This window comes from Chenopodium album, chromosome 19 (assembly GCF_948465745.1).
Source record: "Chenopodium album chromosome 19, dcCheAlbu1.1, whole genome shotgun sequence".
In the NCBI taxonomy this organism is placed as follows: domain Eukaryota; kingdom Viridiplantae; phylum Streptophyta; class Magnoliopsida; order Caryophyllales; family Amaranthaceae; genus Chenopodium; species Chenopodium album.
In genome coordinates, this window is record NC_137852.1 from 2,630,278 (window position 1) to 2,690,485 (window position 60,208).

The 60,208-nt window shown below is 35.2% G+C and overlaps 7 protein-coding genes and 1 pseudogene across 10 annotated transcripts; 2 read left to right on the forward strand and 6 right to left on the reverse strand.

Moving 5' to 3' along the window:
* Nucleotides 1–1,437: 1,437 nt before the first annotated feature.
* LOC145595571 (uncharacterized) lies at nt 1,438–4,364 on the reverse strand. Its single transcript, XM_081651984.1, has 2 exons — nt 2,150–4,364; nt 1,438–1,959 (listed from the first exon to the last, which is right to left on the reverse strand). The coding sequence occupies exons 1-2, from the start codon at nt 4,362–4,364 to the stop codon at nt 1,793–1,795; spliced, it is 2,382 nt and encodes a 793-aa protein (XP_081508110.1). The 3' UTR covers nt 1,438–1,792.
* Nucleotides 4,365–5,649: 1,285 nt separating this feature from the next.
* On the reverse strand, nt 5,650–11,086 carry LOC145594482 (arginyl-tRNA--protein transferase 2-like). Its single transcript, XM_081650789.1, has 6 exons — nt 10,653–11,086; nt 9,972–10,010; nt 9,112–9,262; nt 7,521–8,648; nt 6,735–7,050; nt 5,650–6,469 (listed from the first exon to the last, which is right to left on the reverse strand). The coding sequence occupies exons 1-6, from the start codon at nt 10,771–10,773 to the stop codon at nt 6,353–6,355; spliced, it is 1,872 nt and encodes a 623-aa protein (XP_081506915.1). The 5' UTR covers nt 10,774–11,086; the 3' UTR covers nt 5,650–6,352.
* A 2,688-nt stretch (nt 11,087–13,774) lies between these two features.
* Nucleotides 13,775–20,166, forward strand: LOC145595031 (uncharacterized). Its single transcript, XM_081651382.1, has 5 exons — nt 13,775–14,411; nt 14,611–14,722; nt 16,526–16,640; nt 17,386–18,582; nt 19,280–20,166. Exons 1-5 carry the CDS (start codon nt 14,210–14,212, stop codon nt 19,529–19,531), a joined length of 1,878 nt encoding a protein of 625 aa, XP_081507508.1. The 5' UTR covers nt 13,775–14,209; the 3' UTR covers nt 19,532–20,166.
* A 255-nt stretch (nt 20,167–20,421) lies between these two features.
* Nucleotides 20,422–23,192, reverse strand: LOC145595032 (clathrin light chain 2-like). The gene is made up of 3 exons (XM_081651383.1): nt 22,803–23,192; nt 21,515–21,668; nt 20,422–21,027 (listed from the first exon to the last, which is right to left on the reverse strand). Exons 1-3 carry the CDS (start codon nt 23,102–23,104, stop codon nt 20,683–20,685), a joined length of 801 nt encoding a protein of 266 aa, XP_081507509.1. The 5' UTR covers nt 23,105–23,192; the 3' UTR covers nt 20,422–20,682.
* Nucleotides 23,193–24,152: 960 nt separating this feature from the next.
* On the forward strand, nt 24,153–24,602 carry LOC145596112 (pleckstrin homology domain-containing protein 1 pseudogene; annotated as a pseudogene).
* A 5,574-nt stretch (nt 24,603–30,176) lies between these two features.
* LOC145595086 (small ribosomal subunit protein bTHXc-like) lies at nt 30,177–31,615 on the reverse strand. Its single transcript, XM_081651444.1, has 3 exons — nt 31,406–31,615; nt 31,178–31,242; nt 30,177–30,482 (listed from the first exon to the last, which is right to left on the reverse strand). Exons 1-3 carry the CDS (start codon nt 31,557–31,559, stop codon nt 30,396–30,398), a joined length of 306 nt encoding a protein of 101 aa, XP_081507570.1. The 5' UTR covers nt 31,560–31,615; the 3' UTR covers nt 30,177–30,395.
* A 695-nt stretch (nt 31,616–32,310) lies between these two features.
* Nucleotides 32,311–44,002, reverse strand: LOC145595033 (putative zinc metalloprotease EGY2, chloroplastic). Of its 4 annotated transcripts, none has more exons than XM_081651385.1 (14): nt 43,679–44,002; nt 43,483–43,561; nt 42,143–42,220; nt 41,936–42,040; nt 41,697–41,801; nt 40,896–40,958; nt 40,669–40,779; nt 39,976–40,050; nt 39,789–39,894; nt 39,536–39,629; nt 38,868–39,021; nt 33,153–33,360; nt 32,901–33,061; nt 32,311–32,812 (listed from the first exon to the last, which is right to left on the reverse strand). In XM_081651385.1, exons 1-14 carry the CDS (start codon nt 43,834–43,836, stop codon nt 32,564–32,566), a joined length of 1,746 nt encoding a protein of 581 aa, XP_081507511.1. In that variant the 5' UTR covers nt 43,837–44,002; the 3' UTR covers nt 32,311–32,563. The 4 variants fall into 4 exon arrangements, with proteins under 4 accessions (XP_081507511.1, XP_081507510.1, XP_081507513.1 ...); XM_081651384.1 differs by having other exon boundaries at nt 40,896–40,961; XM_081651387.1 differs by having other exon boundaries at nt 40,905–40,958; nt 43,679–44,001.
* A 5,613-nt stretch (nt 44,003–49,615) lies between these two features.
* LOC145595035 (auxin transporter-like protein 2) lies at nt 49,616–56,934 on the reverse strand. The gene is made up of 8 exons (XM_081651390.1): nt 56,210–56,934; nt 55,420–55,605; nt 54,157–54,269; nt 53,864–54,047; nt 52,882–52,979; nt 51,411–51,618; nt 50,818–51,075; nt 49,616–50,050 (listed from the first exon to the last, which is right to left on the reverse strand). Exons 1-8 carry the CDS (start codon nt 56,405–56,407, stop codon nt 49,841–49,843), a joined length of 1,455 nt encoding a protein of 484 aa, XP_081507516.1. The 5' UTR covers nt 56,408–56,934; the 3' UTR covers nt 49,616–49,840.
* Between the last annotated feature and the right edge of the window lie 3,274 nt (nt 56,935–60,208).

Consider the following 60,208-nt stretch of genomic DNA (forward strand, 5'->3'; position numbering starts at 1 on the left):
GATCCACTATACTTTGGTCCCAAAAGATTCACCAAGTATATCTTCTAAAAATTGAAGAATATTATAATTGCTGGATTTGCAACTTTCATTGTACTGTATTATTATCAGCATGCTAGGAAAAAAAAAAAAAAAAAACTTATATGTCACGCATTAGCTTACACTCGTTAATTGAATGTCAAAGTACAACAACACTTTGTTAAATTAGGGTGGTTCACTTAATCACTTTCGGAGTGATTTTAGCTATGTACTTTGTAAGAAAATCAGAGAATTTTCAGTATGTTCTATTGTGCAATTATTTATTGTTAGAGTCTCTAAATCACTCCAAAATGCTTGTTTAAAATTCCCTTATCCCTTGCTCATAAACTTCTTACGAGTTTGAAAAAAAGTACATAAAATATTCTCATAGTAACATTCATATCTTCATCGATATTAACCTATCATCTTTCATTGTATCATGACAACATATCTTTGCATTATTCAATTGATGGCCTACATACTATTATCTATTGCTATCATACAACTCTTTATGAGCATTTCTTAATAATGTGTCTAAGGACATTAAGAAATGCTCATAAAAGAGTGAACAAAAACATAAACACTTGGCAAGTTGCTTGCTTAATTAAGGACATTACTCTAAACCAAACAATTTACATGTTTGAGATTAGTTGACTTACAAGGCTATATAGTTGGGCGAATCATTTGCTTTCATATGCAATTTTTTTTAACCTAGTCTAATTAGCAATATTTAATTAATAAAATTGCTATCATTTCAAGTGGATTTGGGAGTTGAGCTATGTAACGTGGGTTATCTATTGAGTAGTTGTTGACAAGCCCTATAAATGTGATATGATAAGAAATTAAGAAGTATATTCATAGTATGTCCATTATTAGTCCATTTGCACATCACTTTGTTGATAAAGCACTTTTGACAAGGAATGGCACATAAAATTTCAAGATTGATTGAGAATTAATTATTTATTGTTCATGGTCATGTAGACGCTAAGTTAGTCTATGATTTATTTCTAGCAGCTTCATTATCATCAAATTTTTTTAAAAAAAATCATAAAAAAAAAAAAAAAAAAAAAGAGAGAGAGAGAGAGAGAGTAGAGCTATTATTAAGAATTTAAGTTATTTTAATTTAATTACGGAGTATATGTTTATCTTCTCTATGAAATGGATTGCGGTATAAATAAATAGAGAGAATTTATGAAACTTCAGTTTTGAAGACTTAAAAAACTCCAGTTTTGCATTTAAAATTTGAAGACTTAAAAAACTCCAGTTTTGCAAAATGCAAATGGATTTTAGAGCATAGTTTTACTACGCATGTGATTGATGTCTTGAGGTAATATTTGTTTAGGGCATATTGGAATTGAACAAAGAAGATGATAAAGATCGTTACAAGAAGATACATTCATATCCAAAACAGAAGTATTTGTGAACAACAAAATTCTCTTAATCACAAAAATTAAAGTATATGATCTTGAAACTAGAATCCGTATAAAATCAGGTAAGTATTACAACTTGAGAAAGGTCTGTTCAAACGTCTTTATTATATCCAAAATTTTCCTGCCCCTTCCACGAAAATTCACATGGAATTAGTATATAATCTCAAATGCATTACAGGAATTATAAAGCTGTAACTGCAGGCGGAAATCGTTCCTCTGAGTGTTATCAAGAAATCCCACTGCCTTGAGAGCAGGGCGCAATGCTTTTACAAAGGACCGCGGTGAGCCAGTGATAATCACCACATTACACAATGAATGAATAGCTGAAAGCAATCTTATGTGATGAGCTAAAAACTCGAGTGACCAGGTGAATGAGCTTGTTTGTGTTTACTCCTATTCGGCTTCTGTGTTAGAGGTTGTGATTGGTACTGCTTGTCTGCAGTAACCCTTGTACTATGACCACGCGAACATAAAGCCGAAGGTCCATTCACATTCACTTTACCCTTTGCTTTCCCTGCAGAACATGCATTTGGTTTAGTGTGTATGAGATAAAAATTCTACAGAGTATAGTGAAAAAGTATGTTCTTTCCCTTACAAGATATGGGTATAAAGATGAGTTAGCAGTGCAGTGTAAACCATATTGGCATGACAGTAAACATACAAAACAAAACAAAACAAAACAATTTTAGTTGCACAGTGCTGACCTGGATCTTTGATGGTTCTGACACTACTAGTTTTTCTCAGAAACGGAACCTTCTTATCTGAGGCTTTCTTTTCTGAGCTCTCAGTACATGCCAGTCTTCTTTCACCGTGATTTTCAAAGGAATTAGATGTATTGCAGCTCTTCAGAGGAGAAGGCCGTTTCTTTTCAGGAATATTTTTGCAGAGTGACCTTGCATGTTGTGCTACCAAAGATGAGCGACCTGTTGCTAAGCTGTTTGCCTTTCTTAGACGTGAAACTTTCAAATCCGGGGTTTCCACAGACACGGACCTTGTATCATGTGTTTGCAAGAATTGGTCGTCTGTGGTTATGCCATTGACCCTCCTCAGAACTGAGAGTCTCTTCTCAGGAATCTCTAAGCACAATGACTGCGTGTCGTGGGCTGGTGATAATGAGTCTTCTAATACATTGTCAATCTCATCCATATGAGATCCGATAACAACCTCACTATGTGAATCCCAGCTCTTGTCTCCACTGATCCCATTAAGCTTCTCTTTCTCTGCTATTCTGTAGGAAAACAACTGAAATGGAATCAGCGAAACAGGAGTTACTGCAGCAATAGCCTCAGATTGGAACTTCTTCATGAACCCGGCTTCTATATCGCAAAAATCCACTTGAACTATTGATGGAATCTCAGGTTCTGCTAGATGAGGGTTCATCACAATCAACCTCTTGACATAACGTAGTATCCTACAAATTGATGAGAAACCTGGTCTCAGATTTGGATCTGTTTGCCAGCACCTTCTGGTCAAATTTGCAAGATACTTGGGCAAAGCAAACGGGAATAAAGGCCGTTCTCCTGCCTTTATATTTCTACTCATCTTATCTCCTTGAAGGTGGCCATCTTCGAAAGGAACTTTCCCTGTCAAAAGCTCAAAACAAAGCATCCCAAAGCTATAAACATCGGCTTTTTCAGAGTACTTGTATTTTCCACTACTCCCTGGCCTTTCTTGTTCAGTCAGTACCTCAGGGGCATGCCAAATAAAAGTGAAAACTTCATTTTGGTTTGGTGGGGGGACTCTAGCAGGCACACTTTTAACATCCTTCAAACCAAAACCAGAGATTTTCACATGAAAGTAACCATCTGAAGATGAATTTCTAGGCTTGATAACAACATTTGAAGGGTTCAGATCTCCATGATAAATCTTCTTAGAGTGTAGGTATTCCATGCCTCTCGCAATCTGAAGCATGATATCAACTGCAGCTGGGAAAGAAAAGGGCATCCGCCTTTTTGAACTAGAAACCTCTTTTATATGGCTGTTAAGATCCTTGCTCATCACCTCCATCACAAGGAAATACTCTTTTTTTTCCTCGTCGTGGAATCCACAAAGATACTGGACTACATTGGGGTGGGAAAGAGAGAGCAGAAAAGAAATCTCTGAATTCAACAAGGAAGGCTCCGCAAAAAAGTGTCTCAGAATAAAACTCTCCCCTAACCAATGTATCTCTTTAATCTGCATTCCTACACATATGCGCCTTCTCACATGATAATCCTTTGCTCCAGTTAAAATAGAACTAGGAAAGAGCGATTCTTCCCCATTCATCTTCTTCATAAGCAAGCCACTGAGCCGTTGATCTTGTTTACTCATTGTGAAAAAAGGCGAAACCTTCCTCTCCTTGATCATTTCAAGCAAAAGCCACTGATCCTCTTTCCAAACATTAGACATCCTATGCAAAATATCTTGGGAAATTAGATATTGTTTCCCATATTTCCACAAGAAAAGTTTTGGATCATTCCATGTCATATCATACTTGTTAGACAACATGATCCTCTTCTTCTTCATCTCATCTAAGTCGAGCCCTGATATTTCCCCTGCTGTTTCAATCGCCTCAACAACGATTGCAAAGTAGCAAAGCAAGTTATGCACATGAAATTCAACAGCATCTCGATTGTTATGTAAGTGCAGGGCCTTAACCCACCAATCCTTAGAACAATCCATGCATTGTTTCACATACGATTCTGCTTCCTTATATACTCTATATAGCTCCTTTAAAGGTTGATGTAACGCTTTCCATTTCGTGTTCTTCTCTTCTAATCTGAGGTTCAGCTTAATTTCTTCTGCTAATGTTTCAAAGGCTAAATTAAACATGTCAAACAACAAACTGCACTGTCTTCTGTTTATCTGAACATCGTCTTCTAATATCATTAAGGCCTTCATGCTTCCTAAAACTTCCCCTATTTGCCTGAATAGCTCCATATTTTCCTCAATGAAATCAATAATTTACAAAAACAGAAACAGTGCCTCTCTTTTGTGATCAAATTTTCTGGGTAATTATTTCAGATTTTGTATTATGTTATGCAACATAAAAAGAAATCTAGGCTAAGTCTTTACAATCACACCAACCTAACTCATCCTTTCCGATTACAAGAACCAATACACCTTGGTATGATTATTGTGGCAGAGATTCGCCCTGAACTCCGCCGCCTAATTAGCAATTAATCTGGGTCATTTCAAACAAATGTACTCTGTAACAAAATGGATGGATGATCATAAGATAATGTGCATTGTAAATTTGTAAAACCTATTGATCAATGTATAATGTAAACAAAAATGCGAAAAGAGAGTACAAAACAATATGTAATGATCATATAATATGAAAAGGAACAAAATTGTAATAAATACCTGTTGATCAATTTGTATTTAACGCTGAAGGATTTTTGTAAAACGAAATTGAGCGTTATGGAAATTAATTAATTAATTAATTATTAGTTGATTGTTTTGTCAGACTTTCATCAACAAAAAAAATTACTAATAGAAGAAATTAAGATACAAAAAAATGTATCTTCTCAAAAAAAAAAAGTATAATCTGGAAATTTAAATAATTAGAATCAGAATCAAATGGAAATTAGTTGCCAAATCACAGGTGGGGAAGAGAGAGATTATTATGAATCTAGAAATTCTGAAATGAACGACAGCAAATTTTAAAATTTTTATATTCGAGGATTAGAGGGAAATATATTTGTATGTGTTAAAATAGATTTTTTATGACCACTTGTTTTCCAAATTCTGGGATTACATAGTTGGTAAAAAATCAATATTTCGTACTCCCTCCGTCCCTAAATTACATTCCTATTTCTTGCATTTATTACTCACATAATAGAGAGAAGTAGGAATGTAATTTAGGGACGGAGGGATTACCAATTTATTTTTAAACAGAATATACTTTGTATGAAGTATTTCGGTTATTACTCGTATTACTTTGCATTTTTCGTACTCCGTACAAGATAAAATTTAATATAAAAAGAAACGTATAATGCTTCATTAAAGAGGGGCATTTGTAACTTAACTTTGATTTTTTAGTGTTACAATTACTTTGACCATTACGTGATATTGCACCTCTCTAAATACTACGGAGTATGTTGTGGTATAAATATTATTGCAGTATTCCATATTTAAAGGTTGGTTATACATACCTCGGTTACCGGTTGTAACAATTAAAACTGTCAGATTTGATCCACTATAAATTTGCTTAACAAATTAATTAAAAATAAAACATCAATATATTGCCATGTATATCAAGTCCTGTGAGATACAACGATGAATTGAAATAATCATCAATGAGGATTGGTGATTGGATCTCGTAATGGTACATGAAACTTGAAAAGGTGACATCAACACCGCGACAAGGCTCAGGTTAAACCATTGGTCTATGTGTGACAAGAGCAAGTCTTTGGTCAACTGGTCTAGCCTGTCGCATAACCCATTAACTCAGCAGAGCATATACTGCTGCTACTCTGAAGTCAGTATCAATCCTGAACAGTGGCAGAACATAAGTAATACAGGTGCCACCAGCGCGGTAGTGAGCCAGTGACACAATCACACAGGTTTTGATCAACTACGTTAACACTTGATAATATACCCAAATTGAAAAATTAGTTTCTTAGGACTAGTTGGGTGATTACCAATAAAGTCAAACAACTCCCAAGCAACAATACAACAACCAAGTATTAATCCTGCTTAAGTAAAGAACTCCAAATAAGACATACCCCATGGAGAAAGAACAGGATAAGAAAGCAAATGGAAACTCGATCCATCCAAAAGAGCAACCCTTTTTATGTAGCCACTCCATAAAATTATTCCAACATATGTATAGCATTAAATAAAAGGAGCATTGCCATCATAGCGCGCACACAGCAATGGAAGCAGGAACTGCCTGCTTTAAGCCATAATAAAAGATTAATGAACTAACCAAGCGAATAAACCATTTTTTCTGAGAGATGTGGCCCAACGACCTTCATGTATCTCAACAACTGGTTTTTCAGTTGTAATTGACCAGCTGGGCGAAGAGCATGTTGAAATTCCTTCAATCAAGTCAAACAAAGAAAAATGAACAGACTCCCATCAAAAAAAAAAAAAAAAAAAAAAAAAAAAAGAAAGAAAGAAAGAAAGAAAGAAAAATGAACAGACACAATGTCAACTACACATTCAAACTGAAACAAATCTAAAAAGAAGCCACTGCTTCTAGAGTACATGATATTCAAATAAATAAAAATAAAAAAATAAAAAAATCTGCTAACCAAAGACTTTTAGATAGAAGCATGCAATTCTACAAAATAATTTATATACCTGGTATCTAAGGCGAGTTCCACCCAGATCAAAAGGAATGCGACTAAAATCAACATTCTCAATTGGAGTTGAGGCAAGATCATTGGTTTCAAATGATTGTTCATCTTCTGATGAGCCAGAATCAAGCATGTTTTCCTCTTCACCCACATAAGCGTCATTCAAATCTTCAGCACTGGGGTCATCGTGCTGCTGATCCAAATGCTTTCCTGGTTCTTGGGTCGACACTGGATCCCTGTCTTGAATGTTGGTATAATCTGACAATACAGCATACCGTGATCTGTCAAGCAATGGTTTTGCAACATCATAAGGAACCCACCTACAAAAATACAAAAATTATCAGGTATTGTTAGGAAAAATAAATTACTAAATACTTTGTAACACTGTAACCAAAATCTTCAAAGCAAGAAAACAGACAAATCTATGCAGGTTTAAATGTCCAATTTTTAACAGAAAAGAATATCTACTCCTAATGCTTAAGCTTATCACCCAACCTGAATCCTCTCTCCCCAGTACCCCCACCCCCCAAGAAGAGAGAGAGAGAGAGAGAGACAAGCCCAACCTGCTTTTCATTGTTATACCACTAAGACCTCAGATACATGGAAAAAGAAGACCTGAAAGTATGCATTTTCTCAGACACAGGCACCAAAGAAGCGCTATGCAACTGATTATTCTATTATGGAAAAAAAAAAAAAAAAAAAAAAAAAAGAGTAATACAGCAACTCTATGCCCTAGAGGATTTATGCATGAAACACCACGCCAGTTATCATTTTCAGAAAAATAACTTACTCGTAACGAAGAGGACATAACAGTTCTGACGGCCAGTAAGCTGCTTTATATCTCATTTTGCTGCAGGAGTGAATGTAATAACCAAGATAATAGTATTGAAGACTAGGACAATGCCGTTGGTTTTCTTTTACACAATTTATCTCTTGCAAGGCAGAGTATTTACCAAGTGATAAAAAAGCAAAATCGGGATCCCAAAATAGATATTTGCTCGACAAGCTCTTAGGAAGGATATCTATTACCCCAACAGCAATGAGCCGCCCATCAATCCGATACTGTTGATGGAATGCACCAAATCCACAAGAAGGAACAGTATTATCACCAGTTGGAGGAACATATATCAAAGGTGAATCAACTAGAAACCTTCGATAAGACTCCGGATTGACATCACCAGGTTCATCATCGTGAACTTTTATCTGATATTTTTTATACAAGGCAAACTCCTCAGGATCAAAACTCGACCTATTTAAAAGGATTTCCAGTTTCCGCTTCTTTCTCTGAGTGTTTTCAGGTATCATGCCATGTCCTTTACTTTCTTGCTTCGGGGTTTCTCTGGAGATTGCAACTTGATGAGACTCTTTATCAGAACGGACCTCTTTTACCGCAGAGTAGAAGTTTAAGTGTCCATTGCAGGCTTTTATTGATAAATTAGGTACTTCTACAAGATGCTGTAAAGCATTTGCCAACTCTTCTGAAATATCTTTGGGGGATAAATCATATGAAGACCCTATTACAGCCAAACTGTCTTTCTTTGTCCCGACATCATTGGCATCTGACTTTGTCCGTCTCAATGTAGCTGCTAGCTGAAATGAAATACTGCTTGTATATAAGAGATCTTCTGATCCGTCAACCAACCGTCTCTTTTTGGTCTGGGAAACTTTTTTTACAATGCCTTTTGGATATTGAATATCACATGGTAAATCCTTACTTTTAACAAATGACTGGATGGCAACATCTATTTGCTTGGATAGATAATCCAATAGCTCCTCATCCTTGGTATTCTGCTCATGTCTTCCTAGAGATTCCATTTGTGATGAGCTGGACAATGTATCACCGTGAGCATGTACTTGTGACTCCCCTGATTTATCTGCAAGTTCTTGTTTTTTACCATCCCATATTCCGTCAAGGTACCTACCCATTGATTCATATCGATGAGCAGAACACGGAGAAAAAAAAAAGAAGACGAAGTTGAAGACTATTATCATCAGGCCAGGGAAAGAAAAAAGTCGGGTGCTTCTGTAAGGCAAATTTACCAACTCGTACAAAAGGAAATCACATATGGGAAAGGTATATTAGTCAAGGGATAAAAGATGCCAGAAGGCCCAGAAGTAAGCAGTGGTTAATCACATATCAAGTATTTCGGATTAGATAGTCTCTAGCTACATGGGTGTTATGCCATTATTAATGCTGTTGCATAGTTTCTAAAAATTACTTGTGATAAACTTTTTCCAAAATTTGTTAAGAAATGAGAAGTTTTGAAGATAAACATAAGGATACTTAAAAGTTTATTTTTTTCAGCTATGAAAAAACAATAAAGTCTGCCTTCACATGAACTCCATGTTAAATTGAAGTATGAGAAAGTCTCCAATCATACCTTTGCATTCGCTTAGACACCCGAATTTGTTCTTTAGAAGGTGAAAATTTATCAGCTTTCAGTCTTATGGTATATGCAGGGCAGCATGTTGTTTCCATCTCAGGTTTGTACAGATAACAGCCGGATCTTCTCCAACCTCGGTCCAGAAGATCTGAGAAAGATGCATCAAAGAACCCAATGTAATTACAAAACAAATCCAAAGCACTAGCAACTAAGAATAGATGTTGAATGCTTTTGCAGGGCAATTTAGCAGGCCAATTAAAATCCACAAAAGAATTTCCCCAAGTTGTGCAACGAAGCATATTCACACTTGAGCCACACAAAGCCTTCATCAATCTATTTAGCCAATGAATACTAATGTCATGTCCACATCTTAACACCATTCAAATATAACAGATCTTAGCTACAGACGGACGGATCGATTATCACAGGTACAGGGGCAATCATAAAGGCATCTCTCTACATCATCATCAAGTTTTTTCATTTCTTTACAACTGCCCTTTACAAGTAACTCAAACGTGGAACTAGGTAAGAAGGGTCTTTCCCTGCTCAATTTCTGTTACAAGAAAGACGGAAAATATATGCACTTGAGATACTGCAGGACATTGGTGAGTTTCCATTATATTTGGCATCTCTTCGATCTTCAATTACTTTTCAAAAAGCTCATTTCTTAACAAATAAATCAAGCACTAACTTAACCATGTCAAAACATCATTACACCTCAATGATGCAAGAATGAAAATACCATAAACATAAAGAAGATAATCAATCCCTTATACTAGCACAAATCTCAGCCACATGATTGTATTAACTAAAACATAATACAATTATAATTATGACAAGATGCCAAAGATACCAACCTTGATAATCATAAACTGTAAGGCTGTTTGCCAATAAACCTGCGAAAAAAATGAATTATTGAGTATGTATAAAGAGTTAACGCAGATGTTACAAACATGATCATCTAAACTATATATAGGACAAAATCCATCCTTTCTACTCGTATTCATCATACTATCGTATCCATATCTAATTCAAGGTAACTAACAGTTTCCTACATGTTTGTAAGATATGTTAATTTCAACAGCATTTTTCTCCAGATGATAACCTTATGCAACAAAATAATGCATTTTACTCAATACTTCACTCATCACTCCCAATAATATATAAATGATTTGTGTTTCATTGAGTTTCAGACACCGAGGCCGAATATAGTATACTCCAACACTTTGATACATTGCCTTTTCTATCATTTAATTCCTCAATGTGAATGAACAAATATAAAATTTACACACAAAATAAACGCATAACATCTATTAAATTCATAAAATCACGCAAAATCGTAAATTTTTCCACAAAATCAGAAGAAATCATCACCAGTCATCCTATCGCCTTTAGTCCTAATTTACAATGTATAATCAAATTGCCATGATTTTTCACAAATCAATTACTGTAGATAACATAATCATCGGATTAAGAAAACATGATCAAGCAAAAAATTCAGCTTAATTTCAAAAATTAATCATAGATTAGAGATAAACCATGAGTGACACTGGAACGACGGCCGGATTTACAGTAACCGCAGGTTGAGCGACGCCTTCCGCAGTCAACAACGACGCTGTCGCCGCCGCCGCTGCTGCTACTCGCTCCACTTCTCCTCATTCTTCTACCTCAATTCAGAATTACAGCTTCCAAATTAGATTACAAAAATCGAATTTCCAGAATTTGAAGATCAGATATTCTACTTGATTTGATTTGATTATTTTGGTTGTCTGAAAAAATAAATTGATAAAACCCTTGAGTTTTCTGATTTCTTTTGGACTTGGAATCGAAATTGAGATATCTGACTTTATTGTATTGTTTTTATAATTATATGAGGGGAGAAATATGGGAAATGAAAGTCTTTTAAAATGGAGGTTGTAATTTAAAAAGAATAGTGCTCAACTGGTCAAGCCGGCCGGAAAGTAAACGAGTTTTGAAGAATTATTGATGAGATGAAATGCTCTTGTGACGTCTCAAATATTCCATTATAATGAGTAAATGACTTAGGGCGTGTTAATTTCAGTTTAACTCCAATCAGTTTAATTTAGTTTTTTTTTTTTTTTTTTTTTTTTTGATGGACAGTTTAATTTAGTTTAGTTCACTTCAATTTTAATTTTCAATGGACATTATATATCATCAATAGTTTTAATCGGACTTGAGTAAGAAATTATAAAAAGATAATATTTTAAAAAGTATTGTTGGAATATTTCCAATAATTATGTTAGGTGTGGGATGCTATCCCACATGGAAAGAATAAGAAGGTATTGTATTGTTTATATTGTAAATAATTGGGTATGACCGTATGAGTTATGAAATGGGCTAAGTGGTGTTATGGACAAGTGGGCTAAGTGGTGTTATATATTTATAATCAAAGACTTAGCACTTGGCCACTTGACACGGACACAGAAATAAATTAACTGCTCATTCTTATCCTTTCGTATAACTGCCAAAATTTGATCACGTGTTCTTCGTATACGTGCTCTTAATTTCCCTCTCTCATAAAATATTCAGTTCAGTTTAGTTCAGTAAATGTGAACAGACCCTTAATCATGTTGAATTTCACTCATTACTTATATAGGAAATCTTCCATAGGCATAAAGTAAAACGTCTTTGCCTTTTTTCCATCTGCTTCTTTGCCTCAACTCAAGCAACATAGATTCCATGTCTCCATGATTTCCATCTAGCTAGCCACATGTTTTCCCACGAGATCATTTTAATATTGGCTTGGCCATATAATTCATTTTCCCAACTTTTTTGTCACTTGTTTTTCAAGATGTAGTTTTTTTTTGGAGTGATTTGGTTTAAGCTAAATGTGACATAAATTTAAGATTTTCTACATAAATATTTGGTAAACAACTCATTTCAAAAGGTCTAATCTGGTGCATATACTCCTTCATGCTCATGTTTAGAAACGAACATGGAAAGATAAAAGAAGACATGTACTCAAACACAAAAATACAGTATCGTTGCGGGTGTATTACTCATCCAAGCAAGCACCTTAATAAGTATATACTCTTGTATTAAATTTAAAACGACTAATATTTATTTACTTGTATACATTTTTAGTATGTGTATTCTTGCATGAATTCGGCCTCTTGACAAAGTTTTAGTGGTTGTATTTAGGGCCTGTTCTCATTGACTGAACTCAGCTGAATTGAACTGAACTGAACTGAACTCAGCTGAACTGAACTGAACTGAAATAAATATTTTATAAGAGAAGGAAATTAGGAGCTGAACTGAACTGAACTGAACTCAGCTGAACTGAACTGAACTGAACTCAGCTGAACTGAACTGAACTGAACTGAACTCAGCTGAACTGAACTGAACTGAACTGAACTCAGCTGAACTGAACTGAACTGAACTGAATTTCAACATAAGATAACAGGCCCTATACTTTGTATGATATATCAAGTAATATACCAACTATCAAATAATCCCTCAAACGATCCCTAATGTGAAGAACAAAAAATCTTGAACTTTGACTTTTTCAAATAAAAAGTCAACTATAACCTTGCTAATAATTGCACATATATGTGTACAGACTAAAATTATAGTTTGTATACTTTATTTTGTTATAAAAAATAACAATATGAAATTATACTTGTAAGACATTAAGTTTTTCCCAAAATCTTGTATAGTAAATTCATAATATAAAATGCATAAGCTACTTGTAATTCTTGATGATTGTTAATTTTGAACGAAGGCATTAGTAAAAGCTACCATTTAAATCCTATTTAACTCAACTAATCAAATGACACCCATGATTGTCATACAATTGAGTGTTGCTACCCTTACATAGACATTAGACCTATATTCATTTGTGCTATGGTTTTTGAGATATATGTTATTTTAGGTTAAATGTTCTTAAATACTACGGGTACTAAATAAAATTTCATACGGAGTAATACTTTGTATCAACTTACAATAGGCTTTACTACTTAATTATATGTATTAAAGGTCATATTATTGGCTTTATAGATACAATTTGTTAAAACTCCATATTAGTATTTCTAAAACAAAGGGAGTGCAAGTGTTAATTCAAGTACTTAGGTCGGCTTCGATTAGATCAGGTTAGGTCGAGTTTATTTTAAAGTTGAGTAATTCTAAATCATTGTGTCCATACGAATCGATACTCTTATGTGAATTGGGTTTTTCATGTCATATCAGATCGGATTAGTTTTTGATACCGATTGCTGAGTACACCGAATCAATCTTTGAAGTTTTGAACACAAAAGCATTAATGACAATTGGCAAAGAGTAGGACCAACCCCACCACTCCACCCATGAAGTAACAAGTACTCAAAAACTCCTCAAGGACTAAAAAGAGAATCCAACAAAAGACACACACAACACAAACCTGGGAGTTGGCCCATATTCACCATTAATTAATCATTAGCATCTTGATCTGACTATTAATTATTTTTATAATTTGGTTTACATGTCGTTTTATCCTAATCTCTTCTTACCAAAAATTCATCCTTTTTTCTCTCTCATCTTTCCTTAAATTGAAATCCAAACAATACTACTTTCCTACCCCCCACTCTCCCCTCTTATTTTATTATTCCCCATTTTACCCATCACTTTCATCTCTATTTACATCCTTGCCACTCTTTCTCTCTCCTCTTTCATCTTCAAATATTTATTTCTCTCTCCTCTCTCTTAATGTTAGCTCATTCAAACTCCAAAACAGTTCTTCTGTTCAAAGCATTCAAATTCAAATTACTTGATCTTCAAACTATATTTAATTTTCCAGAAACTTCTTCTATTTATTCTACTGATTTAGGTTTAATTTATTGTTTTCATCTCAAGTTTCTGCAAAAAAAAAAAACGCTCATTTCATCAGTTATTCAGCTGATTGAACTGCGACATTTTCAGCGTTTTAGGTTTGATGCAGATCTCTGAGTTCGATTAGCAGTTTGTGGAAATCTGAGGTTGTGATTTTGCAGTTTGATTGGTGTAATTTCTGGTAAGATTGATGAGAAATTAGGGATTTTATTTTTGTTGTGGTTGAGCTTCGTAATTTGTGCTAGGGTTTTTGAGAAATTGAATATTTGCGATGAATCGGAGTTTTAGAGGTCCTGAAACGCTAATGCCGTCGATTAGACCTAGGGTTCCGCAGCTCAAGAGTCACCATTCTTCGACTACGATGAGAGAGAAAGAAGACGACCTCGCATTGTTCCTTGAAATGCGAAAACGTGAGAAGGAGAAAAACGATCTTATGCTACTTCAAGATTCTGGTGAATTAGATGAATCTTTAGGTATACTTTCTATTTTTGGATTTTTCTTTTTGAAATATAAATTGGTCTTGGTTGATAGTGTTTGTTGACTTCAGTAGTTGCTATTGTGATTGTTTCTGTTTTTAATTGGTTGATTTGATGATGTTGTGGAGCTATTGGTTTCGGCGATTTCGGTATCTTTTTTCTGATTGTTTGCTATGATTGTTGATGGATTTTGTAGTGTCACAACCAGGAAGTTCACCGTTGTTCAATATTCCGTCTGCCACAACTGTGAGGAAGACGGGCCCTGATGAGTTTTTGAATTCGGATGGTGATAAGAATGATTATGACTGGTAAATCTAGCATTCCTTTATCGAAAGATTTGATTTTAGGTTGTTGATGTATATTGTACATGTAGTATGATATGGTTTGCATCTAACTTTGAATATGTTAGTTGTTTAAGATTGCATTTTGCTTAATTTGGAGATATGTTAAGTTGATGTATTATCAATCATTACTTTGTATTCGAGTGCTCTTATATGTTGCTGCTTCCACTTGAAGCAAAATCCAACAATAATTATGGGTGCCTTTTCAGAACAAAATGGAAAGTGCATTTTCCATTTTTCAAGCTAACACCTTAATACACGTGATCTTGTCCATATTATCACAAGATTGGGTATTTGGGTTAGATTATATGGTAGATAGGTTACCCAAAAGTTTGGAAATTGAATTTAGGATGAGATGAAAATTTTAAGACAGGCCACATACTTCAGTGATTAGGATTTACGGAGTAGAAAGTTTGAGGGCTGTACAAATATAGTGACAGATGATATTTGAACGTGTAAGAACTATCCGTCCATTATGCCTCATGATGGATAATGATATATCAGCTATACTATGTTTCTCACCATCCTACCTCTTGTACCAAATGATGGCAACCTTGTCTACGAATTTTCATGGATGATACATCATACATAGCAAGAAGTAATAGCTTATGGCTTCATGTTTCTGAGGAACCGATTGTTCTGGACATCTTGGAGAGATGAGGCTGTTAGGAAAATTTTCTGAACAAACTAAAGGCCTAGAGATTCAGAATTTTATGTCAGATTGTAATGGAAAAACGTTTGTGGAGGGAATGTTTACCGAAGAATGACATGTACAAGAAAGTGTATAGGATGATTGCTGTAATCCATCTGTTACCCCCTGAAAATATAGATAATGATATCATTAGCATCCTCTGTTTGAATAGAAAATCAAATGGATATTAAGAAGATTTAAAGAAAAATTTACTCTTTGCTTCCAACATTGATAGAGTGTATAGATATATATGTTAAGAATATTATCAAAATGAGTTTGCAATTCAAAGCAGTTTATCGAAGCAGTTTATCGATACCATAAAGGAAATAAAGATAGCGTGCATTCTCTTCATTTAATTTCACCTATATGGGAATTTATCTGAACCTACATTTTGAACTTATTTTAGTTGTACATGGAACTTTGTTATATTCTTAAATTTAACTTTTTATTTTACTTGTTTTTCCTAAATTAACTTATTTGAACTAATCAGAATTTCATAAATTAATTTTTCTAAATTTGACTTATATTGAAACATGCTGAGGAGAATTTAGCCTTATCCAGGAAGTTTCCAATTTTGAACACAGGACTGCTATTTTTAGCTATTATTTTTGCTTTAATATTCCGTGGTTGCCTAAGGGGCTAAGGTAGCTGAAGCTTCAGCCTGTAACCAGCTGTCTACCTTGACTGCTGTACATCTGGAGGCATTCTGTTATGTTAGTTTGTTTTTCGCGTGCATTGAGTGGTGGGATGTCTGATTTTGGTACTAGTAAAGTAGTAATGATGTTTTAATGGACCATAATAGGCTTGTTTTAACTGTTGTTATCTTTTTATAGTGCCTTTGAAGTAAAATGGATTAAAATTCGAGAGGTTTTCAGACTTCATAGCTAGGTTTTTTTTTGTTTTTGATTTTTTTTATATATATAGCATAATTGGAGCAAGCTCAGTGCAGACTTGTAAATTTTTTGGTTATGAGATTTATAGGATTAGTTAAGGTGAAAAAATTGCATTTCATTTTTGGGATTTTGTCTCTTTTTTCGTACTACAAAGGCTTCTTACCAGCATTCACTTTCCCATTTCAGGCTTCTGACCCCTCCTGGTACACCTCTCTTCCCTTCACTGGAGATGGAGTCAAGAAAGGCCTACATGGATGACGCAGAAGCTCCGAAAGCTCAACCTACCGCACTGAGATCAAGAGTAAGAATAAAGATGTCCAACACTGGATTATATAAACACAATGACAACTGAATAATCCCAAGTAGCTTACTTCTTATATGAAAGAGAAAAATGCATGTATCACATGAAATTCTACGAGTCAAAGGGAGAGGCTGGGTTTGGGTTTTTTCGTTGAAGGCAAGATGAGTAAGCTGGAATCTCTTCTCTGTGAGGGAAATTAATATCTCATGAAGCCCTTTTCATTGCTTAAAGTAATAAAGTATAGTGTGTCCTTCCTTGATATTTAAAATTTATTAATGTAGTAAATGGCACAAATGGGTGGAGAGAAGCCTTTATTGCTTGAATGAGCTGCATGTATTGTTGTGTATATATCATCCCTGCAGGACACCTGTCCAAAAATATGAGCACAGATAGGCCATTATGGTCACTTAAGTACCTAATCTCTTTTTATGGAAGGCTTTCTAGTTTTCCGATTATAACCATAATTGATGCTTGTCCTTAATATTTGTACAATGTTTTGTTGAGATCTGATAGTCCATAGTCCGTAATTAAGTTTAGCATTACAACTGTATTAATTATCGCTAACCTTTTACTTTCATGGTGATCATCTTATTTTTTGATGTTCTTTGATAAGTTTCCAAAAAGGAGAGAGAATGACTATAATGGGGAATTGGAGGGAAGTGGGCAGTGATGTTTCTTAATCTTATAAACATACATTATGTGATCCTATTTTTTCTAAGCTCATCTATTTCAACTGTGAATATAGTTTGGAAACTCCCAGACAGAGACTACAGGAAGAAGCAGCTTGATGCCAAGGCAGCCAAATGCATCCTCAGGGTTGACATCTTCAGCTTCAGGAATACGGAGGCCTTCTTCATCAGGGGGCCCAGGGTCAAGGCCACCTTCATCAGGGGGTCCAGGGTCGAGGCCCCCCTCATCAGGTGGTCTAGGTTCTAGACCAGTGACACCAGGGGGTGGATCTAGACCTGCGACGCCAACTGGCCGGTCTACAGTGACGTCTTCTAAACCTTCAAGACCATCTACACCAACTTCTCGGGGCACACTTTCTTCTTCTAAGCCCACACTACACTCCTCTTCCCCCAAGCCCTCTGGTTCATTGACATCAGCTCGATCCACAGCTTCTGTGACATCCACCAAGTCTGCAGGTCCATCAAGATCCTCGACCCCAACAAGATCCACAAGGACTTCAGCTCCATCAGCTGGGCCATCAAGATCTTCCACTCCTACTAGGCCCACCGCTAGATCTTCAACTCCAACGAGGCCTACTGCCAGATCTTCAACCCCAACGGCTCGACCTGCAGTTCCTACATCCCGACCTACATCCAGGGCATCAACTCCAACTCGTCGTACGTCGTCGTCAAGTGTTCCCAGTGTTACCGCATCTCTTAACAAGTCATCTTCTTCGATTAGTAGTAAGTCAGTGGGTTCAGCACCATCTAGGAATACCGTGCCTTCGCGTGGTACATCTCCAACTGTTAGATCTCGGCCATGGAATCCATCTGAGATGCCTGGTTTTTCATTAGATGCTCCGCCAAATTTGAGGACCACCCTCCCTGATAGACCCCTTTCAGCTGCTCGGGGTAGACCTGCAGCCCCCGCTGCACGTTCTGCTTCTATGGAGCCTGCCAGTAATGGAAGGGCAGGCAGACGTCAGTCTTGTTCACCTTCTAGAGGGCGGGCCCCTAATGGTGGCATACACTCTAGTGGAAGTTCTGTCCCTGCGGTAAATCGAGGACATTCCAAAGTAAATGAAGATGTGAGTCCTGTAGTTATTGGGACAAAGATGGTTGAGAGGGTGATTAACATGAGAAAGTTGGCCCCACCAAGACAGGATGACAAACATTCTCCTGGCTTATCTGGAAAGTCGGCTTCATCACCTGATAGCTCTGGCTTTGGACGGTCACTTTCTAAGAAGTCCTTGGATATGGCTATACGGCATATGGTAAGTTCATCAATTTTTCTGTCATCATTTGTAATAAGTAATATATGTTTCTTTTGCGTAATCATTCAACACATCCTCTAAAATTCTCTCATGACATCATCATCTCAGCTTCTTTGATTGTGAATGTGTAGGGTTTATCATGTAAAGCACTGTTTTACCTCATGTTGATCTTCAAAGGCTAATTCTGATGAAAAACTTAGTTGCCGCTATTAAATTATAAAGATATCAACCACTTTGCAGTAGACATGCTAAGCCTAATGCTAAGCTGTCAAACTTGTGGAGAGACTGATTAAAGACTTTTTTTTCTTTTTAATTATGCAGCCAAGAAAAGAAATGTGTATTTTTCAGAAAACTATTTGTCAACATGATGTATAGCTTCATCCTCACCTAGTCACACACTCACACTACTTATTTAGAAAATGTTTTGTCGAGGGTCTTATGAAAGTATCTACTATCTAGGCAATTATTGTAGGTGTATTAGAAACAAGGCTATTTATATTTAGACCTCTTCATGATTTGTATAGTTTATCAATTTTGTTAGATTAGAAGCAGGCTGCTTACATTTGAACTCTTCAGACCCTGCTTACATTTGACCTTTTTAGGCCCTGCATAGATGGGTTATAAATTCGAATTATATTTTGTAATGTGCATTTTGCTGGTACTTGCAATTGCTTCATGATTTATGTATCTTGTGTAGGATATAAGGCGAATTATCCCTGGTAACTTGCGGCCATTGATGACAAAAATTCCAGCTTCTTCTATGTACAGTGTGAGATCAGGGCCTACAGGAAGCAGGACTGCTAGTGTTTCTGATTCACCTCTTGCCACAAGCAGCAATGCCAGTTCCGAGCTCAGTGTTAATAACCATGCTGGACATGGTAGCGAATTGGAAGATGACCTTATCAGCGATCGGGGTGGTCATGCTTCACCTACCATACATGATAGGTGACATTCTGACAATGTGTTCCCAAAAATCTTCAAACGCATTTCTTTGTCTGGCGGTTTTGGATGTCATCAGCAAATCCAGGGGAATTCAGAAACAAAGTGGTTTCTTAACGGATTTGCAGGCTGTTGTGATGTATGTGTGTAAAGTTATCAAGCATCTGCAAAATTTAATTTTATAATTTAACGGCCCTTGTACTATTAGAACTTATTAGCTGAATTATCCTTGTAGCTGACTTTTCGGACATCTTGTCATCTACTGATATATTGGTATGCTAACTATGAAGATCATTGATTCACCACAACAGTTGCTGTAGATTGTGTAAGCTTGAAGACTGAGACTTGTATGACCAAATGCACCTACCACGACACTGCAAGAAAGGCAAAAGGGGAAATTTAAAAAGCGGTTGAGTTTTCTTAGAGGTTAACCTTCACCTTATTTTTTTTTTTTTTGGTTGATTGGAGAGTACATAGTAGAACAAAACATTATTCTTGCAGTGGTTTGCTTCATTGTCCTGTTAAACTAAAATGAAAAATGCACATGTGGCTTAAAAAGTTAGCCTCATGGATTTGGATGAATTCATAAACTTGTGCTTAAAAGTTTCCTTGTGGGTTTTGCTTCTCTATTAAATTTTCTGAGAGGATTCAAGTAGAGATTTTGCAAAGCTGATAATTGACACCAAGTGCTACTCCGTCCAATTCATATTATTCTTCCTACTTAGAATCCTTTTGTGAAACAAAATTAGTCAAAATAAGATCAATATAAAACGAGTATTTCAAGTAAACTTCAACATTTCAATATGCTACATGTATATCGTATATCTTTTATTTTTATTTATTTATTTATTTATTTTTTGTTTAGATTATATTAGTACCATGAGTTTCCCAAGATGATGTAATAATGGAGGTTGAGATTAAAAGCTAATAGAATTTGAATAAGGTAGCTTTGGTCTAAAGATTTCGAACATATCAAAACACCTAACAATAAATCACGTCTTATATTCTACCTCATAATTTACTTGTCAAGAGTTTCTAATGGGTCAAGCCTAGAATTATGCAGCATCAATATACACAGTCTATGACGCTATATCAACATTGTAAGGGCTCAACCATCATATCCTCAGATATAATACAAAGACATTGAACACAAATCAGTCATTATGCGGCGACTACTGCTTCTGGGGCAGTTTCAACAGCTGCAGTCTTGGGGGGCTCAGCACTAGAAGTGGTGCCATTGGTCTTAGCATCTGCAGGTGGTGAAGCAAGTTTTAAATGAGCAGGAGTAGTGTGCTTCAGCTTCACAAGTATCTGCCTCATTCTTGCAAGGTCAGTCGGCTTCCCAGGCTTTGGTCCTTGGATCACAGCAATAGAAGGCTTCTTTTCCTGCTCTTTCTTTCCTCTTTTCTGTATAGCAGGAACTTCATTAGGAATAAGCTCTGCTATTGCCTTCCAGTAATTCTTGTCAGCCTCCTTGTGAAACTTCTCATGATTGGCCAGAAATAACTGCAAAATGAACACAGCATTTCAGGACACAAGTCACTATACAATGGTATCAAAATGGAAAATCATAATAAGGACTATTGCTTACAATTCAATATACAACAAAAGATTCCCACTCATTGCTTGACATCTAAATGACGAAAAAACAGAAAAATTATGCAGCCTGCAGCTCAACATGGATTGAAAAATGGCTAAAGGAAGAAGTTCTAAATTGTTTAGTCTAATTACTGTCAAGTGTCAAGACCAACCCAAGTATTTTTGACATGAACATGAAACTTTTTTTCCACCACTAATAAGAACCTTAAACAGTCAACTACAAGCCATGCCCCAATTTAGAAGTGCACATTCGCCACAACAACCAAAAAGGTACTGTACGATTGTAAATGTTGTGGTTCCATGCACAAACAGTGAATATGAAGTCCATTTCTGAAACTTAATTTAATTGCCATCTTAGACAGGCTATATACGATCACAAAAAGCAGAACCTTACCTCCTCTTTCTCTCTGTTGTTGTTTTTATTGTTCTCACATGTAACCTTTCTCTTTTCATGGAAGGCCACTTTGTACTCATTTGCTTCCTCAATGATCTGGCTCAGAATTTCTTTCTCTTTCTTCTCCTTCTCTTCCAGTCGAATAGCGTTTTGCCTAAATAAACCAATGAAATTGATCATCAATCAACAATGCTCTTAAACCATTTCAGTTTCTCAAGTAGCTAGAAAAGACATAAATATGTGTATATGGAACTTGTATTTTGAGAATAACATTGTCAACATACAATCATATTCTAAAAAGGTTAAAAAGTGACAAATTATAAAATAAGCAAGTTCAATAGATCAATGCCTTTTAACCTAAAGCTAGTAGCACAACACTCCATATCAGCCTGTAACAATAACATAGAGTCCAAAGCCAGTATGCATCCTGCCATTGCTGAGCTCTGAAGAGGTCCAGGGGGGTCGTTGAACCTACCAGCCTATCTGACCAGCTTAGGACAGTTCTATTAATCATCAGTTCCGCTCACTTCTGTGATGGATTTCATGCTGACATAATACTAAATATGTCTCACAATGCCCGTCTAATTTCCTCTGAAATGTTTAAAATAGTTTGTCCTGGTTAACAATTACTTTTAAAATCACACATTCTGAATAGCGTCTATCCTTAGAAGTCCTTCCATAGTATTCATATATCTCAAAATGCTAATTTTCCGAAGAGAGAATCACAGCTAAATACATACGAAGTAAAGTCTGTCTATTAGATCAGCAAACTCACATAACCTAGTATGTCCACTTGAAAAAACATGCTCGAATCAATACAATAAATAGCTTCCAGTCCTTAAATTAATACTGGATTGTTGCTTCATTCCCCAAATCCAAAGGCAATTCATCACTCATCCCACATTCAAATTGAATTACATTTTCCTTATTCAAACAAATTGCACAATTCTATGAACTAACACACGAATTTTAGGAATTTCACAGCAAAAGGTGAAGTTTTTAGTATAACTAATCAAATTACACTAATTAACTTCAGAAAGATTCAATTTTATTTCACATTTCAAGTTCAATTCAACTAAAAAGAGAAAAATAACCTAAATTACACTAACTAACTTCAGAAAAATTCAAACTTAATTCACATTTTAAGTTCAATTCAACTAAAAACTGAAAATTAACCTAAATTACAATCAATCAATCAGTTCAACACTTAGATCTCACAACAACGCTCAAAATTCAACAAAAAAAACTGAAAATAAATCATAATTGAAAGCAATTGAATTACGCCTACCTCCGCCATTCACGAAGAGCAAACCCTTCCTCCTGCATTTCCGAAGGCGGCGGCAACACCGGACCATTAACATCAATAAAAACTCCATCATCAACCGAATTACCATTAGATCCCAAAATGTCATCGTTGCTATCATTGAAAACCACCGAGTCATCAACCGATTCCTTGATTGACTCGGAATCGACGAAACTGGAGTAGCCATCAACAGCAACGTAGCCATCTTCGCCTTCGAAGGGGTGGGTCGGGCCGGATGGGTTGGACTCGGGCCCGATTTCGTCGAACGAGTCAGGGAAGGAAGACATTTCAGAGTACTGAGTTGAGTTGCTGAACTGGGTTCCTAACTCGGAGGGGTGTTGTCAGAGAATGTGGAATTGTTGCTGATAATTTTGGTTAGTGTTGATGAGAGAGAAAATGGGCCTTAAAGTTGATATTGTGAGGGTTATAAATTGTGAGGTGTTTTTTGGGTTGGGCTCTTAGGCTTGTTCTCTTACGTTGAAATTCAGTTCATTTCAGCTCAGTCAATGAAAATAGACCTTTAATACTGATTTTTTAACTTTATGTTTTTGCAAATTATGGTCAATTTGTAGGATAATTTTTTTTTTACAATTTTAAATGTTCAAATTCTTCAAGATTGCATTGTTTATGTGTTTAATGAGTTTCTCTAATTTACAAGTTTTAAATGCATGTTTAATTAGAGATATCAATTAAAGGGGTTGGGATGGGAGGCGGATGTTGATTTTTCCATCTTCGCCTAACATTGTTATGCTCATCTTTAGGCTATCACTTATAATGGAATTCGAATTTGTACATCCATGCCCTTGACATGTACATAGTTAAAACTCTTATCATCATACAATCCACCTAATACCCAATTAAGACTAAAACTCCAACAACAAAAAGTAGGTATTATGTGGGATAGATACAATTGCAGATTTAGCTCCACCGTAACATCACATTCTTCCCCAATCTCGACCCATACTAGATTACTAGAGTCATCTCCTGTCTTATTATCGCCTTGTGGGGAGGAAACAAGATGAGTCTCTTCATTAGCTCGCTTTACTAACATCCCTATTTATAACCAAAATCCATTCGTTGTAATAATACCTTCACGGAATCAAAATTTACTAATTTGGACTACTTTTAAGCAAATTTGAAATTCATCAAAATAATTTACTTGTAAGAATTACCAAAGGGAATATTACAATTTTACAATTATAAACAAAATTTACTAAAAACTTGACTACAAATATGAATATCAAAATCATAAACATAAACAAGTCATATTCTTCTTGAAATCCACCCTATCAAAACCAAACCCAAAAATCCCAAATTCCCCATTCTCTCTCCTCAATGTCAAGCCTCTGGCAATCAGCTCTAAACCGGGTCCTCGGAAACGACACCGGCGAACCAACCGGTTCAGACTACGACGGAATCGAATTCTGGACCGAACCAGAGCGAGCCGGGTGGTTAACCAAGCAAGGCGAGTACATCAAAACATGGCGTCGTCGTTGGTTCGTCTTAAAGCAAGGAAAACTCTTCTGGTTCAAAGAATCAATTGTCAACCGGTCTTCTAAACCGCGCGGTGTTATTCTGGTTTCCACCTGTTTAACCGTTAAAGGTGCTGAAGATGTGTTGAACCGCCAATTTGCGTTTGAGCTTTCGACTCGGTCTGATACTATGTACTTTATTGCTGATTCTGAGAAGGAGAAGGAAGATTGGATTAATTCGATTGGAAGGTCTATTGTTCAGCATTCTCGGTCTGTAACTGACCGGGAGATTGTTGATTATGATAATAGGTGATTTTTGGTTTTGATTTTTGATTTGATGGATGTTTGTGTTGTTGAATTGGGTTTTTTGTTTGATTTTCTGGGTTGTAAATGAATTTTTGTGTTGTTTAATGTGAAAGTGGTTTTGGTTTTTGATGGGAATTTTGATGTTTGTTGTGTGATTATGTTGGATTTTGAGGAATTAATTGTTACGGATGATTTTGTAGGTTTAATGTTGGATGTATTATGCAAATTAATTCTTGAGTTTAATTGTTTGTATGGAATGTAATTTGAGTTGAAGAATTGCTGGAAAGCTCAATTATCAGATTATAATAATCTGGGGATCTGAAAGCTCCGTTTTTTGCTGTTTATTGATTGGAATGTGATTCTTATTCTTTCCTATCCTCTGAGCTGATGCAGAGAGTAACAGGATTCCTGAACTGATGCAAAGATCATATGAAGCAGTTTATTAAGCATTCACATTAGATGGTATGAAAATAACATCACTCGTATGAGTCGTATCATAGTCTCGGGTGTACCCTGATTTCTATGATAGTCTCGGGTGTACCCTGATTTCTATGCTATGTCATCCCGACGTATATGATGCATACGTTTAAGTAAACATGAAACATGGCATAATTTGCTTCAAATGATTCTTTCAAAAACATGCAATGCTGGATATACTATTTGGTATGACTAATGTGATCTTAACTCTTGAGCACCAAGTTTAATTTAACAATGGCCAAACACCTAAGAGCATATGGAATCCTGGAACAGAATAGGAAGCATGCATAAGGTCACAATCTTACAATTCATGTGGTAGATGAATCACTAAGTTAGTGGAGTAGTCCCTACCATAATGTTGAAAACTCTGTACGAATAATGTTAGGTTATGGTCACAATATATAAACCTATAATTTTAAACTGTTTGATAATGACATGTGGTTTATAATTGCATGTTGAAGAACTCTCCAGAAGCACTGTCTGCTACACCCATGCAAGTCTTGTGAACCCACTGTATAGCCATGGCGGACCTTCAGCAAATATATCTATGGTAGTTTGATCCATGAATCGAGATAATTAATGATTTGGGGATTACGAAACCGGCTTATCATAATTAAAAGCTACAAATAGCTAGTCATAACAATAACTTTCGTAAATCAAGTTATCTAATTATTTCATGTACATCTAGTCCTTAGAAGGAACAAGGAGGGGGAAAATAAAATTAATGAAATTTTTACATGTTGTTGTGGGGTGGGGGGGGATCCTCTTAGAAGGACGGCGAGTTTCCACTTTTAACCTAAAAGTCAAAGAGCTGGTTAACTATTCTAGTCTCCAATCTCTACTTCGTATATAAATATACACAAATTTTTGTATGTAGCTGGCCACACCATATGGCCAGCCACAATTTTATTAAAAAATGCATAAGTTTTCTCTTTCCTTTATCTCTCTCCTCTTTTCTTAGCTTCTTCTCCAAGCCAAACCACACATCACTAACAACCATTTTCTATTCCACCCATTTTCTCTCTCCTCTTTTCTTAGTTTCTTCTTCAAATTAGACCACACATCACCAACAAGCATATCTCTACTCAACCCATTTTCTCTCTCCTCTTTGCCAAATTGATGCAATTAAAGCCCGAAATTGTAAAATTTGGGTGTTAAATTGCTATGAAAATTGCGATTAATTAAGGTTAAGATCATCAACAACATTTGAAGTAGTAAAATCAATTAGAACCGGAGAAATTTGAGCTCATTTTCTTCGTGGAATCTTCGATCGAACATTCTTCGTAAAAAAATCAGCAACATAAACAACAATAGTAGTATGAGCAGATTATAGAGTGTTACTTGTCAAAAAAAAAAAAAAAAAAAAGAGTGTTACTGGTTTAGTTAGGTGTTACTTGTACGGTGTTACTGGTTTGGTCAGGGGTTACTTGTAGGTGTTATTGGTTTGGTCAGGGGTTACTTGTACGTTGTTACTGGTTTTGGTCGGGGGTTACTTGTAGGGTGTTACTGGTTTTGGTCGGGGGTTACTTGTAAGGTGTTACTGGTTTGGTATGGGGCCTACAAGCAACTCTTAAATAAGTAACGCATACAAGTAACCCCTAAAGTAACCCATACAAGTAACCCTTGAATAAGTAATCATACAAGTAACCCTTTAATTAACCCATTCAAGTAACCTCTGAATAAATAATCCATATAAGTAACCCCTGAAGAAGAAAAAAAAAATAAAAATAAACAAGTAACCCCTAAAAAATACAATTAACCCCTAAATAAGTAATCCATAAAAGTAACCTTTGAAAAAAAAATAAAACAAGTAACCCCTGAAAAATACAAGTAACCCCTGAATAAGTAATCTATACAAGTAACTCTTTAAAAAAAAAATACAAGTAATCCCTAAAAAAGTAATCATACAAGTAACTCCTGAAAAAAAAAATTAAAAAAAAAATAAATAAAAAATAAAAAAAATAACACATGAAAAATACAAGTAACCCTGACAATACCAGTAACTCCTACATACGCGTGAATAGTACCCTCTAGGTCAGTTATTTTTGCTAGGGGTGTCCATAATTCGGATAAAAACCGAAATCCAATCCAATCCAAACCGAATTATGAATTCGGATCGGATCCGAACTTTAAATCGGATTGGATCGGATTGAGATTTTTTAAAAATTCGGATTTTCGGATTGGATCGGATTTACCCTAATTGGATCCAATCCAAACCGAAAACCGAATTGTAAAATTAAGCTTGTATAAATATGGACTTCTTTATTTTTTGAAGTTTAGCTCAAATACTTACTACTACAAAAAATAAATTAGGGAGACTTTGTATTAATTAATTAATGACTTGACGTTGAACTATTTATTTTACTCATTATTTTAAAGACTTTTATTTGTATTAAAGCTTTATTTTTATAATTGTATTAGGAGCTAAAAAATAATGTATTATAATTCGGATTTTCAGATCGGATTCAAATAACCGAATTTTAATTCGGATTGGATCAAGAGAGAAATTCGGATCGGATCGGATTGAAAAATTGAAAACCGAATTATATTTCGGATTGGATCAGATTTGGACTAAATCCAAACCGAAAACCGAACGGACACCCCTAATTTTTGCTGACTTGGCAGCAGGCCACATGGTGTGGCTTGCTGCACCAAAAAGGCACCGATAAATATATAATATCACTTATGTGCACCTAATAAACGAAATAAGCTAAGTTTGGTCTAGTGGTAAGATTTGCCACCTCGGTTGGTTGTGGGATCAATTTCCACTCGAGACAATTTGGGGTGGGGATTCCCCCCCCCCCCCCTCCCCTCCCCTCCCAAATTGTCTACCCCGCTAACCCAAGTTGGATTGGACTTGTAAAAGATTCCGACCTGATTGGGCCCTTCCCTTACCATTAAAAAAAAAAATATATACATAATGCTTTTGATCGAAAGCTTTCCTTATATGTTCTTTGACATCTAGGATAATTTGGGTGCAACCAATCACTCATATTATAACTGAATATCAGCTCAACCTGAGAGTGGGTTTAATCTCTTTGTAATCCAACATAGAAATTTGCTTCTCATGCATGCCTGTAAAACATACGAAGTAGCTACAAAGATATTGCAGAAGTGAAAATTCTACAATGTCATTCTTTAAAAATGACACCATAAAGTGTTGACATGGTAAAATCTAATTGGCTTATATTTAGTATTTTTATTTTTATTTTGAATTATTTTCTATGTTCATAGTGTATTAAAATTGTATTTATATCATGTATTTTTTTTAAATACATGTATTATTTTATATCACATTTATTTAAAAAAAAAAATCCCAATTTTTCGAAAAAAAAAAAAAAAACCAAAATTGAAATTGTTCATCATCAATGTTCGTTCTTCATTCATCTTCATTTATCCACCCATTCCCAAACATTCACTGTTAATGTATTCTCATCATTTTTCTTCATTCATCCACCCATTCCCAAACATTATTGTTAATGTATTCTCAATTCTTGCACCAAACACATACGAAATAGCTGGGCAGCGAACAACCAGATGATAATCACGGATTTTCTACCGGAGAAGAAGAACAATTGCCGGAAACCTTGAGCTGCTGCCGTGAATGCCGAAAAGCCGCCGGGTTGTTGATCGGAATATTGGAAAACCCAATAAAAATATGAATTAAGAATAAGATTTGAAAACCCAATAAAAATTCGATCTTTGGAGGATTTGTTCGTTGGTCGGAATTTCGGTTTGAGTTCCGTCAATTAAGATCACAAGTGAAGAATGATGATGAACAATTAAGAACGATGATGAATATTTGATTATCTAAATTTTGATTGTATAATTTAATTTTCTGGATGATTTTAAAAATTAAAAATAAATTTTCAAATACTTGATTATGTATTCTTTACAAAAATACATGTATTTTCAATTATACATATATGTATAGTACATTTTGACTTATAAAAATAAAGGAAAAATTGACCAACCATAACATGCCACATCAACATATTATGGTGTCCTTCTTTGAAGAATGACACAGTAGAATAATCCATTGCAGAAGGCTTAAAAGTTCCCTTTGTAGCTATCCTATGTGAGTCAGGACTTTACATTCGATGATACGAAGTATTACATAGTTACATACCCAAATGTTGGGGAGCTCTGTAACGATTGGCCTGTTGTTGAGGCTATAAAAAGTTCATGTCAAGATTCTCAACATAGTTAAACTATACGTTACAAACAATTACTATGTTAGTTATGGCGAGCGTTTTCTAGAGTTCTTGCGATAATACACGTACCAAAGACTATAAAGGATTCATTTGGTTAGAAAAAATAGTTGCCATCAAAATTACAGAGCACTACTATAGAGAGTATAAAACTTCAGTTTAAGGATTTATATCAATCCAGAGAAAAACAGTGTCCCAAGATTACACAGCCTTATAAGAATGGGGGCTTTATGGAGAAAAGAGTGCAACTTTGTTCTGTGACACAGATCACTATCTCTAATTATTTTGTCAAAAGTGATAGTAATCAGCCTATAACACTGTATGCGGGTAAAGGTCAGATATAAAGATTGGTGCTTGGAGGGAAAAACAATGCAGTCGGAACAAGTAAAATTCAGAGAGGCTTCCTACTGAATTGCTAATTATGGGCTGATAGTGCACATCATGACTTCACAACCAGTAATTTACAGTTTAAACGCTTTAACACAGAGCAACAGATGAAGCAACAGGATATTAATATACAATAGTATCCATTCCACAACTCTCTAAAGCAAGTATTCATTTGAATCCTATGGGCTATGGCTGATTCATATATGACAACCTTCATGGCGTAAGAATGTAAGATGACATACATGACAAAGCATTAGCCTTGGCATGAGTATCTCTTCTAGATTGGCAATGGCGCTAGCCTAGCCACAAAAGGAAAATGTACTCACGACCTCTATAGGGGTTTTTCATAACCAGATTCAGCATCAGCCTAATAATCCTAAATCAAAGTTGCAAAAAATGAAAAAAATCACAGTGTTGAGGCTAACAACCTTAATGGATGCTTTTCATAAAAATTGCGACAAGATAGAGTGCTGCCATCAGCTACAAAGCAGTCTCAACTCAAAAGGTTTCAATAACTCCTCATATATAACAGGCATGGAAAAAACCACATTTCAGGAAAGAAAAAAAAAAGGGTTTACATTGCCATAAAGAGCTAAAATGCTTTGAAAAGTGTACAAAAATTACATTGACAACTCAAGTACCATCCTGCTACCTAACAGGTACGAAGAAGGGCAAGGAATACCTCAAGACATATTCTATTCAGAATCAACATAAATTAATCATCATCATTCGTCTTTCTCAGATGGATCCCCTTTAGGAACGATTGGCGCTTTTGGAGGGCCTCTTCCCTTGTTCTTGTTCTTAGGTCTCGCCTAATATTACACATCGAACAATACGTGTGAGCACAAATGCTAGACTGCTAGTTCAATTCAACTAAACAAGATAACATTATTGTTCAACCTTATTCCATATCCAGTCCTAGTTCCTAAATTGATATATTCATCAAGATGACTCGTCAACACAAGAATATTAGAGAAAATTACACTTGCATATAACTAGATTTAACAACTCAAGCTTTAACTTGGATTCACAAAAGAAGCAAATGTTATTCACAACAACAATGCCCTCGGAAAACACAAATAAAAAACAAAAGAGTGAGCAGCAACAAATCATACTCATACATCACTTTCTTCAAGCAATTGACATGAGTCGCGACACAATCTCAATCAAGTTTAGGTGTTTATACTCCTCCAAAGTTCAGAATTATCAAAACAATCAATACTTTGCCTTTATAAAAATTTCTGCATTATCAATGTTGCACTTGTATATAAGTTGAAATATAAATATGAGACACTAATTTTGTAATCAATCATGTACGCACCTCATTTAAACTGATAATTTTTTATAAGAGATGAATGATAATCCCGAAAAAAATAGTGTAATTTGAACTAGTAACGTGACAACTAAACACGAGTTAATAGGTTTCGATATACTACTACAAACACACGAAAAGTCAACGAAAGAAAAAAAGGAAAGACAGAGAAAGAACGAGAGAGAAAACACTGACATTTCCAAAAGAGTGGTTGAAGCGTTTGCCTTTGGCAGTCTTCTTGTCACCTCTGCCACAGTAAACTACCGCAAAAATGAAGAAACAAATCAGTAATAGAACAGAAAATTGGATTAAATTAGCGAATTGAACTTCTTCTTAAAGAAGGATTGAAAATTAGGGTTTTGAATTGCGAATTTGGGAGGTTTATTGATTGAATAATTGATTAGTGGAGTGAAAAGTACTTACTGAGTGGGAGTGATGGAGAAGTGGAGACGGAAGTAGAGAGAGAAACAGTGATAGGAGAGGACAGAGAAACTCCGGTGACGGAGTGAGAGTGAGAGAAGGAGAAAGAGATGGAGTGGGTCGCCATGGAAGTGGTTCCGAGCAGCAGTGAAGCCATTGTAGACTTTCAAGATAAGAGAGTTTGGATAGGATCTTTGCTGTTGCTAGCGGGTCACTGGTTACAAACTCTTATATGAAAGAGGGTGCTTAATATTTTATTTTATTTTATTTATGTATTTATTTTAATATATTTAAACGGTGAAATTGCTGTGATTTTCTGTTTTTTTGGTTTTATGGTTTTCAAACTCATATGATATAAGTCAAACTTATTAAAATTATGATAATTTTAAAAACTGACAACAGAATAGTGGAAACACTTTTTTTTTTTTTTTTCCTATTTTTGGTTTATTGTTTAAAAAAAAAAATAGAAAACTGAAAATAGAAAACGATGCAAACAAGTCCTTAGTTTTATCAAAGTTGTGCACTTTATTTAGAACTCGTTAGAATTTAATTTTACTAATTGAAGTTGAATTTTTGCTTGTCACTTGTACTAAAACAAGATCAAATCTCATTTTATTTATGCGAGTTACATATTAGTTGTTGAAATCCTTTTGAATTTCTCTCTATTGATGAACTTTTTTTCATATGAATACAACATTTATAACAAATTTGTAAATTTTCTGATGAACCCGAAAAAATTAGATTGAGATGGAATGAGAATCAAATTACAACTTTTATTCAGATAACTTTGTGTACACGTTGTTATTGAAAGTGCAAGCATCTTAGGGGTTGATTCTTAGTGGTGATGTGAAAATCCCCCAATTCCTGCAGTTTTCAAGCCGACCAAGGTTTCAAGCAATAGATCAAGCTGATCACGATGAAAGAATTGCTTCGTTATTAACATTAAAGAAAGTTACAAATTTACAATGAGAGGGCATGTGAATGATTTGAAACTCATTCCAAGTATATTGAATTTTAAATCTTTATTGCTGTGACCTGTGAGATGACATTCCCAAGTACAAGGCCCGAGGGGATTGTTTGAAGGCACTATAACAAAAATTCTGTGATACTATACTTACAAACTAATCATCGATGAGCAACTTATAAAACTCTGCCTGTGTTTCATAAATTCGTCAAGGCTTCATTGGCAAATGGGAAGGGATAAGGCAAGCATACAAGAAGTCCAAGGACTAAAACTGCAATCCCAAGAGCAACATTCTTCTGGTCAGGTTCGCTGATTTCCTCAGAAAGGGGAGCAATCGGACCCCTCTGTAAGATATATATCAGAACTACCCAGTAGAATGCCACATCGTTGAACAATGAAGACAGTCCGAGAAGTACAATTGAGGCTCCAGTAAGCCGAACGGATGCCTGTCAAGTGTCAAGTAAAGTCATCAGCAGGTAATTTGAGATACCAAATTTGGTTTTCTGCATATACCTGTATACTTCATAACTGTACCTTTCTTCCCCATATGGCAAAAGAAATACGCCCACCATCAAGCTCTCCAGCCGGAATGCTGTTAATGGCATTAATTAGCAGCCCAGCCCATGCCCATAGGACAAGTGGATTGAGTGATATTGCTTGACCTTCCTTAAGGACATCCCCTAAAAGTAGTTTTGCTATTCACCAAAAAAAAGTGAATCATCAAGATCCTCATCCAACACTAGAAGTCTAGAATGCAACAAATGGATGCAAGAGAATTTTGCATACCAGTTCCCCCGACTAGCAATGATTCATGAAAAACAGAACCATCAACAACAATGCCAAGGCCATCACTTGGTGGTAGAATGAATCCCAAAAAGAACAGTATGAGACCCAAACTATATCCAGCCAGGGGTCCAGCCGCAGCAACCTTCAGAAGGTCCTCACGTTTAGGTACAATATTGACGATCCTTGTGATGGCACCAAAAGAGCCTATCTGTTGTCACTTGTCAGAGTAAATCCTCAGACATTTTGTGCAGCATTTCTAAAAAAAGCTTACTAACATCTCATTTTCATGCATAGGAATTTAAATTATGATCTTCAACAACAATAGATATCAACCGTGATATTTTATTCAATACATACCAATTTGGGCAATTTCTCATTTTCAAGCATAGGAGCTGTAGGCTATCATATTACTAAAGGTTCAGTGATGTGTGTGTTCACCTCTTACTGTAATGGGCATCTATCATGTATGATTATTGGAGGATCCTTCTACAATTTGCCTCTTAGATTCCCCCCTCCATATAATGTCTCCCTCATGCCTCTCCAACTTGGTACAGAAATACCATAGCCCTAGCATAAGGACATCTTCTTGTCTTTCTTTTTAACATCTTTTGTAATACTCCATATACTAACTATTGACATGTTACCCACGTTTTGATTTTAGTTTGTCCCATGTTGTTCTCTTCTTTGGTTCATTAATTTATCATCCAATCTCCTTTCGTTATTAATACTAAACAGTAATATTATTAGTTTGTTACAATTCATTATTATTTTAAAGTCGACATGGACATGGAGTAATATTTTAGGGGACAAAAGGGGTACATCAACATTCCAAAATAGTTTGCTCACTTGTTATGGAAAATACTTTTAGCCTATAATCCACATTTTTAAGGAAATTTTGAGGTTTCGGTGCCCGGTGGAAAAAAGTGTTGAAGCCCTAGGAGATATATCTCGGAGTCATATAATGCCGTTTGAAACCATATATGATCATTATATGTTGTCATAAACGTACGTGGTAGGCTAGAGTTTACAAAAATCAATGCAAGTTGTGAACGGGTAAAATGATCGTTTAAGGCCATATTGGACGGTTTCACCGATCCAATTGGACACCTAGAGGGTATTGGAGACCATGGTAAACATTATAACAATTTTTATTTTCGGGCGAAAAAAGGTCAAAAAATTACAAAATTGAAGGCTATAATCCACGATTTTTGAGGAAATTTTAAAGTTTCGGGGCTCGGTGGCGAAAAGCCTTGAAACCATAAGAGATACATCTCAGGGTCATATAATGTCGTTTGAAACCATATATCATCATTATATGTTGTCATAAACGTCCGTGGTAGGCTTGAGTTTACGAAATCGGTGCAAGTTGCGAGCGGGTAAAATGAATGTTTCATGACATATTGTATGGTTCCACCGACCCAATTGGACACCCGGAGGCTATTAGGGACCATGGTAAACATTTCGGTAATTTTTATTTTCGGGCAAAAAAGGTCAAAAAAAATTACAAAATCAAAGGTTATATTCCACGCTTTTTGAGGAAATTTTGAGGTTTCGGGGCCCGGTGGCGAAAAGTGTTGAGACCATAGGGGATATAAATCGATGTCATATAATGCCGTTTGAAATCATATATGATGATTATATGTTGTCAAACACATCCGTGGTATGCTTGAGTTTACGAAATCACTACAAGTTACGAACGGGTAAAAAGACTATTTAAGGGTATATTGGATGTTTTCACTAACCCAATTGGACTCCCGGAGGGTATTAGGGACCATGGTAAACATCTCGGCAATTTATATTTCCGGGCGAAAAAAAAGTCAAAAAATTACAAAATTGAAGGCTATAATACATGCTTTTTGAGGAAATTTTGAGTGTTCGGGGTCTAGTGGCAAAAAGTGTTGAGACCCTAAGGGATATATCTCAGGGTCATATAATGTCGTTTGAAACCATATATGATCATCATATGTTATCATAAACGTCCATGGTAGGCTTGAGTTTACGAAATCACTACAAGTTGTGAACGGGTAAAGATGACCATTTAATGGCATATTGGACGGTTCCACCAACCCAATTGAATTGCAGGAGGGTATTAGAAACCATGGTAAACATCTCGACAATTTTTATTTTCGGACGAAAAATGGTTAAAAAAAATACAAAATTGAAGGCTATAATAATCCAAACTTTTTGAGGAATTTTTGAGGTTTCGAGGCCCGTTGGTGAAAAGTGTTGAGACCCTAGGAGATATATCTAGTGGTCAAATAATGCCGTTTAAAACCATTGATGATCATTATATGTTGTCATAAACATACGCGGTAGACTTAGAGTATAAAATGATCGTTTAAGGGCATATAAGATGGTTCCACCTAGGGGTGCTTATGGAGTGAGTCGATCACGAGAAGAGGGTTGCTCGACTCGTGCTCGTTAATTTCGAGTCGAGCCGAGTCAATCACGAGTTGCTCATTTAAAGGTTTACGTCTCTTGAAATTCAAATATTTGTTAATGATATATTCTTCTCTTTATATGAATTTTTTATACTTAAGCTTATTATATTAAATTTATTAAGTTTCAAGGTTAATTTTTGTTTTTAAAGATGAAATAATAGAAAAATATTGAATTTCTTGTACAGTTATTGAGTTTCGAGCGAGTACGAGCAAACTCGAGTCGAGTTTTGACCGAGCGTTGACCGAGTCGAGTTCGAGCTGCTCGGGAGTTGCCCTACTCAATTAGCACCCCTAGTACTTCCACCAACCCAATTCGACTCCCGGGGGATATAAGGGACCATGGAAAACATCTTAGCAATTTTTATTTCCGGGCTAAAAGGGTAAAAAAAAATCACAAAATTAAAGGCTATAATCCACGCTTATTTAGGAAAATTTCGGGCAAACAACCTTGAGACCCTAACGGATACATCTCGGGGTCATATAATAACGTTTGAAACCACATATGATCATTATATGTTGTCATAAACGTTCAAGGTAGGCTTGAATTTACGAAAACACTACAAGTTGTGAACGGGTAAAATGACTATTAAAGGGCATATTGGATGATTTCGCCGACCCAATTGGACTCCCGGAGGCTATTAGGGACCATGGTAAACATCTTGATAATTTTTATTACCGGGCGAAAAAAGGTCAAAAAATTACAAATTTTAAAGGCTATAATCCACGCTTTTTAAAGAAATTTTGAGGTTTAGGGGTTTGCAGCAAAAAGCCTTGAGACCCTAAGAGATACATCTCGGGGTCATATAATGCCGTTTGAAACCATATGTGATCATTATATGTTGTCATAAACGTCCATGGTAGGCTTGAATTTACAAAATCGGTGCAAGTTGCGAACAGTTAAAATGACCTTAAAAGGCATATTGGATAATTCCACCGACCCAATTGGACTCTAGGAGGGTATAAGGGACCATAGTAAACATCTCAGCAATTTATATTTCCGAGCGAAAAAAAGTCAAAAAATTACGATGTTAAAGGCTATAATCCACGTTTTTTTAGGAAATTTTGAGGTTTTGGGGTCCGCTGGCGAAAAGTTTAGCGAGCCTGGGGAATATATCTCGGTGTCATATAATGCCGTTTGAAACCATATATGACCATTATATGTTGTCATAAACGTACGTGATAGGCTTGAGTTTACGAAATCACTTCAAGTTGTGAATGGGTATAGTTACCGTTTAAGGGCATATTGGACGGTTCCACCGATTCCCGGAAGATATTAGGGATCGTGGTAAACGTCTCGACAATTTTTATTTTTGGGAGAAAAAAGGTCAAAAAATTACAAAATTGAATGCTATAATCCATGCTTTTTAAGAAAATTTTGAGGTTTCGGAGCCCGGTGGCAAAAAGCCTTGAAACCCTAAGAGATAAATTTCGGGGTTATATAATGTTGTTTGAAACCACATATGATCATTATATGTTGTCATAAACGTCCGTGGTAGGCTTGAATTTACGAAATCACTGCAAGTTGTGAACAGGTAAAATGACCATTTAAGGGCATATTGAATGGTTCCACCGAACCAATTTGACTCCCTAAGGATATTAGAGACCATGGTAAACACTATAACAATTTTTATTTTCGGGCGAAAAAAGGTCAAAAAATTACAAAATTGAAGGCTATAATCCACGCTTTTTGAGGAAATTTTAAGGTTTCGGGGCACGGTGGCGAAAAGCCTTGAAACCCTAACGGATACATCTCGGGGTCATATAATGCCGTTTGAAACCGTATATCATCATTATATGTTGTCATAAACGTTCGTGGTAGGCTTGAGTTTATAAAATCACTACAAGTTGTGAACGGGTAAAATGGCCGTTTAAGGGCATATTGGATGGTTCCACCAACCCAATTGTACTCTCGGAGGGTATTAGGGATCATGGTAAACATCTGGGAAAATTTTAGTTTCGGGCGAAAAAAGGTCAAAATTGAAGGCTATAATCCACGTTTTTTAGAGAAATTTTGAGGTTTTGGGGCCCGGTGGCAAAAAGTGGCAAAATTGAAGGGTATAATCCACCCCATTGTTCGAGTACAGGCTAGGTTCAGATCATTGTCGGTTAAGGTCGGATCCTTGGGTCGAGTCAGTTTTTGACAGATTTAGGGTCTCAACACTTTTCGCCACCGGGCTCCGAAACCTCAAAAATTTCTCAAAAACTGTGGATTATATAGCCTTCAATTTTTTTTTTTTTTTTGACCTTTTTTCGCCCGGAAATAAAAATTGCCGAGATGTTTACCATGGTCCCTAATACCCTCCGAGAGTTTAATTGGGTGGGTGGAACCATCCAATTTGCCTTTAAATGTCACTTTACCCGTTTTCGTACATGCCTCTTGTATTGGCTATAAGCTTTCACGGGGCCTTTAGGTCTCCGGATAATGGTCATATATGGATCCACACAATATTATATGATCCCGGGATTCATCCAGTAGTGTTCCGTGAAATTCCAACACCAGCTCCCGACACCTCCTAAATCGCTCTGATTTCGTATTAATTGGTGTTTGGTTATCAAATATAAATGATTTGTTGTGATGATAGTGGAGTATATTTCATTAAATAAGAGGGCATGGGACCTAACTTTTAGTGCTGGGAATAGAGAGACAGTAAAGATTTGGGTCGATTCCATTTTTAGAAATAGGAAACAGATAAATATGGAGAAGTGAGGCATACTATACTGGAACGGGGAACGTAAATAACTACATTGCCAAAAATAGTGGAAAACAGAAGATTATACAATGCTGGTACACATTTTCACTGAAAGCTTTTCGTGCCTTGCCTTTCATTATGCTCATCAGATTTCTTTAATGTCCTGATATCTTATACTCCCTCCTTCCCCTTTTGATAGTCTCTTATGAGTAAATTTTAGTCCCAAAATGTCCACCCCATTTGCTTATTTTAACAACCATTAATATTAATTTTTTACCAAAATTCCCTCCAATTTACAACAATACTAGTGCAAATTTATATTTCCCATGTAAATTTTGTTTTCTCATGTACTTTTATTATTTTCTCTCTCTACTTTTTTGCATACCCAATGTCAGTTTACTTTTTCAATGTACTTTAATTATTCTTATTTGTATTTATTAATTCCCATGAAAAATGCCTGTAAGGGACTATTAAAAGGGGACGGAGGGAGTATAAAAATTGTATAAATGAATGAGCGGACTCTGCCAGCAAAGACAATACTCCATATATGTCTGATAAAAATTTCAACTGGGGCAATATCATACCTGCCAACTGGGGATGAAATATGGCACACCAAGTTTCACTCCACAATTATTAGCAACAATATAATGTCCAAGCTCATGTACCCCCAAAATAAGCGCGGTCACAAGTGCTCCAGGAAGACCATTCTTCAGCAATTCAAGCTTATCAAAACTAGATCTGAGATAGCAGATGGAAAACATAAGTCCTTAACATAGTAGTTTTGCAATTTGAGTAAGTTACAATATCTTAGGTATGCTGCCACCACAAGTTGACTGATCAATGGCCTTTAAGAACACGGGATGATCAAGTTGATGACAATAATCAACTTGATCATCCCTATGACAGATAAAATTTAAGAGGGAATATCTGAAGTCTTTCCTAACTACCTAAGATGATCAAGTTTATTCAGATAATATCTGAAGTCTTTCCTAACTACCTAAAAGAAGAAAATGCAACCACCTAAGATGATCAAGTTTATTCAGATAAGATCTGAAGGGTTTGACAGAACATAATTTTTATTCAAAGTCTCAGACATGAGACAAATATCATGTAACAAACCCTATGACAGATAAATTTAAGAGGGAATATCTGAAGTCTTCCCTAACAAATATGTCCAGAGTTTTGGGTGAAACATAGAATAAGTGTAAAGACTGTAAATCATAGATGAACGAGAGTTGAGAAAAAGGCATACAACAAGTTTGACTGCAGTTCAGGAACATTTCGAAGTAGTAAGGTAAAGAGAGTCACCAATCCAAAAGCCCCTGCTGCAAACCATTCTGGAACAGCTGCAGCAATTTGTGACAATAATCAAGGTTGGGAATGTTGCATTAGTCTGAAGATTAATAAGCAGCCATAACATCTAAAGAGAGAGAGAGAGAGAGAGAGAGAGAGAGAGAGAGAGAGAGAGAGAGAGAGAGAGGAGAGAGAGAGAGAGACTTATTTACCTGTTGTCTCTGGTTGCAATGTTATTCTTGGCACCACCACTGCCACAGGTTTATCATCTTCAGGATTGATAAGCATAAACAGCTTATATTGATCTCCCAATGTATCCTGCATGTGAAATAAAAGCCTTACAAGATGTTCATCTTAGAATTAACAAGTGCAAACTGCAAAGACTAAAGGCCAACGTACCTGCAACCTCTTTGATAGCTTTTCATAGCTTTCAGATGCGACCCCTCGTAAATTTCCTTTAAATAATACTCCACCCTAACACCCAAAAAAAAAAAAGAAAAAAGAAAAATTAGAAAAAAAAAGAACACAATTTCATAGCAGTTTGCTTTATTTGGGTTTATAAATTATCAGTAGAGACTATACATTAAAAAAGAAAGTATTCATATTTCTGACAAAAAAAAAAAAAAAAAAAAAAAAAAGAGAAAAGAAAAGAAAAGAGAAAGAAAAAAGGGAGTATTTATAATCAAGCTTTCATAAACTCAGAGATAGCAAGCAAGCCAACAGTTCAAAGCATCATCATTCTCAATATCAGAATTACGATCAAGAGACGGTTTCTAAATGTATACTAGTTAAGAGTCATAAGATCCCAAATGTTATCAGCAGAAAGTACAGAAGCATAAGACATGAACAGACTAGTTCTCTACACTAACTTAACTAATCACGTACCACATTGAATATAGTTCAAATTTTCAGTCCTTTATGTTTGATGAACACTTGAAATTATTTGAGACAACTTTCATTTTTTTTAATTCTTGTTTGAGACAGCTAGCTGGTTTCTGTAACCCTAGGAGGGTAGGAGGGACACAGAGAGAGGAGCATATGCAATAGAGTGACACTAACAAGGCAACAGATGCTGCAGTTGTAATGACTAACCTCATATGGTTCTTGCCCCGTCACGAAAAAAGTGTCAAATCCAAATACTTGATCTCTAAGTATATCAATTGTCTCCTTTGGAATCCTAATTCTTTCATCCAGTTGTTGCGGCTGTTCATAGCATTTATAAATTTTACTCAGCAGAATGGTTATAGGTCAGAGCCAAGGCAATATTAATAGAAATAAAAATATTAACAGAGCTGAAACACTAGCCTATCAGATACAACCATAATCACCTTCACACCTGGAAGAGGTGAGCCACTGGCAACTTGTAAATCATCAGGATCATCCTGCTAATATTTAACAAGAACAAATGATTGTCAGACAATTACGAGGAAGCCACCAACAGAACAGTTGTTCTAGTAAATTTCAGACAGACAGAACATCTAAACTCTAAAGTTGGTAAGGAAAATAACCAAGAAGCCTCCTTATAAATGAAGATCTTTCCCATAACCCTTAGTAGTAGTATATAAACATTATTAGGTACGGAACAAAATTTTATCATAATAACCAACCAGAAGTTGCTCACACCTAAAACAAATTATGTGGTTTCAATTCTACAAACAAAAAAAGAAACTTTGAGTACAAATATAAATTTATCTTTTATCAGATGGAAAATGGACAAGTGAATATGATACTTTGACCAGAGAATAAGTTGTAAGTTTGACATTTATACAGCTTTAAATTAAGGATGAGTCTCCTTTACAAAGATATTTTTTAAAAGTGTGCCTCTCTCCACAATAACAATCAAAGCCTTAATCCCAAAGATGGGGTAGAGTTCCCTTAAATGACGGAAGGAAGGTTATAAGCAGGACATAATAAAGCATATGCTAACTTCCCACACAAAACTCTGCACAATAAAACACAATTCAGCAAGAAAATATAACAAGTTTTTGTTTACTTATTGAAAGTTCACCAATAAAGTACATTGCAACTTTATGAGCACGGAGCAGTCTCAAAAGTAACAAACAAATACATTGAAAATATTAAAAGTTATATGCCAACATATCTATCAAATAAGAACATACTTGTGTACCACCTTCACCATTGACTTTGATCTCATTGTTTTGATTGTTTTGTATAAATTTGTCGAGTAAATTTAGAGCCTCAGTGGTGGATACTTGCTCCTTCTCCTAAAAAAAAGAAAAAAGAAAAAAGAAAAAGATCCACAGACATCTATATCAAAATGAGTGAGTCAAATGTAGAAAACTAATACATTGAAAACATTAAAGTTATATGCCAACATATCTATCAAATAACAACATACTTGCGAACCACCTTCACCATTGACTTTGATTTCATTGTTTTGACTATTTTGTAAAAAGTTGTTAAGTGAATTTAGAGCCTCAGTGGTGGATACCTGCTCCTTCTCCTAAAAAATATAAGATTCACATACATCTATATCAAAATGAGTGAGATAAGATAAAGTATAACAAAACTACATGATAACTAATAGAGCAAATTTAAAAATTACCTTCTCAAACTTTGAATCATTCTCTGTGCTAGAATCAGCCGACCCCACACTTTCATTTCCTTCATGGTTGTCCTTTCCCTAGAAATCGTTAAATTAAACAAGAGACTAAAGCATTAAGATCCAAAATTTTAACATTAACACTATGCTTATTAACAAAAAAAGGTGTAATATAGGATCTGCGTGTGAACTTCAGCGTCAAACTAACAATCCGTCCATATCATTTCACCAAAGACCAAGTCTTATACATTACATTGACATGCCAATACAAGTTGCTCTTTCTTATTTCAGTTGAATGCAGACTAAGCAGTATGATATATGCATGTTAATTTTTCCTCGCACTGATTCCCGCTGCTGAATCCATACGTCGATAAAGCACCAACATAATATTTAACAATGCTGATGAATTAACAGTTCTAGTATTGAACTAATGGCTGTAAACCAAACTCCTTAAGCTCTACCTTACGAGTAAGCATTGGTTTTCACTCACCTCCCACCCTGACCCCCACTACATGACCATGAAATTAAAGAATCATATAAAGAATTTGCCAAATTTCATTATCAAACCAACAAACTTAGGGCCTGTTCTCATTGGCTGAACTCAGCAGAATTGAACTGAGCTGAACTGAATTGAATATTTTATAAGAGAAGGAAATTAGGAGCTGAGCTGAACTAAATTTAATTTCAACGTATGAGAACAGGCCCTTAGTGTCATTCTCTCTATTTCGAATCATTTAACAATATACATTCATTTGGCTTCAGTGTAATTATCACTTATCCTAAACAAGCAACTAAATGGTTAGATAGGATAAAAATATTGACATGGTTACCTCATTTCTTAATTTAAAGAATGGTTCAATTAGTTCAGAGATAAAAAGACCAAGATACAAGCTAATCAAGATCAACATAATCTAAACTTAATACAAACTCGACTCAATTTTAGTCAGGCTAAAACTTAGTTGAGCTAAATATTACAAGTATACTGAATGACCAAAATTAAAGATTCTTTTATTTTTCTCTCCTCTTTTTAATCTACTTCCATGAATCAACTGCAAGCAATTCAAGATTCATAGTAAACTTTTCGCGTTAAGCTCAATTAAATCCTTACCTAGCCAAGTAGCCAACATGAGATGATATCAACCTAAACCCGAACTAGAATTAGTTCAGAATCACTCCACATATGACAAAAAGTACATGTAAACACATTCAAAGATACTATCACTGTATCACAGGCTCGTTGTCACTCGTAAAATTGGCACAAAACATTAAAATAACAACGAAATTAGAAAAACACAAACACACAACTAAACAAATTTTAAGCTTCTGAATCGAATATAACATACCTTATTATCATTGGTATCAGGTTCAATATTATCTTCACCAACTCTACAAACGAAATCAATTTTTCTTTGAAACCCTAACCTAATACCAGAAATTCAACAATCAATCCAAAAATCACCATATTCATAAGATCATAAGTTAATAACAATTAAGCTGCAATTCTAGTCAAAATAAAAACAAAAAAGAAGGAAGCAATACCTAGAAACAGCAACAAATCGCAATTGACAACTGCGAAATTTGCGAGGGAAATCCAAAGAAGAAGAAGCAACAATCAAAGGCTGCAAACGAAGAACAGAGCAATGAGTACATTGCGAGAGTGACGATGAATTGCAGCGCAAAGCTGTTGGAATTCCCATGCTTAGCTTCAATGACGACGAATTTGAACTTCAATTTGATGTGAAATTCAGCATCCTTTGGCAGCAAAAATCAGTAGTAGACGATGAAAGTGGTTGAGTGCTGGAGATTTTTTGGTTTTGGACGTGTGTAAGAACTTGGAATTGCGAACAGTGTAAGAAATCTTATCTCTGAAATATCGGATACTCGAAATTGGTTCGATGGATGCGGCCCGCTTATGCAGATGTGTTCGTCTTGTAGCCAATGGGCTGCCGTGTCGTGGTCCACGCCTGTCGGCTTTAGCAATTTCCAAGTACTGAAGGATCTTTTAAAATGAGTTAGGGCCTGTTCACATTAACTGAATTGTGCTGAACTGAACTGATTGGAGCTGAACTAAACTGAACTGATTGGAGCTGAAATGAATATTTTATGAGAGAAGGAAATTAGGAGCTGAACTGAACTGAAATGAAATGAATTGAACTGATTGGAGCTGAACTGCATTGAACTGATTGGAGTTGAACTGAACTAAACTGAACTGAAATTAAGTAAATATGAACTGGCCCTTGAAATTGAGTTAAAATGCATTTGATCTATATTAATTTTACTTAGTATTTGATTAGGTTTTTTTAAGTATGAAACCTTATATCAAGTCATACCCTTAGTAGAGACTAGAGAGTATTTAATTTTACCACATCCATGGGAATCTCATTCTTACCTCACCTTCAAAAATTCACATTCGATTTTATTAATGATATGTTAGTTTTCGAAAGGAAAAAAATCACTTACAACCGTTGTATAAGTCATGTGGCTCACCTTCTCTTTCATTTTTTTAAAAACAAATTCCAAAAAAAAAACCTACTTTTCCCCTTATTAGAGAATCATTGTATTAGAAATTCCCTAGTTTTTCTAAAATAAGTGAATAGGGTGAACTAAACAAACCTTATTATCTCTTATTTTCTCCTAAAGTATTGAATTATGCAGTGAAATTTTCATGATAATGTAGCATGATTATACCTTTATGACATCACACTTGTCAAGTCACATCATATTATGACATCACATCATTAAAAATTTACTTTCATAATATGACATCATTATAGTCAAGTCACATCAGTTTATATATAATTTCATGACATCATTATAGTCGAGTCACATTAGTTCAATATACTTATTTGACATCAATATACTTATATGACATCATTATAAATATATGACATCATTATGGTCAAGTCACATCACTTCAATATACTTATATGACATCATTATAAATATATGACATCACTATACTCAAGTCACATACTCACAGTCTCACATATCATATTATTACACTTATATGACATCACTATATTTCATGAATTTCAAAATGGAGTCAAAACTCATTCTTGATACTTTATGGCCTTAAATTTTGGACAATTTTCCACTTATTTTGACCCGAAAACAAAAAATTGTCAGAGATGCTTACCATGGACCCTAATACACCCCAGGAGTCTATTTGGGTGGGTGCAACCATCCAATATGCATTTAAACGGTCAATTTACTTGTTCGCAACTTGGACTGATTTCGTGAACTCAAACCTACCACGGACATTTTTGACAACATATAATGGTCATATATGGTTCCAAACGTCATTATATGACCCTAAGATGTATCCCCTACGGCCTCAAGACTTTCTGCCACTAAGCCCCGTAACCTCCAAAATTCCTCAAAAAGCGTGGATAATATAGCCTTTTGATTTTGGAATTTTTTGACCTTTTTTCGACCGGAAATAAAAATTGCCCTAATGTTTACCATGGTCCCTAACATCCTCCTGTAGTCCAATTGGGTGGGTGGAATCATCCAATTTGCCTTAAAACAGTCAATTTACCATTTTACCCGTTCACAACTTGCACCGATTTCATGAGCTCAAGCCTACCATGGACATTTATGACATTATATAGTGGTCATAAATGGTTCCAAACGGCATTATATGACCCTAAGATGTATCCCCTAGGACCTAAAGACTTTTCGCCACTAGGTCCCATACTCTCAAAATTCCTCAAAAAACGTGGATAATAGCCTTCAATTTTGGAATTTTTTGACTTATTTTCGACCGGAAATAAAAATCGCCCAAATGTTTACCATGGTCCCTAACACCGTCCGGGAGTCCAATTGGGTGGGTGGAACCATCCAATTTGCCTTAAAACGGTCAATTTACCCGTTCATAACTTGCACCGATTTCGTGAGCTCAAGCCTATCACGGACATTTATGACATTATATAATGGTCATGAATGGTTCCAAACGGCATTATATGACCCTAAGATGTATCCCTTAGGGCCTCAAGACTTTTCGCCACTGGGTCCCGTAACCTGAAAATTCCTCAAAAAACGTGGATAATAGCCTGCAATTTTGGAATTTTTTGATCTTTTTTCGTCCGGAAATAAAAATTGTCCAAATGTTTACCATGGTCCCTAACACCCTCCGGGAGTCCAATTGGGTGGGTGGAACCATCCAATTTGTCTTAAAACGGTCAATTTACCCGTTCACAACTTGCACCGATTTCGTGAACTCAAGCCTACCACGGACATTTATGACAATATATAATGGTCATAAATGGTTCCAAACGTCATTACATGACCTTAAGATGTATTCCCTAGGGCCTTAAGACTTTTCGCCACCGAGTCCCGTAACCTGAAAAATTCCTCAAAAAGCGTGGATAATAGCCTTCAATTTTGGAATTTTTTAAACTATTTTCGACCGGAAATAAAAATTGCCCAAATGTTTACCATGGTCCCTAACATCCTCCGGGAGTCCAATTGGGTGGATGTAACCATCCAATTTGCCTTAAAACGATCAATTTACCCATTTTCGTACACGCTTCTTGTGTTGCCTATAAGCTTTCACGAGGCATGTACGTAGCCGAATAATGGTCATATATGGGTCGAAACAATATTATATGACCCGGTGATTCATCCCTTAATGTTATGTGAAATTCCGACACCGGGTCCCGACACCTCCCAATTCAATTAACTGTATCTGAATTTCAACTGTTTCACTGCCAGCGGTGAACCTTAGGAGAGGTTGAATGTTGCTTAACAACATGAGACATTTTGTGATAACTTTTGAAATAAAGTTTGTGTTTCCTGGTTGAGATTGAATGAATAACTTGTTGTTAGAATCCGCCTCTTTAACTATGTATCCCCTTCCCTTTTTATTGTATTTTCCCTTATGTAATGTCTCTTAAGTCTTTCTTTTTACTTTCTAGGCTCTAGGGAGAATTATTGTGTTACTGTCATTCCAACGTTCACTTGTATTTCTCTAGTAATACTATATAAAGCTCTTTAGGGAGCGAATGGTTATTGAATCTAAGCTCCCTACCCCTTTGTCTTGCTTTAAGACTTGTGTTGTTGTTTAAGCCTTTATAGATATTGTGCTTGCCTTGTCTTGAAGCATCCCCCACCAAACTAAGAAACCTTCAAGAGACGCCTTTCCTCGTCGGTTCCGCTTGTGCCCGCTTTGAAGTATCGGCCGTCACAAGCCCCGACTCTGCACCCGTGGTTAGCGAGTGCTCCTTGAGATACACTTGGTCCGTGTTGCTGTGTGCTCACGAACCTCTTCCGTTCTAGGCTTGCGTCCTTGTCCCCAATAGACGAGGGCGCGCCGCACGACCCGGTGTCAAAACATCCGGACCGTGACACTTGTATTGGTTGCTACTACACTTCCTTTTTAAAGCACTACCATAAACTTAAGAGGATGATGGATGGACTCTACACCGAAATCTTTGATACGAAAAAATTTTACATCAATTGCTTGATCTAATGTTCATACAGTTGCTCTCAGCCTGATAGAACTTTCTGTATACTTCTTACTCTGAAATATTCAAGTACTTTGCTCGTTCAAATGTTCATACAGTTGCTCTAATATAAGCCTGAAAGTACTCTAATTGTTTCCTTATCATGCATGTTTTTGGTCAATTTCTACTATTAATAAGCAGACAGAGCTGCTCGAGCTCACAGATGTTCTACCAAACAAAGAAGGCATAGGAGACTAGGAGAGGCCGAAGAACAGCAGGTTAAACCTTAAGTTTGTGTAGCTGAAATATAATGAGGTACGGAAGGCATATTATGAGTACATGACAGCTAACGTAGTCAAGAAGCAAAATGTCGAAAATGATGCTCAATTTGGTGATGTAACTATTCTTAAATTCTAATTTCAGTGCAGAATTTGAAGGGTCTATAGATTGGATTTGCCTTTTTTGTATCAGGGTGTATGTTAGGTCTTTTGTGTTCAATCAGATCGGTTTCAAGGTATACTAGTAGGCCACCTTAGAATGTTCATGTTAATGAAGTCCAAAATAGCTACTTCCTCAACATTGTATACTGCAAGAAGACAGTGAATTTCAACCCAACAATATATAACAAATAGTAACATGGTGTGTCCACTGTCTAGTGTTCTTCATTTGTATATAAATGCACGTGAATGAACCATTGATCAGGATAATGGTCTAATTGTCTAATGGATGTTGGGGCATCTGCGCCTTTTATTTATTGATGAAGACATGATAATGCCACAAGTTTCCTGAAATGGTCACAAGATTTTGTAGGAATTTGCCTGGTGTTGGGACAACGATGTACCATGGTGTTACAGAGGTGGATGCCGGGTCATTTTGGCAGCAAAAAACTTCTATGATGCTAGAAGTGTCATGGCAACTGCGTGTAAGTTGTCATAGGTTACTGTCTAGTCAGAGATTGCCGATGGGCTTTCAGATGGACTAAGAGCATTGCTGTTTGGAGATTAACTGCTATACAAAAAAGCTGATTTCTTCAGTATTCAATATGATAATTTACTATAGGAAACAAAATTTACCCCTTGTCACATATACGGAGTATGAACTAAGCAAATCAGTAAAGACTTTAGGATACGGGGTTATATCATTACTCTTTGTAGCTCGATCTCTTTAAGCATGCGGGATTATTTATTGTATTGTTGATCACTGCACATAATTACGATAAAAATTTCCCTAGACACACACGTATGTTTTTTCCCACAAGATACAGGACCCAGTTGCTGGCATGTTTTGCGGGATCACAGTTGCCTGAAATTAAAGACAGACGAAATAGTTGCGATTTTGGGTTGAAAGCAACACAACAGTAGAAGTAAAACTGTAGACGCATGCCATGGTTTGCGGGTGCAACGCAAGTGGACGCATGCAAAGTTGTGAAAAACTCTGTAACTCTGTTGCAACTTCCACATCAAAGGAAAATTATTTGATTACATATACTTTTATAATTTATTGATTTAACACAATTCACGTACTGTAATTGATTCAACAACACACACTTTGACTTCTCGTGCTTAGAAATTGATCAAATACGAGTATGTTATTGGTTTAGACAAAGCGAGTTTGTCTATAGTATCGATAAATCATATCCAAACCTTACACACCCCATATGAGTAGATTGTTTTGCTAAATCTCCGTTCTCTATTAACCATGAGACATGAGTTGTTCCTTTCTTGAAAGTTGCATAATAATTCATCAAAATTATTAAAAATATCAGTTTTTTTTTTGGCCTGGAATGAGTCTTAAGAACATTCCATAGTGTAGATGGAGATTCGAACGTATAATCTCATACACAGTCCCTTGGCACATACCGATATTGATACATTTTTGTCAATTTTTCTCTTCGTTTTCTTTTTTAATTAGCAGATATAGATATTGATGATATAGTCAAGCAACTATTAACAATGAAAAGAAAATTTTCCTAAATAGCCAAATGTTACGCATGAGAGGAGCAATATAGCCATGCAATTACCAACATCCAAAATGACCCAACATTAAATCATATATGTACCTTAAGGATTTTTTTGGCAAACATCATTTTGGAAAAATTACAATTCCAGCTGATAATTAAACAGAGCTACAGCTAGGCTTCGCCACAACATACTACTATTAGCATTCACCCACAAAACAAAATTAATACTGATTACACTTCATATTCTTTTTCTTTGATCGATCAAAGTATCAAACCAGCATTCTATAGAGCAACTCTTCAGTGTACTGCTGGTGCTGCTGGAGGTGGCTTACACTGGTAGCATTTAGCGAAAAGACCGAAAGTATTAACTTGTCTGATGAAGTTCACCATGCTTGCCCACCCTCCAAACCCGAAACCCACAACTAATACCCATATCACTATGAATGCGTTGAACACATAGATTACTGTCCAGCTTGGGAAGAAGAAAGGAAGCTTCTCAGCAGCATTCTGCATTTTTCAATACAAAACAGATTGCAGTTAATTTCTGTAACTTCTGCTGTAGATATTCTATATCACTCAGACTAAAAGAGTCATATTCAGCTATTTCATAAACAAAAATCTATGCTTTCAGCAGCCAAGGCTCCGACAGACCAACACAAAATACATATGGTGTATGAAGGGCCCGAGTAGCATACTACTCAAAATGAACATAAAGGTTTCGCGTTATGACACAGACAAGTAAAATGTTCCGTAACAAGTGACTTACAATTAGCCATTCTACCTCACTTTTTCATCTACGCGTTAACAGAATCGTTTAAAGTTCTGCATGTTAATTTGCTTTATCATGAAACATAGGGACACTTAGTAACTAAGTTTTCAAAGCTTTCACCAAAGAAACCATTGTGATCTAAATCTAACAAAACCATAAGGATAAGCTTTCAAATTTTAGGCACTGACAACAGTGACAAGTACACATGCAAGAGGGTCAAAAAAGGAGGGAAATCTAGTTAGGGTCCTCAATAAAATCTGAGTTAGGTATTATTTTCCCTGACTTTAATCTTGAACTAAATATGACCCACAATAATTTCATATATCATACATGTGTCATGTCAAAATAAAATAAAAATCCAGCCTTTTAACTTAGCTAAGGTGATCTAGGAGTAATAATAAAGCCAAATATAAAAAGAACAACATACAATTATTAGCCAAACAAAAAAAAAATATAATTAAAAAATGCAGAAAAGAGCAAATGAGAGATGGGTCCAGAAGAGTACCTTACGGGCCTGGGCCGATCTGTAGGTGAGCATGTGGGCCAAAGTTGGTATGATATAAACAGTGAAGCTGACTAAGAAGGCCCCCACAGTAGAGTTGATGGGCCCAAAGAAAGGAAAGATAATTGCTAAGAACCATATTGGTATCACCACTGGTAATCTAGCCACTGCCCTTAAACATAGGCTCTTTGTATCATGCACCCCCACCACTTTTTCCCACACAAAGTACAGAGGTGTGCATGCAAATCCAAATGTTATAAACTGTCCATGCCCCAAAAGATAAAGTTAGAAAGATATTTTCGATCCTTAAAATCATTCACACGATTTCGTTACATAAGATCAGATCGTTTGCTTTTCATGTATACTTTTTTGGTTTGGAAGTATTAGATAGTGTAGCCTAAACTAGTAATGTAACAATTGAGTTTGGACGGAAAGGATTCTTTGAATGTCAAATGTTGCGTGTTGAATTGAAAAACAATATGCATTGCGTGGGACAAGTCACACTGTAAATGATTTAGCAATAATGTTTTAATTTTTTTTGTTAATATGCAGTTGTACGATTCAAAAAAGATCTAAGGCAAGGGTGCGAGTTAAACCTGGTGAATGAGCATAAGGATGACAGCAGCATCACGGAAGCCATTACGAGGAAGGAGGGAGAAAGCATTGGCATGGTTGAGGAGTTCATCACCAAAGGCCCAGTAGACAGCAGCAGCAGAAGGAAGTGTAAGGGTGAAAACATAAAGAGTTGCAATTAGATAAATGTACTTGAACTTCTGTGGCTTCCACATAGCATGCATGATTTCCCTGGTAACAGTCATTTTTTATCAGTAAGGCATAAGGTCCCACAATAGAATTTCAATGGATGAATTCATTCTTGAGTACAAATTATGCCAATTATTACAAGTATGCAATTGACAGTATGGTCAACCATCATATCTTATGGAGTATGGACCAAAGCATGAAGCACAACTGCACAAGTATCATCATGGTTTAATTCTTTTCAGAAAATAGAAAACAATTGCCTCATTCTATTTTGGATTTATTACTTTACTATAAAGAGAGTTGGTAAGAAGAAAACAAAATCTTTGCACTTACTACTAATATCACAGCTAATTGGCCTCATATCAAGATGTACTACCAGCAAAATTCAACATTTCTTTTGGACCAAACTTTTACAAAGAAATTGTTTACAAATCATGGAACAATTTATTTTTGAAAAAACAGCTATATGATATTTGAATGATAAAAAAATACCGCCAAAAGATTAAAACTTTACATATGGTCCCCTGGTTGTTCCTTAATAGCACAGTAACAGAATGAAGATCACGTTTCAAATCCATTCATTACCTTAGAGGCTTAGAACTAGAATTACATAGGATGCTAATACTAGGATTGAAGACACCCAAATGGTGAAATCAAAACAAGAAGTGATTTGGCCAGAAGATCTATTGGGTCATTTAAACAAAGATGGAACTAGGGGCCACACTTTTATGCGCATGAATCCTTAATGTGCCAATTACATAAACAATGGTAAGAAAAAAGGAGAATAAGTGGTTCCCCACAGTTATTGGATTATTTCAGCTAATAGTTGCTAATAGTTTATCAATGCTCAATCTAAAACAAATGAAAAGTCAAATTTTATATCCAGAAAAAGAAAAAAGCATACATAAGAAAAGCTTAAACTTTTTCAAAAGTTTCCAATGAAATAATGAACCTATAAATAAACATGAGATGTTTATTTTAATAGCCCTAAACTAGCATTTATTTTATGCACATTACTGCAGAAAGTGACACGATTTGGTCTTTTGTTAGGTAAAAAGCCAATAACCAAGAAGAATTGAAATTAGCCAAAAATACGTGATTAAGAAATCAACCAAGATTAGGACAATGATCCTTTGCTTAAAAATATAAAACTAAAATCCCAATAAATAAACAAATGCATGTATACCAACATAATGATGTTTGTCTAACATAAAATCCTTGAAATAGGGAAACAAAAGCTGCAAGAAGAAAGTGATAAATATTGAGATTAAGGTAGAGTGAAGAGAGTAAAGGATTTGCACTTACACAGTTACAGCATGTCCACCAAAAGTGTAGAGGATATTAGTTGCTCCTGTGAAATAGAGCACCAACTTTTTTGGACCAGAGTGGATCACACCTGGGACCTGTAATATTGTTTTTCCACATGAAACTTTCAAATTCTAACTTTTACTCCCATTAAGAAATCAATTTAATCTTCAATAAAGACAAAAAATAACGGGATTTAGGGAAGATGGGGGAGAGGGTGATGACTAATGCAAATAGGAAAATGATGGTTTTGGCAATTGCCATGGCACTTGAGTATGCATTTGCAAATTGTCCCGATAACTCGTCAATAAGTATGTGACATGATTGATTTCGAATATTTAAATGTTGGGCAATTCTCTAACTCTCAAATACTCAATTTAGTTAAGAGTGTAATGTTAAATCAATTACAAACCACTGTTATTTTAGAAGATGTGAATGATGTTTTCGGACATCCTAAAGAATACATATGTGACTATAGATGCACTATTATTTCTTCATGAGCATAATCTAAAATGACACTTGACATGGAAGATGTTTTGTTAACCAAATGATTTTTAAAAAACAGTATAGGTTTAAGTAGTAAACACTCCAATTAGTCCAATAGTGCAAATTGGACATGCACCTAACATTGCTTGCTATTATAGGGAAAATCCTAGAAGATCCTTTAAAACAATGTATTAGGACATAAGTGTCAAACTGTGCACTGTACAAGTGATTTAAAGTTGGTATTATAGATTTCTGTTTAGCGGCTTGAAAAGTTTTGCATTCTGTCATTATTTGGACTATTGGTATCCCCTTGTATATTAGTTTAACTAATTTTTTGGCCTATGCAAAGCATATGGTAAAATTGATTTAAAAAATCTAAGTATAGATAATTAGATAAATTAAATCCACTAATTCCCCTAACTTGTAAGGCTGCATCTTATCTTAAACCCTAAACCCTAAAAATAAAAGAGAGGGAGATAGAAGGTGAAATTATTACCTGGCCATGAACAAGGGCAGCGATGGTCAAATACCAAGCGGTATAAGTGGTCATTCCAAGGCCAAGAAATGACCAAATTCTATAATTGTGAAAGGAAGGTATAAACACAGTTGTGGCACAACATGCCCCAAATATGTATGTCCATGTCCTTTTGTCCAAATGATCATTTATGTAGTATATGTTACTGCAATCAAATAAACAAAATAATTTATTATAACGTACAATTGAACATACACCATAACTTTTGGCATTAATTTGTAAGGAATAATTGGGAGCAATTATTGAATTTTAACCTTGCACAAGCTATAAGCTGAATCACAGATCCAAAGAGTAAGAATGTGCAATTGAAACCCAATCCAATTCCCTTCCAAAATGGCCCTAGCAAGCCATCTAAGACCTCAAACCACTGCAAACCAAAAAGTATTAGAATCAGAACATGAAGAAAAAGAATTTACAACATAAGATAGTGGTGCGGGAACTTTTAATTACGACAGAATCTTGCACGAGATGGTTTCACATTTGACTTATTACTTTTAACGTTTCACGATGTGAAAATGTAAATGAATTGACCCAAGACTTATTTTACAGTTAAGATTTTTAGGGTTACCTTTTGGTTATAAATTCCTTTATTACACATATATGTTAAATGCGAGCATAAAGTGAATTATACACAAAAAGTGATGAGTGAATAGTAAGACTATCATTAACTTCTTATATGAAAAACAGCTTTTGAAACTCAGGCAAAATTTTCTATGATGAATATTAGGTCTCAGTCAAAAAAGTAAACTACTCACCTAAAACAGGAATTTAAGTATTTAACATATGAATAAATATTAAGCCTTAAAGTTTAGAAAATCAAAAGATGGAACATTGACATATCTTTAAAAACAAGTGAGAGTGAGAATAAGAATAATAAGATGAGATACTTTAAAATGGTGAAATATTATTATAATAAGAGGGTAAAACCTCTAATTAGATCTTGAATTCATGAACAAATATGGTCAAACTATTCATTAAACAATCATTAGAAACTATGCATGGGATGTTTTTAGCATTATTATCTTGGACAGAATTTTGTACACCAACAAAACTTGAACTTGAATATATGATTTGCCATGATCATGGTCCCACGATTTTGTGCAATTAGGTAGTAGACAGAAAAAAACAGGGGGGAAGTTAGAAAAAACCAGGGAAATTTTCTGTTAACAACAAAAAATCCCTTCTAGAGTGCTAGCAACAAATACTTTGTACTATATTTTTGCTAGCAATAGAAATAAAACTAGTACTCGTACTTTGTATAACACTCTCAAATACTAGACTCTTTTTCAATAAAACACCAAGGACTAGAATTTTTAATCCAGTTCCGGGATAACAAGTAAATTTTGTACTAAGAAAACCCGAGATCGAATTGCTTTTATATCAATTACAAGGACCAACTAAGAGTTTCTCGACTATAAGATGTAAAACATTCACAAACACGGGTTATATAATAAATTTTAGTTTACAATAGAAAAAAATAGTAAAATTTAGTAAGAAATGAAAATTGAAAAATAAACCTGAATGACATGGTTCTTGAAGCTGGCACCTTCTTTCTCTCTTCTACTACGGTACTCAACATAGAGCACACTGATAAGATAAGCCGTCCAACTTCCTAGCAAACCATAAAACACTTGGAGTATCAACCCTGATAACATTCCCATTTGTGAGAATGAATATGGCAATGTCAACAGCACTTGAGCCACCTGCAAAAATAATATTATTTTGTCAATAAAAACAATCGATATAGGGATGGCAATGGATCGGATTCAGACCTGAGCGCCGGGCTGGGCCACATCTAACAGAATCCTCCATAACACTCCATGCTACTCACATTCACATACATGTACGCCGTAATTCACAAAAATAAATCTTAAATTGTTTTTAAACTCCATTTATATTTTATGTTTGTCCTTTAAAGATTAAATAATTCCGGCCGGTTGATTTTAGTTCTTTATTTTTCTAATTCGTGAAAGAAATGCTACATTATTTTTTACTACATGCCTCGTTATTTTTCTCCCCATTTCAAACAATAAAAAAGTAATTACACACTATAATTAGTTATGTTATAAATTCAATTCCAATTCAAAAAAAAAAAAATAATCCAATTCCAAAGGTTTTTCTAATATTACTCCGATGAAAAGTTAAAAATGATTTAAGCACTCCAAAAATTAAATTAATCGCACTCCACTCCACGAGAGCGGCTCTATAAATCGCTCTCTTAAGGAGAGGAGTGCAGTTATAAATTACTCGTATACGAGTACACGTACACACGACACCTAAAGTAAATAGAAATAGAAAAATAGGTACCTGATTGGAAGCACAACTAAACCAAGCATCATAAACAGAACCACCATGCCACAAAAAATTCTTAAAACTGAATTTTTGATTTTCTTCATCAATTTCACCTCCTACATTTTCTCTCTCCTCAACACCACCTCCATCAACAACATCATCTGTCTGATTCACCATTGCTGCTGCTTCCACTTGCTTCACCACCTCTGCCATTTTCACTCACTCCTTAAAACTCAACTGTTTCTTTTTTTAAAACTTTGGGTTCCTTAAATAAAAAAGAGTTTGATCCAGAAATCCTTAAAAAGTACCCAGAAATTCAGAAATCCAGTTACACAAACAGACAACAAATCTCACGAGTTTTTTTTTTCCTTTAAAAAAAAGGGTTTGAACACGAGAAAATGAGGGAATTTTGTTTGAGAAGATATTGATAGAAAAATACGGAGTAAAATAAAATAAAATAATTAATAATAGAAGGTACAACTACCCAACAATTATTCCCAAAGAGATTAAATGCCTTGCTTTAAAAATGTTGTTTGAAAGAAGAAAAGAAAATGACATGAAATAATGAAGAAGAATTATGGGGTATGTATGAATAATTTCTGGGTTTTAGTAGGGGAGAGAAAGAGACAAGATGAAGTGGACAAATTATCTGATTTTATGAAAATAAAAGGAAATAAAATACTTGTAATTTTAATCTTGAGATGTATTTCTATAATTGAAAGATATTGGGGGGTTTGATTTGCTGGACAGGTGAAGAATGAAATAATAAGTTGGGGAAATTGAATAATCTTTTTCAGGGGTTTTAATTCTGAGTCACTGTCTGTGTCTGAGATAGAGTGAAAGAAAGCGGCTTCAGCAGAAAGAGGAGGGAGAAAGAGTTGATGCCTTTTTTATTTTTGGGCTTGGTGTACGGAATTTAAATAAAACGATCGCACTGGATCGAGACCTCTTGGACTTGTTTACCATTTTTACGTACTCATACTACGTATTTGATTTAATCTGAACTTATTTTTTCTTATATGATTTGATAATTTGGTTTAACTAAACTTTAAACTTAGGGTATGTTATCTTCAGCTTAATTTCATTTCAGTTCAGTTCAGTTCCTAATTTTCCTGTCTCACAAACAACTCATTTCAGCTCTATTCAGTTCAATCAGTTCAATTCAGCTCAGCTCAGCTCAGTAAATCATAACAGACCCTTATGCATGATTTTTAATGTTTTCTTTTAATTGAAACTCTTTTTTTTTTTAATGTTGCAAAATACGGAGTAATCAAATACCTACTCCCTTCCGAAATGAATGTCTCAATTTGACCAACTCAATCGTTAATGCAAAACTTGATTAATAATGCCGACTAATCACGAGGTTTATGTCATGTTTATAATGTTGATATTATAATAAACATGCATGACATAAACCTCATGATAACATGACATAAACCTCGTGATTAGTTGGTTATTATTGATTACTCCGTAAAATAATGTTGATATTCAAAAGATATAATTAAAATGATTCTAACAAATACTTACGCAATTATATTTAAAAATTTTATGTACGAAATATAAACAGAGATCAATATAATGTATATAAATAGTGTAAAAGTTAAATTGAGATAATTAATTTTGAAACAAAAGGAAATACTGTAACATTTTACTTGGCCAACGACTCTCTATTCTTTTATTCAATCACACAAGTTTCATTTTTATTTGTGTATATGTATCAATGTATGTCATCTCATTAAGAACTGTGTACCCCCACGCTACGATTAAAAACTATTACAATATCAGAGAAAGCATGTAACACATATATAACGTGGGCTTAACCGTTTAAAGAATGAGTGTAAGTATTGTGAGTACATTAAAGTTCTTTTTTTTCCCCCTAAAAAAATAAGGAAAATTATATATCTAGCCATTAAGTCGCTTAAAGTTTCCTAAAAGGAAGTAAAATGAAGACATATTAAAGCAAATCGATCAAACAATACTCCCTCCGTCCCTAAATTACATTCCTCTTTCTAGCATTAATTCCTCACATAATAGAGAGAAAGAGGAATGTAATTTAGGGACGGAGGGAGTAACATTTTAATACCAATGAATCGGTGATTTTGTTATCAATTCTTATAATTGTCGCATATATATATTGTATCCATTTTCAAACTATACTAATGTAGAAATTGTTGACAAAAGCACGCATAAACAATTGGTATTATTTTTTTTGTTAATGTTACATTCGTACTTGTAATACTTATACAATTAATGTGTAAAAATAATTACATAGACTAATATGGAGTACAATTTGATTTCTAATAAAAGCATTTATTGATTGATTGTTGTTTACATCTTCAAAGAAATCATTCTTTAAAAGTTTGATATGTTTAAGATAGAACTTTAAGAGGAAAACCTATTTTATTGCCTTTTGATTTAGGGCCTTTGTTTGGTTCATTTGAACTTCTCTTATAATGTATATTTACAAACAATGCGTCTTGTGTGTAGTTGGTCACACCATGTGGCCTTTTATAAAAGAACAAAATAATCTCTATAACATTGACTGAGTAACCCCTACAATACTCACCGAATAACCCTTATAACACTAACCTAGTACGAAGTAACCAATATAACACTAATGACGAAATAACCTTTTATAACATTGACTGAGTTACTCCTTTAACAATAACGAAGTAACCCAACCACATACTCCTGTGACGATAGTAAAAAGTGGGAGTTGGGCTTGGCAGGGCAGGGGGCTGACAATAGCCTCCAATGGATGGCGGCATGGCATGGCCTGTAAGTTTAAAAAAAAAAGTCTTCTACTGATCCTACATTTACAACTGGCTAGTGTCTACTACAAAAGTCTACTACTGCTGAGTAAATTAAAGTGTTCTGTTATGTACTGTAATGTCTTGGTATTTAAGTTGTTGCTGCTTTAATTTCATTACTCTTTCTACCTTTTTCATTCTCTAACTCCTTTAATTAATTCATTTACCTGTCCGTATTTATTTTACTCTTCCCCATTTTTACCATAGCCAACCTGCACTACTACTACTACTACTTGTCTACTCCATTTTTTCCTACTTGTATCATTTAATTATGCTACTTTTTTTTTTTTTTTTAAAACTCTTTTATTTTAAAAGTTGCATTTAACAAACAAATTTAAATTAGCTTAGAGAAAGTTCAAGGATTCCACAACCATGTCTCTTATATGCTCTTTCAAGATCTTGTTTTACCTCGTATCTAATTTAAATTTATATAAGTCATGATAAAACTGGCCTGAACTAGCTAATACGAGTATAAATTAAGTACAGTAAACCTTAGAGTTGTGAATATATCGACTTGATAGTATATAGATCTCCCAACTTTTACACGGCTTTTGACTACAAAAATACGAGTGACAAAAATACAAAGTAGTTCTTTCTAAAAGGGAGAGGAGAACAGATAAGTAACATAAGTTTAGGAAGAGTATCGTGTTCCACTCTAAATAAATTGTTTTCTACATGCAAATAAAAGCACAACTAAACCACGAGTCATCATTTATGGAGATTCACTATGAGTACTTGCCAATATTCTGTCAATTTCAGCTATAAATTAAAAATAATAATCATCATCTTTTTTTTCATTTAACTAGAAGTTGTGGGTTATTATTCATTGCTTTATCCTCTTTTTTAACTTCACTTTAGCAAGACCATATCTTTGTTTACCCCCCTTGCCTCTTTGACTCTCTAAATCTCTAACAAATTTCACTTGGATAAGATGCATGTTAGTTGATTAATCATGATCACCACTATTTTGGTGTGTGGGAAGCAATTAAAAAATGAAATCAGATTTCATGATCGCTTTGTTTTACATTTACAAATCAAACATGTATGCTTTGGTAAAATTGGTACATACGGTGTAAGTGTAACACCTATAAAATTTTACGGAGTACTCTCTTGAGGCAAGGGCGGGTGGATAGTTTAACATGGATATGTTCAATTAAAGCGTATGTAGCTTAATGGCATTACAACAAGAATATGTCCAGGCAAA

Excerpts from the sequence above, each read along its gene's own strand:
- LOC145595571 (XM_081651984.1), bottom strand. The coding sequence starts at position 4,364 with ATGGAGCTATTCAGGCAAATAGGGGAAGTTTTAGGAAGCATGAAGGCC. Across the intron at positions 1,960-2,149 it reads CAGAACCATCAAAGATCCAG|GGAAAGCAAAGGGTAAAGTG; the intron begins GTCAGCACTGTG and ends CATGTTCTGCAG.
- LOC145594482 (XM_081650789.1), bottom strand. The coding sequence starts at position 10,773 with ATGAGGAGAAGTGGAGCGAGTAGCAGCAGCGGCGGCGGCGACAGCGTC. Across the intron at positions 10,011-10,652 it reads TCGTTCCAGTGTCACTCATG|GTTTATTGGCAAACAGCCTT; the intron begins GTTTATCTCTAA and ends TTTTTTTCGCAG. Across the intron at positions 8,649-9,111 it reads GTGTCTAAGCGAATGCAAAG|GTACCTTGACGGAATATGGG; the intron begins GTATGATTGGAG and ends ATCAATGGGTAG.
- LOC145595031 (XM_081651382.1), top strand. The coding sequence starts at position 14,210 with ATGAATCGGAGTTTTAGAGGTCCTGAAACGCTAATGCCGTCGATTAGA. Across the intron at positions 14,412-14,610 it reads TGAATTAGATGAATCTTTAG|TGTCACAACCAGGAAGTTCA; the intron begins GTATACTTTCTA and ends TGGATTTTGTAG. Across the intron at positions 18,583-19,279 it reads ATATGGCTATACGGCATATG|GATATAAGGCGAATTATCCC; the intron begins GTAAGTTCATCA and ends TATCTTGTGTAG.
- LOC145595032 (XM_081651383.1), bottom strand. The coding sequence starts at position 23,104 with ATGTCTTCCTTCCCTGACTCGTTCGACGAAATCGGGCCCGAGTCCAAC. Across the intron at positions 21,669-22,802 it reads GCTCTTCGTGAATGGCGGAG|GCAAAACGCTATTCGACTGG; the intron begins GTAGGCGTAATT and ends TGGTTTATTTAG. Across the intron at positions 21,028-21,514 it reads ACAACAGAGAGAAAGAGGAG|TTATTTCTGGCCAATCATGA; the intron begins GTAAGGTTCTGC and ends TTCATTTTGCAG.
- LOC145595086 (XM_081651444.1), bottom strand. The coding sequence starts at position 31,559 with ATGGCTTCACTGCTGCTCGGAACCACTTCCATGGCGACCCACTCCATC. Across the intron at positions 31,243-31,405 it reads TTCTCCATCACTCCCACTCA|TTTACTGTGGCAGAGGTGAC; the intron begins GTAAGTACTTTT and ends TTTTTGCGGTAG. Across the intron at positions 30,483-31,177 it reads TCAACCACTCTTTTGGAAAT|GCGAGACCTAAGAACAAGAA; the intron begins GTCAGTGTTTTC and ends GTGTAATATTAG.
- LOC145595033 (XM_081651384.1), bottom strand. The coding sequence starts at position 43,836 with ATGGGAATTCCAACAGCTTTGCGCTGCAATTCATCGTCACTCTCGCAA. Across the intron at positions 39,630-39,788 it reads ATTGCAACCAGAGACAACAG|CTGTTCCAGAATGGTTTGCA; the intron begins GTAAATAAGTCT and ends AAATTGCTGCAG. Across the intron at positions 39,022-39,535 it reads GAACTGCAGTCAAACTTGTT|ATCTAGTTTTGATAAGCTTG; the intron begins GTATGCCTTTTT and ends CTGCTATCTCAG.
- LOC145595035 (XM_081651390.1), bottom strand. The coding sequence starts at position 56,407 with ATGGCAGAGGTGGTGAAGCAAGTGGAAGCAGCAGCAATGGTGAATCAG. Across the intron at positions 54,048-54,156 it reads CAGCTTATAGCTTGTGCAAG|TAACATATACTACATAAATG; the intron begins GTTAAAATTCAA and ends ATTTGATTGCAG. Across the intron at positions 50,051-50,817 it reads GATCGGCCCAGGCCCGTAAG|AATGCTGCTGAGAAGCTTCC; the intron begins GTACTCTTCTGG and ends TGAAAAATGCAG.